The following is a 69734-nucleotide window of genomic DNA, read 5'->3' as shown; positions in this document are numbered from 1 at the left end:
TGCTCCCCATCCTGAACGCTCCTCTCTCCTCCCTCCCTGAATCATCCCTCTGGGTCGTCCCAGTGCACCAGCCCCAAGCATCCAGTATCGTGCATTGAACCTGGACTGGTGACTCGTTTCATATATGATATTATACATGTTTCAGTGCCATTCTCCCAAATCATCCCACCCTCTCCCTCTCCCACAGAGTCGAAAAGACTGATCTATACATCAGTGTCTCTTTTGCTGTCTCATATACAGGGTTATTGTTAACTTGAGTGGGACTCTGAGAGCCTGTCTGGTTCTTATCTATAATCCCTTCTTTCCATTCAGTAGCTGGATTTTTTCATACCATCTACTTCTGGCTGGAGTCTTACTCAAATGTGTAGACTATATTGAATCACAGTGTTTTTTGGAACCATTTGTAAGACTTTGACTATTGCTACCACCTGGAAACTCACTGTCTTGTCTTCATTATTGCTACGAGAAAGAAATTACCACCTTGCCGTCCTCTTGAATATCAACTGATTCACTTTGTTGTACACCTGAAACTAGCACAGTAATGTAAATCAGTTGTTGTTGTTCAGTTGCCCACTCATGTCTGACTCTTTGTGACCCCATGGACTGCAGCATGCCAGGTCTCCCTGTCCCTCACCATCTCCTGGGGTTTGTCCAAGTTCACTTCCACTGCATCAGTGATGTCTTCCAGCCATCTTCTGCTTCTGCCCTCAATCTTTCCCAGCATCAGGGACTTTTCCACTGAGTGAACTCTTCACATCAGATGACCAAAATACTGGAGTTTCAGCTGTAGCATCAGTCCTTCCAATGACTATTCAGGGTTGATTTCTGCTAAGATTGACTGGTTTGATCTCCTTGCTGTCCAAGGGACTTTCAGAAGTCTTTTCCAGCACCACAGTTCGAAGGCATCAGTTATTTTGCATTCTGCCTTCTTTCCGGTCCAGCTCTTACAACTGTACATGATCACTGGGAAGACCATACATATCCTTGACTGTATGGAAATCAACTATACTCCAATAAAAATGTACAGAACAGAATTAAATACTAATCATGTAAATGAGATGTTGAAATATACATCTCAGCAGAGATGACATTGTCAGCTGTTTTCAGTAATCCTTAATAAGAGTGAATTACAGATTCTTTGTTGAGGTTAGTGTGAAAGTAGAAGTATGAAAGCAGTGGGTATTGGAATAACATGGCAAATATACCAAGGAGCACAAAGCATAAAGGGAAATCTTGTAACTCCAAAGCAAACCCCATTGCCTCTATAGTTTCTCCCAGTGTCAGGGAGTGCCTTGGACTTTCTACCTATCTGTGGCATGGACTCAACACGAAGTTGAAACCTCTGTTTACCAGACTCCCACATAGTTACATAACAAGCAAGATGCTTTACATTTCCAAGTGGGGTATACTATTACAACTTAATCCTTTTGGCAAGAAGAAATGGGCAATTATTCTGACCAACTTATGTTTCCAATTTAGTAAGCTGTTTATTTTCAGGGCTTCCTCCATAGCTAAGTCTAATAACTGAGTTTGTGAACAGCAGTCATGAATACAGTAGGTACAAAGTCTATAAGAAAAGGTTGGAGTGCTGTAGGAACCATCTTAAAATTGGAAACGGTAGTCAGAATTTCCTTTGTTTAATGGTGTTATCTTAACCCTAGAAAAATGGTCAACAGAGAACTGGGCTTGTAGACTATAGTTGCTTTCCTTCTATTTTTGTCAAAGAATTAACCTGTACCTTGCCAGGGGGTTGAAAGATTCTTGGCTCTGCCACTAGCTCTTTGTATATTTATTTCCTCATCTGCAATATAGACGTGGAGACTATCCTGGTAAGCTTACATACTGCTCATGTGTTCATGAAAAGAGGATGATAAAGTAAATTTGAAAGCCCTTGGAGAACAGTGTGATGTCCTAAAAATACAGGGAATGCTATCTGGATGAGGATGGTAATAATAAGGAACAAGGGCAACCATGTACTTCTGTACTTTATATAACAAGTTGATTAGCCTCATAAATTAGTAACGGGTTTCTTTCCATTTGTTGTTGTTCATTGTTCAGCCACTGTCATGTCTGACTCTTCACAACCCCATGGACTATAACACACTAGGTTCCCCTGTCCTTCACCATCTCCTGAAGTTTGCTCAAACTCATATCCATTGAGTTGGTGATGCCATCAAACCATCTCATCCTCTGTCATCCACTTCTTCCCCTGCCTTCAATCTTTTCCAGCATCAGGATCTTTTCCAGTGACTCAGCTCTTTGCATCAGGTGGCCAAAGTATTGGAGCTTCAGCTTCAGCATCAGTCCTTCCAATGAGTATTCAGGGTTAATTTTCCTTAGGATTGACTGATTTGATCTTCTTTCTGTCCAAAGGGCTCTCAAGAGTCTTCTGCAATACCACAGTTTGAAAGCATCAATTCTTTGGCACTCAGTTTTCTTTATGGCCCAGCTCTCACATCCGTATATGACTACTGGAAAACCGTAGCTTTGACTATAGGGACCTTTGTCAGCCAACTGATGTCTGTGCTTTTTAATATGCTGCCTAGGTTTGTCATAGTTTTCTTCCAAAGAGCAACCATCTTTTAGTTTTGTGGTTGCAGTCACCATCTATTGTGATTTTGGAGGCCAAGAAAATAAAGTCTATCACATTTCCTTTTTTCCCCCAATCTATTTACCATGAGGTGATGGGACCAGATACCATGATCTTAGTTTTCTGAATGCTGAGTTTTAAGCCAACTTTTTCATTCTCCTCTTTTACTTTCATTAAGAGGCTTTTTAGTTCCTCTTCGCTTTCTGCCATTAAAGTGGTATCATCTGCATATCTGAGACTGTTGATATTTCTCCTGGCCCTCTTGAATCCAGTTTGTGATTCATCCAGCCCAGCATTTCTTATGATATTGTCTGCATATAAGTTAAATAAGCAGGATGATAATATACAGCCTTGACGTACCCCTTTCCCAATTTTGAACCAGTCCATTGTTCCATGTATGGTTCTAACTATTGCTTCTTGACCTGCATGTGGGTTTCATAGTGGGTAGGTAAGGTGGTCTGGTATTCCCATCCCCTTAAGAATTTTCCACCATTTGTTGTAATCCACAGTCAAAGGCTTTAGTGGATTCTGTGTTGTATTCTAATTATAATGACTCATTATTGTGGGGATTTAATCTTGGGGGTAATAAGATCCTATATGTGTTTGAGAAAGATCATTCTTGCTGCTGCATAGAAATTGGAATGTTAGGATGCAAGACTGGAAGCAAAGAGACTACTCGGGAGGCTCTTAGAGTGATGGTTAAGAGTTAAGCATGTTTTGGACCAAGGCAGAGGCTGTGGAGGTAGAGAGAAGTACAAACATCTGCTGATGATACAGGTAGGAAGGTAGTGAGGTGCTAAGGGCTGAATTGTGTCCCTTCTCAAATTTCTGTATTGAAGTTCTAAGCCCCAATACCTCAGATTGTGACTGTCTTTGGAGACAGGGTCTTTAAAGAGGTAACTGGTTTAAAATGAGGTTTGGGTATGGGCCAAGTCCAGGATGATCTGTGTGTTTATAAGGAGAGAAGATTTGGATACAGGCACACAAAGTGGGGAGACCATGTGATAACAGAGGGAGGACAGATGGCTGTCTACAAGCATAGGAAAGACTTTAGAAGAAACCAACCCTGCTGACAACTTGGTCTCAGACTTCTAGCTTCCAGAATGGTGAGAAAATACCTTCCTGTTGTTTAAGCCAGTCAATCTCATGTATTTTGTTATGGCAATTCTAGCAAACTAATACAGGAGGCAAAGAAAAGAATCAAGGATCATGCTTTAGTTTTTGGCTTGAGAAACTGAATATTTAGACATCTTATTACCAGGGTGAATAAGGCTGAGGGAGGAACAAGATGTGTGTTAATTGTGCAGAAAATGAAGAGTGGGATTTAGTAGTTTTATGTGTGAGATGCCTATCTATGCACCAGATAATACATCAAGTAAGCAGTGTTATGTATAAACATAGAAAATTTATAAATGGTTATATAAGTACTTCAAATAAAAGACAGTCCAGCCACTCCTCATAGCCTCTGGATGTCAATACAAAGAGCTGGTTATGCATAGCTAACTGGAAGGAAAGTTATGACCAACCTAGATAGCATATTGAAAAGCAGAGACATTACTTTGCCAACAAAGGTCCATCTAGTCAAGGCGATGGTTTTTCCAGTGGTCGTGTATGGATGTGAGAGTTGGACTGTGAAGAAAGCTGAGTGCTGAAGAATTGATGGTTTTGAACTGTGGTGTTTAAGACTGTTGAGAGTCCCTTGGACTGCAAGGAGATCCAACCAGTCCATCCTAAAGGAGATCAGTCCTGGGTGTTCATTGGAAGGACTGATGCTGAAGCTGAAACTCCAGTACTTTGGCCACCTCATGCGAAGAGTTGACTCATTGGAAAAGACCCTGATGGTGGGAGGGATTGGGACATGAGTTTGAGTGAACTCTGGGAGTTGGTGATGGACAGGGAGGCCTAGCGTGCTGCGATCCATGGAGTCGCAAAGAGTTGGACATGACTGAGCGACTGAACTGAACTGAACTGAATATCACTTATCAGTGTCAGCAAGTTGGACTATGATTTGTATATTATTTGTATTGATGAGAAATATGTGCTGCATGATTTCTGTGTCTGCAAAGATAAATAGATCTTGGACAAGACACAAAAAGGTCAGATGTCACCCTGAAAAACCATTCCAAATAAAGAGGCAATTGTGACATGCTGAAACAATGTACTGGATTAGATGTCATATGATGTGGCTTTGGATTTGAATTGTGTTCTTTCTGGATGAGTGTATAATACTGGATTATAATCTTTGACTCAGATTTTTTTCAATCATTATATAATGATTCTTATTAGGGGTGATTTTGCTTCATTTAGGACGAGACAAGAATATTTGATTGAGTAGCCATTTCCTTCTCTAGGGGATCTCCCAACCCAGAGACTGAACCCAGGCCTCCTGCACTGCAAGCAGATTCTGTACCATCTGGCCTACCAGGGAGGCCCTTTTTCTCAGTTCTTTTCAGATACTAGAAACCATTTAAAATCCTGTTCAATGATTTTTCCAATATTTCAAACAACTTTTGAAACCCAGTGTATGTGAATGCAAAGAGATCCTATACACTACAACTGAGGCTACAGTGATTGACATTTTTTTTAATGCGTGTAGATAGGTTATATTGTCTATTAAGTTCATTTCAGGACTGTAGATAGAGCATTGCAAAACACTTACTATTAAATGGGTGATATTGTATTGGATTGTATTGAGGACCACTGACTTTTAAGATCCTGATTAGAAGGGCCATCAGAGAGAGCACTTGGTCCAAGACTTATATTCATAAAGGGCCTCACACATCATTTTAGTGTTGTCTCCAAATGAAATTCACTATGATAGAACTGAAAGAAATTTTCTATCTTTAAAGATTGAACTTGCAGCTGAATCTTAGGGTACAGGTAGGGTATTATAAATCCCTATTTTAGTAATAAAACCTTTAATTATCTTTTGACTGTATATGCAATATTGCATTATATTCTTTTGTGCTAAAGTTTTACTTTTTTCTATATAACCTTTTAAGATAAATTACAGTTTTTACAGTATTTTTGACATTTCTTCATTAAAGAAAATGTTTATATAGAAAAATAGACTTCTCTTGACTTCTGAGAATCTCTGGTGATAACACCTGTATCAAAGGGTGATTCTGAGGACTAATTAAGCTTTAATTATTACTCTAACATTATAGCAGATTCTAGAAAATTCTGAAAATCTTGGACAACTGAGAACACAAAGACTTGATTTCTATAAAAAGTGTTTCTGCTTGCTCAAAGCAAAGTCAGCTTTTTTTTTTTCAGCTCTCTGTTACATACCAAACTGTGTACCTGACCGAAGATATTTAAATATAGACTGAAAGTGTGATATTTAACTCAGCATTTTCATCACAGCATCTAGCATGGTTGTGCCTAGGGGAGCATGCTCACTTCTTGGAAGACTGTTTGGGGTTAGCATGTGGAAAGATCTAAGAGTCCTCTGAAGTGAGTGCCCCTGCCTCCATTTCTGCTGAAGGAAAAGGAAAAAGAAAGATGGAAGGGGAAGAAGGAAGACAAAGAAGTTGAAGAAAGGTAAAAAGAAGAAAGAATGGTAACAGAGAAGAAAGGAGAGAAAGATAAAGATGAAAATGAAAGGCCAGAAAATAGAAAGTTAAAAAGATTGGTAGTTAAATACACCGAAGATTGGCATTGACCTCAGTATTTGGCCAAAATCTACTACTTGGTTTCAGAAGCTGGATAATTCTAAATGGCTGAATTGCCAAAGCCTCTTTCAAGGCCCTTCCTCCCATTATGGAAACTGGATGTGGCCAATCATTCCGTGATCCTGCAGGTCAGTTTCATACCAAATCAGCATAGCTTTGTCAGCTGTACAAAAAATTTTTGTTTATTTGCTTTTATTTTTAATATCTCTTGAGAAACCTATATGCAGGTCAGGAAGCAAAAGTTAGAACTGGACATGGAACAACAGACTGATTCCAAATAGGAAAAGGAGTACGTCAAGGCTGTATATTGTCACCCTGCTTATTTAACTTCTATGCAGAGTACATCATGAGAAACGCTGGGCTGGAAGAAACACAAGCTGCAATCAAGATTGCCGGGAGAAATATCAATAACCTCAGATATGCAGATGACACCACCCTTAAGGCAGAAAGTGAAGAGGAACTCAAAAGCCTCTTGATGAAAGTGAAAGTGAAGAGTGAAAAAGTTGTCTTAAAGCTCAAGATTCAGAAAATGAAGATCATGGCATCTGGTTCCATCACTTCCTGGGAAATAGATGGGGAAACAGTGGAAACAGTGTCAGACTTTATTTTTCTGGGCTCCAAAATCACTGCAGATGGCGATTGCAGCCATGAAATTAAAAGACGCTTACTCCTTGGAAGCAAAGTTATGACCAACCTAGATAGCATATTGAAAAGCAGAGACATTACTTTGCCAACAAAGGTCCATCTAGTCAAGGCTATGGTTTTTCCAGTAGTCATGCATGGATGTGAGAGTTGGACTGTGAAGAAAGCTGAGCACCGAAGAATTGATGCTTTTGAACTGTGGTGCTGGAAAAGACTCTTGAGAATCCCTTGGACTGCAAGGAGATCCAACCAGTCCATTCTAAAGGAGATCAGTGCTGGGTGTTCTTTGGAAGGACTGATGCTAAAGCTGAAACTCCAATACTTTGGCCACCTCATGCGAACAGTTGACTCATTGGAAAAGACTGTGATTCTGGGAGGGATTGGGGGCAGGAGGAGAAGGGGATGACAAAGGATGAGATGGCTGGATGGCATCCCAGACTCGATGGACATGAGTTTGGGTGAACTCCAGGACTTGGTGATGGATAGGGAGGCCTGGCGTGCTGCAATTCATGGGGTCGCAAAGAGTCGGACATGACTGAGCGACTGAACTGAACTGAACTGATGTACTTTAAAGAACAGGTAAGAATCTCTAGATGGAACTGGGAGTGAAAATAATCTTCTGTGCTTCATATGTTCAAATTCTCTAAGTCAGTTGAAATACACGCACACATTTAGTCTTATCAGAGTTAAATGTACAGAAACGAATAACTGAGAATCATTAATGTTATGTACAAATTAATTAAGACATTGCAATAGTTCAGTTTCCTGTGGGTATGTGTGTGAACATGCTCAGTCATATCCAACTCTTTGTGAGCCTATGGACTTGTAGCGCCCCCCCCAGACTTCTCTGTCCATGGGATTCTCCTACAAGAATACTGGAGTGGATTGCCATTTCCTCCTTCGGGAGATCTTCCTGATTTAGTAATCGAACCCATGTCTCCTGAGTCTCCTACATCGGCAGGCAGATACTTTACTGTTGAGCCACCTGGAAAGTGCTTGTTATGGGAATAGATTGATGTTAATAGGACTATTAAGAGAGTATATCTCTACTTAATGCACTGTGGTGACCTGAATGGGAAGCAAGTCCAAAAGGGAGGGGATATATGTGTATATATCAGTGATTCATTTTTCTGTACAGTAGAAACTAACAACTTTGTTAGTTTCTATACTCCAATAAAAATTAATTTTAAAAAGAGTAAAAAGAGTATGTTGGCTATAATAATTTAGGAAGAATATTCTATCCTTCATGAGCCAATTAATGTTTACAAAACTTAAAGAATCATATGAGGAAGAATAATAGAAACTGTATCATATCAGTTTTAGTCTTCAGTTTATTTTGTGCACTAGTATTTATAACTTCAACAAAATAAATTTTATGTGCTATATTTAATTTGTTTACTTGATTCCATTTAGGCCATAGTGTTTCCAGAAAAGTTCTGTGTCGCTTGGTAATATTTAGGAATATTTCACATCTTGTAAGAACTTCAAAGCAGAATGCTATTCTGCTTTGTTCCATCACTCAGTCGTGTCCGACTCTGCAACCCCATGGACTGCAGCAACCCAGGTTTCCCTGTCCTTCACTAGCTCATGTCTATTGACTTAAACAGTTAAGAAAAGGGAATGCTTTAAAGTTGTGTACAACAGCATCCATAGTAAATCTTAGCTCTGAAGATTAAAATACCAAGAGAATTAAAAAAAGAAAAGTAGAAAGTGCTAGAGAAAAACGTGGTCTCCTTCTCCTCTTGTTGCTCTACCAGCTCTAGCTACAGATGAAGGTATAGGCGTGTCTTCAGTCTCTGACAGGTTAAAGGGTGTCCTGCTTAGCCTATGCTGACTTCTGAGCCTAGCAGGACTTTTTGTGTGGTTATTAGGAACTGGTAGAGATTTGACAGGTTCCAGGGTTTTGGAAGTATTCTATCTAAAGAAGCATAATAGAAAAAGGAATAGTGGATAAGAAAGATACAAGAGTATTTTCCCCCAAATCTGTGTCTGTTCTTTCATAACCAAATATAACACATTTTTAAAAAATGATAAAGTTTGTTTGGAAAAAAATTGAGGGTGTAGTAAGAAATATAGAGTTTAATAATATGAAGAACCCCCTGGTAACTGATGACGCTAATGGATTATTTTATCTGCTCCATAATGTCAAATGTAAACATTTTTAATTATCAAAATTTAATTGTAACATGTAGTAATACTTTAAAAATAACATTTTAGATTTATTTTGGTACTACATTCCATAAGGGATATAATTCTATATGATCCATATCAGGTTTTATTAGACTTGGGTCACAGCTTTGGCTAAAGATTTAATTTTTTATGACTTTCCATTGAGTTAAAAGGTATATTTGGTGCTCCACTCATTGTTGTTGTTGTCCTTATCTTGCTGCTACATGTGAAAGTTTGTTTCTTTATTGAGAATATAAATAAAATGAGTTACTTCTTGCTAACTTTCATTATAGACAGGGTCTTCATGCTACTTTTCTCGGCCAGGGAACAGGAGGAATTGCCTGGAGGACACAGCAGAAAACAAAAATAGAATATAATAGTCAAATAACCAAGTTTCCCCCTTGATCCTGGTGAATAGTTTGTAAAATTAGGTTGAGACTATCATATTGAGACTATTCTGCTTAATTTACTCGCTGTTTAGATTTGAAATACGTATTTCAAAGACTGTTATAGGAGAAAAGGAATCATGTCAAATATTTCAGATGAGTTAAGTTAAAAAGCATATATCTAACTATAAAATGTTATGGAAATGTTATAGAATTATGAAATGTTAGTGAAAGTTAAGGGGAAATGATAAATGCTCTTTAGATCATGACATGATTCTCATATGGGCTTATTTAGAAGCCTAGAGATAGTACTGTTTTACTAATGCCCACTGAATAGGAAAATAGAAGGTGTGAAATTCTTAATTTTTATATAGTGAAGCTTCTTTCCAGGTATTGTTAGTAATGTTCAGAATCCTAGATAGAGTGATGGCTAGAACAACACAATGAGAGCAGCAATTGATACAACAGAAATAAGAACAGGTCTGAACCAGTTGCAAAATAAGCAAGGCTTCAGAGGACTCCCAACCACTCTTGTCGTCATGGGTTTCAGTAACCGGTCCCACTGGGTCAGGATGGCGTTTCTAGCTCCTGGCCACTTTCCTGGGCCCACCAGCCTAAACTGGTATGGGGTGCAAGGGCCAAAGTAGACCTCCAATGCCAACTTTGGATCTGTGAGAAACAGCCATGGGATGTTGGGCTTTGCCCCAATGAAGGAGGCAAGTTCATCCATATAAACAACATAATCCGTCTGTATGGTATCACTTTTGCCAAACCTAGAGGAGGGAGAGAAACAAGACTGTGGCTATCCGAGCTTCGTGTAGAAACAAGAACAGGGAAAATGCCTCACACCTTTTTATCCATGCAAATCAACATCGATCCTTTTGTTGGTAAGGGGATTATTGCTCATTATCCAGTACTTTGTAGATTTTACTGAAGGACTTTCATACTGATCTCACTTGGACATTCCACAACACAAGGCTGCTGAGAAAGGCATTTTTATCCACATTTACAAGTAGAGGAATTGTCTCTTGCTCACGTGAAGTTATTAATTCATGGCCACTGAGCTGATGAGTGACAGAGGTAGGACTGGAGCCTAGTTCTTCTGGCTAGTTGTTGTGTGGCTGAGTCATTTTATTAGAGCCACCTATTGGAAGGCATCCTGACATTTTAGAGGATTTATGAGCTAGAAAATTGAAGTCCACATCCATGTGTTCCCAAGCTCCTCTGATTTTTAATCTTTCTGGGTCTCTCTTTTATGCTATATTGCAGGAGATATGGAGGGCTGAAACAGGATTTAGTGGCCTATCAGGTGCAAAGTATAACCTTGATAACTATTTGTTGAATGGCTGAATTTAGCTCATAGCTGTCACCCTAATGGTCCCACTCAGGAGTATTCAAGACTAAAAGAGTTCTAAGTATTCACAAAGTCAGATTTTGCTATGAAAATTCTAGATCCCCTTTACCATAGATGTTCTTACAATTTGAGCTTTTTCCCCATTTTTTCATCAATATCATTCATCATGTCCTTGACAGAAGGCAAAGGGCAAGTTCCTAAAAAAAAAAAAAAAGTGGGAAGACATGATAATAGTTAAATAAGTCTGAGCCTGCAATGTTTCTTTTTTAATAATGAGTTGTGAATTGCATTAGTATTTTCAAATTTTGCTGTCATTATCTAGCAAAATAATATCTTGAACAAATACCCAGGGAGTCATTCTGAGACAAACATATAGGTCATTCCTAATCTTCTCAGAGATGATACTTGTCACAGTGATTAAAACCAAATAACCTTTCATCTTTCTATCTTTGCTCTTAAACTGGTTATTGGATTTAAAAATCAGTTTGAAGGATTATATTCTACTCTCTCAGCTTTATTTTTAAGTATGTCATCTAATAAATTATAGTCAAAGGTATATTGACATCTCTTTTTTAAGATTTAACAAACAGATCTTTATAGGAAGTTATCTTGCTTTGCCCAAAAAAGGGAATTTCTAACAGATAAGAAAGAGAATTTAACAAAGCTACAAGGGTCTCTCTGGAAAGCCAACAGTTTCTGAATGAGACTGTGGATGTGGACTGTCTTCAAGTCACCAAGGATATAGGGAGGTCCTGGGAGGCCAAATCTGAGTTGGGGCTGCCCCAGGATTTCAAGCTCTTCCTGGCATTAACTTACAGAATTCTCTAAAACCTAGACCCAAACTTTTGTAGTTGGAGATGCTTCAAATCTAGTGTGATTTCTTTGGCAACTTTGGGGTCACTGGAACAAGACTAGAATTTCCAGTCTAGCTCTGATTGCTCAAAACCTACAATGACTCTCTGTTCCTGAAATCCCTACAGGCAGGATCATAAGAACAGTTTGTCAACATGGCCTTGTTCCAAACCTTGGAACTGGTTCTGTCCTTGGGCAAAAGGAGAGATAGAGAAGAGACTATATTCTGTAGTCCACCAGCTATTGCCATTGGGCTGCTTGTAACTGACCCCTTGGTCTGGTAATCCTATTCCCCCAAATTGGGTTGTTTGCCTTATATCTCATTTTCCCTAAGACTGAGTCTTTGCATCAATTCTTTGTTGGCTGGGTCTGTGCCCTGTCTCCTTTCTTCAGAGCTCAGGTTATAACTAGTATCTTCACAGAGAGTAAGTGAATATTTTATAAGCAGTTAAGACCTACTTTTTAATGCCAGTCTTTCTGAACCTGAATCCTGAGTTCAGTTCTAAGTAGGATTTCATTCCATCATTTTCCTGGCTGCTGCCTCACTGGAGAAACATCACCCTGAGACACATCTCTGCTTGGGACCAGGGGAGTGAAGGAGATTTAGAGAGATTGCTGATATGTAGGACCATAATGATGTGGTTGGGAGCCTGGTGGTGAGTGATGATGCAGGATATGTAGTTGCAGGTTCAAATATCCAGGATAAAAGAGCATTTAAACCCCAGCAAGTCAGGTAGGACTGGAAGCCTTACATTGGGTTTCAAAGGAAGCAGACCTGCTAAGATTCATTATCCAGAAGCTTCAGGTTTAAGACCAACCAGACTTTGCACATTACACTTTGACATCTTGATTTGTTCTTTAACCATAGCTTGGTTTTATTTTCTGAATCTGCGCACAATGGCATTCAAACCTTAATGTGAATCTGATTCCAGTGCTTGGTGCTGGATGATGCTGCCTGCCTTCTTTGCTTGACCCCAATCAAGTTCATTGTTTCTTTTTTCTTTTTAAAATACAGGGACTTTGGATTCCTTTGCCTTAGAGAATGTCTACAACACCAAATGATTTCTGCTTCTACTGATCCACTGCTTGTTCTTATCTGATACATGGCAAGGAAGAAAACAGAGCAAGAAAACCACTTCCTTTCCAGAAATCATACTTTTTTTCATGAATGTGGATATTTAAAGTTGCTGTATATTGGCTTTGAAACATCTTCTTTCATTAACCTTTCAAGCAATATCATTCTATTGAGTTTTAAAAATCTTAATTTTATAAAGTTCTTCTGCACCTAAGATGAGAAGCTCAGGTATTCTCAAGTTTAATGAAAGGTCTTGGATAATTGACAATTCTAAGGAGTTATAGGGCTTAACAGGTGGTGCCAGTGGTAAAGAACCCATCTGCCAATTCAGGAGACATAAGACATGTGAGTTCAAGCCCTGGGTTGGGAAGATCCCCTGGAAGAGGAAGTGGCAACCCACTCCAGCTTTATTGCGTGGAGAATCCCATGGACAGAGTAACCTGGCAGGATTTGGTCCATGGGGTAACAAAGAGTCGGATATGACTGAAGCAACCGAGCATGCAAGGAGTTATAAATCACAAAAACACTCTTGAATCACTGTCTTGTACTATTGTTTATGACAATCTAATATATTTTAAATTGCTTATAGAATATAGTACCAAAAATATAGAATTATAGATTCTGGAAACTGGGTGGGACCTAGGATTTGTTCCTTGTTAATAGGAATATTATTTTCCTAAAGACTCAAAGGCATTCTCATCTTCCCCATCAATGAGATTCTTTGTCTACTTACCCTTAATTACTTGTACTGCCCAGCGAGACTGCAGGTCAGTAGTGGGGATGACAGCTCCAAGGGACTGGACAAGGCCAATCACAGCCAAGGTTGGCTTTTCCAGTGGAGGTGGGAAGATGCCTTTAAATAAGGTGACCTCATTGTCTCTGCTCTTAATGATGGAGTCATCAAGGAAGGGGTAGGCATAACTATAGCCTGTTGCAAAGATGACATAGTCAATGGCCTTAAACACTGTCCCATCCTCAAAAATAGCTGAATCTTCTGTAAACTCCTTCACATTTGGCTTAATGGTCACAATGCCACATAAAATGCGAGCTGGGAGTTCGTCATTGAACACAGGCTCTTTCCTCAGGGTGCTGTGTGGAAAACAGAAACAAGCATTAGAACAGTACCGTTTCCTTTGTTTTATTGGTCCATAATTAATTGATAGGAAAAACCTACCTAAGGTTTTTTAATGTTCCATGGAGTGTCATCAATATGGCTGATAGATAAAACTTATGTAAGGCCACATTGTGGAGTAACAGAAGTTGGTTTTTGCTAATCCCTTCTCTATTTCCTTTGATCTTTCTCTCTTTTCCCACTGAAGTCTTCCCAAATCCCAGAATAAACACTCAGATCATATCCCCTATATCAGGAAAAACAAAGGTCAGAGTACCTGGGTCTTTAAATTTCTTTCTTTGCTACTAATCAACTGTGAGCCTTGATCAAATTAAATTTTCTTATTTTCTCTTGCCTCATCTTCCTCACCTGAAGTGGCAATAACTGCTATACCTATCTCAAATCATTGGCAGACCTAAGTAATATAAAGAATTTGGCACAGTCTGTAGCACATAGATAGTGCTTGAAATGTTAGCCATTATTCTTAATGTAACATTTTCCAAAGTGATCATTGTGATGTAAAGAAGATCAAATAGGAGGAAGGAAGTCAAAGGTGGAAGGCTGCAGCCAGGTTCTATCATAGAGGGTGAAGTGTGAACCCCATGCAGACAAAGCCATGTCAGGTGAGGAAGTGAGGGTCTAGGAATTTAAATAAGGCCAGGAGAAGAAGAGGAAACTAGAAATCTGGAAAGAGAGAGCTTTTGATTATTTTTTATTCAGTAATATCTCTAGTGAGTCCACAGAACTCTGTCTTAGGAGTGAACGCAATAATGTTGGAAGAAAAGACATGGTTCTTATAGGATAACGGGAACTGTGTGTGTGTGTGAGAGAGATGCTTCTGGGGAGGAAACTGAGCCAGACAATGAGATTGGTTGGACTGCTGGTTGGAAGGAGGCTGGATTCAACCACTTGAATTATCTGCCATTTATCTTAAACTCACTTCTATGTTGAAACTTCCTTTGTCAAGGCCACCAGGATCTTCAAGCCACCAGATCCAGTGGCCCACTCTTACTCCTTATTTTACCTAATTTATTAGTTAACTCACACCTGATGGTTTCCTCCTCCTTGAAACACTGTGTTCGTTTTGCTTTCATGTCATCACTCACTCTTGATTCCTTTCTACCTACCTTGCTATACCTCACTATTACTTCTCAGTGTCCTCTGCTGAATTCTTCTCTTCCTGACCTCTAAATAGCAACATGCCTCAGGTCTTCTGTCTTCTCTGTTGACATTCATTCTTCAAGAGATGTCATCTAGTTTTCATTTATTTAAATACTATCTATATTCTGACCAGTCCACATTTTAAACTTATGGTTTGAATCTCTCTTCTGTCTTATGTACCCACTGCTGTTCCACGTTCTTCTATGCAAATACCAAACAGGCATTCCAACTTTAATACATTTAAAACTAAACTTCTGCTTCTCCCATGGTTGTCCACATCTCAGTAGACATCACCTCCATCTTTGCTCCCTTGCTCAGATCAAAAGTCTGAAAGACATCCTTGACATTTTATTTGCTTTCACATTTGCTATTCAATTGAACAGAAAATCCTGTTCACTTTACCTTCAAACTCTTATCCCAATCTGACAACTTCTGAGCACTGATGATCCTAGTTCAGGTCACCTTCCCATCTCATCTAGGTTTTTGATAATAGCCTCTTAACCAGTCTTTCCACTTCCTTCCTTGACCTACCCTCTACAATGAGTTATGGCCATAACAGCCAAAGTGGTCTCTTCAAACTAACTTAGACTTTGTCTCCAGTTTGGTCAGATGCCTGCTATGGTTTCGCACTGCATTCAGAGTAAAGGCCAGAGTGTTTACAATGGCTTCCAAGACGTAGCGTCAACTGGCTATTTTGATGTCTCTGGTTTCATTTCCTGCTATTCTCCCTAGTCTTCTTCTCCAAGAAAAGAAGCCGCTGTATTTTGTCAAACATGCCAGTCATACCCCTGAAGAGATGATGTCCTAGCTGTTTCTACCATCCAGAATAGTCTTCTCCAGATACCCTTATGGCTCATTTTCTCATTTCCTTCAGAAATTTGCTTGAAAGCTTTTTCAGTGAGACCTTCTCTAAGGGTTGTTTAAAATTGTCTTGATGTTATCCCCTGTTACCCTTATCTGCCTTATTTAGATTTCATGCTATTTGTGTCTGTTTCCCATTATTAGAATGTAAGCCCCATGAGGATAGGGATTTTATGAGTTTGTTCAGTGCTATATCCACAGGTCCTGGCACATAATAAAAGCTTAATAACTATTTGTTGACTTAATGAATTAACTTTGATGTAAACAGCTTAGAACTTGGGTTTTTTCACCCATGTCAAAGCAATTTTTTATCATGTGATTGGCTTGGAGGATATTATAGGAGAGAGTGAGGAGAAGGCTGAAGATGAAAACACTGTGGCCATAGATCAGTGGGAGGGTTCCATTAAAGGGCAGGTAATGAGAGCAATGCACTCATCTCACACACTAGTAAAGTAATGCTCAAAATTCTCCAAGCCAGGCATCAGCAATACGTGAAGCATGAACTTCCAGATGTTCAAGCTGGTTTTAGAAAAGGAAGAGGAACCAGAGATCAAATTGCCAACATCCGTTGGATCATCAAAAAAGCAAGAGAGTTCCAGAAAAACATCTATTTCTGCTTTATTGACTATGCCAAAGCCTTTGACTGTGTGGATCACAATAAACTGTGGAAAATTCTGAAGGAGATGGGAATATCAGACCACCTGACCTGCCTCTTGAGAAACCTAAATGCAGGTCAGGAAGCAACAGTTAGAGCTGGACATGGAACAACAGACTGGTTCCAAATAGGAAAAGGAGTACACCAAGGCTGTATAGTGTCACTCTGCTTATTTAACTTCTATGCGGAGTACATCATGAGAAACACTGGGCTGGATGAAGCACAAGCTGAAATCAAGATTGCCGGGAGAAATATCAATAACCTCAGATATGCAGATGACACCACCCGCATGGCAGAAAGTGAAGAGGAACTAAAAAGCCTCTTGATGAAAGTGAAAGAGGAGAGTGAAAAATTTGGCTTAAAGCTCAACATTCAGAAAACTTAGATCATGGCATCTGGTCCCATCACTTCATGGGAAATAGATGGGGAAACAGTGGAAACAGTGTCAGACTTTATTTTTGAGGGCTCCAAAATCACTGCAGATGGTGACTGCAGCCATGAAATTAAAAGACACTTACTCCTTGGAAGGAAAGTTATGACCAACCTAGATAGCATATTGAAAAGCAGAGACAGTATTTTGTCAACAAAGGTCTGTCTAGTCAAAGCTATGTTTTTTCCAGTAGTCATGTATGGATGTGAGACCATACATGACTGTTGGACTGTTTATGGTCCACAGTTGGACCATAAAGAAAACTGAGCGCTGAAGAATTGATGCTTTTAAACTGTAATGTTGGAGAAGACTCTTGAGAGTTCCTTGGACTGCAAGAAGATCCAACCAGTCAGTCCTAAAGGAAATCAGTCCTGAATATTGATTGGAAGGACTGATGCTGAAACTGAAACTCCAATATTTTGGCCACCTAATGCGATTCACTGACTCATTGGAAAAGACCCTGATTCTGGGAAAGACTGAAGGCAGGACGGGAAGGGGATGACAGAGGATGAGATGGTTGGATAGCATCACCGACTCAATGGACATGCATTTGAGCAAGCTTCAGGAATTGGTGATGGACAGGGAAGACTGGCATGCTGCAGTCCATGGGGTCACAAAGAGTTGGACACGACTGAGTGACTGAACTGAACTGAATGAGAGTGAAGCACCAAGTCCTGCTTTGCTTAACTTTGCAGTTAAGAAAGCGGTTTTAGAGCAAGGTGGCTAAGAGTGAGGCACTTTGGAGTCAGCAGATCTGAACTTGTTTCAATCACCATTTTTGACTTCCTAGCTGTGGGGCTTTGGTAAACCACAGTTTTCTCATCTCTCAAATGAAGATTATAATAGAGCCATCATCATAGTTGCTGTGGCTCATAAAGAATCTGCCTGCAATGCAGGAGACCGGGGTTTGATCCCTGAGTTGGGAAGATCTCCTGGAGAAGGGAATGGCAACCTAGTCCGACGTACTGCAACCTACTCCTATTCTTGCCTGGAGAATTCCATGGACAGAGGAGCCTGGTGGGCTACAGTCCATGGGGTCGCAAAGAGTTGGACACGATGGAGACTAACTTTTTCATAGTCGTCGTGAGAGTAAAGTGAGATAATGCATGTCTGAGACTTAATAAGGCTCTGACATGTATTAAGTACTTAAAAACATGTTGACTATTATTATCATTACTCTAGGGAGTAAACGGAGAAGGCAGTGGCACCCCACCCCAGTACTCTTGCCTGGAAAATCCCTGGACGGAAGAGCCTGGTAGGCTGCAGTCAGTGGGATCGCTAAGAGTCGGACACGACTGAGGGACTTCACTTTCACTTTTTACTTTCATGCATTGGAGAAAGAAATGGCAACCCACTCCAGTGTTCTTGCCTGGAGAATCCCAGGGCCGGGGAGCCGGTGGGCTGCCGTCTCAGGGGTCGCACAGAGTTGGACACGACTGAAGCGACTTAGCAGCAGCAGCAGCAGGGAGTAAAACTCTTGACCTGTTATATAACTTTCCAGCTATGCAAATCTGGTAAGGAGAACTGTGAAACAGGAAAACACTCCTAATTTTTGCAATTCTTTGTCCTCTGAAATGTGAGAGGTGATTACTTCACTTTGATTTGTCTAGGGGTTATTTCACATATTAGGGTTGTTGACAGTGAAATAAAAGTTAGCAGGCATTTCATGTTTAACTCTGCTTTACCCGTTTAAAGGCATCAAGCCGTAGTTCTCGTGCTTGAATCTGGCGTTCATTTGCTTCATGTACCACCAGTCAGAGATGACTGTGGGTAAGGTGTTCTTGAGGCATGTTTCAAATCGAGTGATAAACAGCATGTCCCACGGATAGCCTTCATCCCAGACCCGGCTCATCACCCAGGAGCCACTTCGGGAGCTGATGATGACCTTGAAAAACACCAATTCAACTGTTAACGTGGTGACTGTAGTGGATATGCCTCTCAGATCTGCCTTTAGGATGGAGTTATTGCACCACTGCTGGGAGTGCCCAGAAGGCAGCCCTCAGCTCTCAGCCCTCTTTGGGAGTTGCTTTGGTGAAGAGGGGGCCTCCCCCAACATTTTATAATCTTTTTGGATCCCCTGCATTCAGTGACCAGTTGAAGGAGGAAGACAAAGACCTAGCCTCTCTCAATTTGTCTCACCCTCTCCTTCCCCTGCTGTGTCCACAAATCCATTCTCTACATCTGTATCTTTATTCCTGCCCTGCAAATAGGTTCATCTGTACCATGTTTCTAGATTCCATATATATGCTTCAATATATGATATATATATTTTTTCTTTCTGACTTATTTCACTCTGTATAACATGCTCTAGGTGCTCTGTGATGACCTAGAGAGGTGGGATGGGGGTGGGATGCAAGGGAGGCTCAAAAGGGAGGCAATATAGGTAAATAAAAATAAACATCTATACTGGTAAAAAAAAAAAAAAAATGACCCAGCCTCTCACTTCAACTAGGGACAATTTGGAAGGATTATCCTAGCTTCAGAGTAAATAAAGGAAAACTTCTTTCCCTTCCCTCAGAGGTATTCATCCAGAGAGCACTCCCAGATGAACTTCCTGCACTATAACCCATATCTTAGGATTAACACCTGTCAAATCATTTCTGTGGTATTCTCATCTTTTAGCCAAATCTTCTCTGGTGTAGGTGACCAATAACTGAATACTGGTCATATTTATTCTAGTGCTTGTTTGATGATCCCACTGGTTTTGGAAGAATTTATTAGACACATTAGACACCAAACATCCCAAAGAAGAAGCTTGTTGAATGACATCATTCCAGCTGATGTTCTGCCTTTGCCACATCAAGCTATTTAAAATCCCACCTGTTACCAAAGGGCATTGAGCTATATGAACCACTACTTAGTCTTTGCATCAAGGACTCTGCCCTCCCCGCTTTCTTTCACACTTTTCAAATGGTATGGCTGGCCTTTTAAAGATAGTTCCCTGAGTATCAGGGAGGCATACTTTTTCGGCTATGTGGCTGAGTTCTGAGGCGATGTCACAGCCCGAGTTCCCCAGACCAATCACCAGGACTCGCTTCCCCTTGAAGATTCCTGGTTCTTTATAGTCCCGGCTATGGAAGCATTTGCCTTTAAAAAGTTTTATTCCTGAGTGAAAAAGTGGAAAACATGTGAATTATTTTGATTTTCACTGAAAAAACTGCTATAACAGAACTTGTCAGTGAATACGGTTACAACAATAGGAATTTTAATACTTAAACTATATTAGATACAGTATATCTAATTGTATAGATATATGTGCTCAGTCATGTCCAACTCTTTGCGACCTTATGGACCATAGCCCACCAGGCTCCTCTGCCCATGGGACTCTTCAGGCAAGAATACTGGAGTGGGTTGCCATGCCCTCCTCCAGGGGATCTTCCTGATCCAGGGATTGTACCTGCATCTCCTGCATTGGCAGGCAGATTCTTTTACCACTGAGCTGCCTGGGAAGCCCATTAGATACAATAAAAGCATATTTTAATTTAATGTGTACTTTTATAAACTATACTTTTTTTTGTATACATAAAAAAGACATCATCAAGGTTATTTCTTCATGCAAGATGTGTGGATGGCAGCGTAAACTTTGACCTTACCTGGAAAGGACTCTTTAGGTATGTTGGGGTACACATGATGTCCAGAACAAATCATTACGGCATCAAAGACAGCTGATTCCTTTTTACCGTCCTTTTCAGTGATAACATCCCATTGGCCAGTGGTTGGGAAATCGGGACGCTTATTTACACTGGATACAATTGTCTAAGAGAAACACAGAAAGATAATCTTCTTTACTGTATGCTAAAAGGCAGATTTGTCACCAACAGCATCAAATAGTATGAAGAAAATCCTTAATAGCGCCTTAGGGAAAACACTTAATTCATTATGAAGGTGCATATTATAAATTCAAAGTTCCTTTTTAATAAGTCAAAGCATAAAACGATCTATATGATTTTTAAAAATATTTATTTATTTTTGGCTGTGCTGCATCTTTGTTGCTTCACAGGCTTTCTCTAGTTGCAGTGAGCGGGGGCTATGCTCTAGTTATGGGGCGAGTGCTTCTCATTGTGGTGGCTTCTTTTGTTGCAGAGCACAGGCTCTAGGGAACGCAGATTTCAGTAGTTGTGGTGCAGAGTGTAGGCTCAGTGGTTGTAACTCTCAGGCTTAGTTGCACATGGCACAGGGGATCTTCCTGGACCAGGGATCAAACCAGTGTCCTTTGCATTGCAAGGCAGATTCTTATCCATTGGACCACTAGGGAAGCCCCTATCTATGTGTGTGTGTGTGTGTGTGTGTGTGTGTGTGTGTTTTTAAATCCCCACATAGTTCCTTGTGTATGACCAGTATTCTCTGCAGTACAAGAGAGATTCATTTTGGGGCTCTGACGATTGAATTACAGTTTACAAGAGGCAGGTAGCCCATGTAGTAAATAATCTGGTGGCCAATAATTTAAATAGTAACAGCAATTTCCTAACGTATTTCTTTAGCCATTTTATTTTTTTTAAACTGCTTTAAAGCCTTTATTTGATCTTCAGAATAATTCTACAAGATACATAGTTGCTTCATTTTACATATGAAATGGAGACTTAAAGAAGTTAAATAATGTGCATAAAATCCAATAACTAGGTTCAAACTTTAAATATAGGTCCTTAATTCTACAGCTGTTTCTCCCACTGACTTTCCAATTTCATTCTTTAGGTGGTTCATATTTTGGTCGAGACAGAGTTTATATGAAATAGATCCTGTAAAAATACAGCATTTTTTTACTCTCATCCTTTTGCTATGTGTTTGAAGTTAAATTTACACTTAATTAAAAGTCAGCCAAGGAAGCATCTCTGATCTCAATTATGGTGCCTGCCTTGTAGCTACATGATGAGGAAGATACTATTTAGGACTGTTCTCTTCCAAAGGACAGGAAACACCCAACCCTGACTTGGTAACATTTCTGAGGCAGTCTCACTCAAGTGACAACACGCTTTTCTTTTTCTTCTGTGTCCAAGTCATACCACGCTGTTTCTTAATAAAGTAAGAGAATGAGCTGGACTGAGAAGTGAAGGCAGAGTTAAAAGCGCTTGCAGGGTTGTTGTTCTATCGCATTTCTCTCTGTAGGTTTGAAGATGATGCCAACTGGCCAAGAGTTACAAGTTTCCTTCCCAAATGAATTATGTAACTTTCACTATTTCATAACGTGGACACTCCCTATAAATTGGAACATATGGCTTCTCAAGGGAAAATTTCCATAAACAGTATTGAGGGATATAAGGGAGAAAGAAATGAGGCCAGGGTGTCTATTACAGTAGGCCTTCAAGGAAGGAGGATTCTATTATTTTTTTTTTAAACTTTGTACTTGTATGGTCATTGAGTTTTGTGAAGATGCACTGATATTAAACACTATCAGGGTTTTGTCATTATTGGAGTGAAATGAACCCTGCAGCTTCCTTAATGGTCTCTTTACTAGATTAAGAAGGCTACCTTTCCCAGATCATCAAAACATAGAAAGACTTTCCAACTTTGCCAAATGATCATAGAATCATACGGCATCTCAGCATTCGAAATTAAGAGCTACTCTCTAGTTGCGGTAGGAAGGCTTCTCTTGTTGCAGAGCACAGGCTCCAGGGCATGCAGACTTCAGGAGTTGCGGCATGTGGGGCTCAGAAGTTGCAACTCTTGGGCCTAGTTGCTCTGTGTATGTGGGATCTTCCCAGACCAGAGATTGAACTGGTGTGCATTGCAAGGCAGATTCTTATCCACTGGACCTCCAGGGAAGCCCCTATCTATGTTTTATTAAACTTTATTTCCACGTGGTTCCTTGTGTATGACCAATATTCTCTGCAGTATAAGAGTGATTCCTTTTGGAGCGCTGACAATTAAGTTATAGTTTACAAGAGCCATGTAGAACATGTAGTAAATAATCTGGTGGCCAATAATTTTTGTATTAACAGCAATTTCCTAATATACTTCTTTGTCATTTTATTTTTAATGTTGTTGTCTCAAAATGAAAGATATCATCTATATCCAGAGTGTAAGTTCTCATGTTTTAGTATGCTTAAGGATCACCTGGAAAATCTTATTTTCTGACACAAACATTTAAGCTTATACTTTTCATAAAAGTTTTTGTGGTCTCTACTTGCCATAAATATTGATATATCAAATTAAATTATCATTTAGCTCTAAATATTTAAAAATTTCCCCTGAAATTTCTTTTTTTGACCTGTAAATTGTTTAGGAATAATGAGTTCTTAATTTACAAATTCATGTCTACCCAAGCATTTTTTTTCTTTGCTCTGATTTCTAAGCTTATGGTATTTTGGTCCAAGAACTATGTGTAGTTAAAAATTTCCTACATATTCTTAAGAAGAATGTATGCTTTCTAAATTTAGGGTCAAAGAAGCCATACTGTTAAAATTGTTTACAATTGAGAAAGAGATAGTGAAAGGAACAAATGGGAATCTTTTAATAACTATAGAATTCCTCACAGTTACGCCCCCAATAAGTTTTTTAAATAATATCTTACCTTAAATTGTATGTATTTCAGGAGGTTCTTTTCTTTGGCAAACATAGTAATATATTCCTGGAGCTTGCTGTTGTGCATAAAGTTAGGAAAATCATCAGGAAATGGGAAGTCTGGAAAACATGTCATCTCTTTGGAAGAGTTGGTAAAGACTGACCGATAAATGCTGGCCCTGCCTTCTTCTACATGGTCCTGTGAAAGAAACATTTTAAATGGAACAGAGTTTGTAAATGAGTATATTTATCATGGTCAGGACCAGTCCCAAAGAATTATCACTCATTTTTGATTGGTTTTTTCCAAAAGTAAATGCAATAAGATGAGGCATAAATTAACTTCACTTAAATAATTTGATGATAATCAAAGGAACTTAGAATGTTGAAAAATATATCTTTATTCACATCTTTTCTGAGGGAAACAGATTCTGCATTTCATCATGTCCTTTTAAGAATATATAATTGGATTAATTTTGTTGCTTTGAACCATTAATTACAGTGATAGTATTTCCCAAAATTTACCTGTGCACGATTTCAATATGCCAACTCATGAGCATGGACAGGCAATGTGATGTATACATGCAATGGAACATTATTCAGCCTTAAAAAGAAAGGAAGGTCTGATACATGCTGGGATATACATTAATGTTGAGGACATATGCTGAATGAAGTAGACAAGTCACAAAAAGACAAATTCTGTATGATTGTATTTATCTGAGATACCCAGAGTGATCATGTTCACAGAGACTAAGAGAGTGGTGGTGGCTTGGGGCCAGGGAGAGCACCTTAGTTGAAATCGATTTAACCAAGATTTCATACTGGTTAAGGTAGACTGGTTTTTTACCCTTTATTTGTCAAATTTTAAAAGCACCTTTAAACACTGAATATTTAATATTTACATTAAAATATGACTGCAAGGAGATCCAACCAGTCCATCCTAATGGAAATCAGTCCTGAATATTCATTGGAAGGACTGATGCTGAAGCTGAAGCTCCAATATTTTGGCCACCTGATATGAAGAACTGAATCATTGGAAAAGACCCTGATGCTGGGAAAGATTGAAGGCAGAAGGAGAAGGGGATGACAGAGGATGAGATAGTTGGATGGCATCACTGACTCAATAAACATGAATTTGAGCAAGTTCAGGGAGTTGGTGATGGACAGGGAACCCTGGAATGCTGCAGTCCATGGGGTCACAAAGAGTCAGACAAGACTGAGTGACCAAACTGACATATTAGAAAGATTGAGCAAAACACCGAGGGCAGAGGGAATTTGTTTTCACATTTGAAATTCTGGTAAGATATCATTTCAAAGGCTCCCCAAAACAACCTGGGTTGGGGAGGGTTGACACTGAAGAGTCAAGTAGCAGTGATTAGGAAGAAGTAACATGATTAAGACGAGCTCGGACCTTAGTTTAGCTCTCTTGAACTCATTCAGTTTGAATAAAACATGAGTTCCCGCTTGTTGCCAAAGGGGATGCAGAAGTCATCTGAGACTCTTAGTAGCTAGTTTGCCAGAGAGTTGCCAAGGGTTGGGGGGCAGCTAAGTGGCATTTTAGTAGAGCTGAAGAATGGACCATTTGGGTCAGGGACTTAATGTGCAAACTCCACCTGGTAAGTGGAGTCTGTTCAGCTAGGAGTTTCACCAGCCCCTGACAGCTAAGGGAGGACAGTTCCAGGTTCATCAACTGGCCTTTGGTTGAAGATTACTGAAGGATAGGCATGAAGGGTAATCATCTACAATAGGAACATCAGGAGACCAGAGGATTCAGAGGACAGGCCCAAGACTGTTTGAATTTGGGAAATTTTGGCTTTGCTTCACCACAAGGTCATGTAAGTTCTATTTCTGCATAAGCCCAGAGACAGTTTTAGAAAGAGCTGAGGGACAAAGAAGGGAAACTAAAAGACTGATTATTGCTCCTAAAGAGACCTAGAGATTAAGCTGTGCCAAATGGGGGTCCTCCTTGGGTCTTAGCATGCTTTTATGTTTTTCTCTATGTATATTCTGGATATTTGTCTCGTCCTATTTATGCTAGATGTAAAAGAGTGGCCTGAACACTTAGTAGTCTAGTGTTACTTACAGATAAAACATTTCAAAATATTAAGATCTCACCAGAGAAAATGGGAGAGGATCTCCCTGGACAGAGTGAGAATTTTAAATTTGGCTGACATGCTTCACTCAACAATTTCATATTTCCCCTCAACTTATAATATGAGTTATATGGTAGACAGAATTTTAAGAATGACCCTTAGTGCATCTCCTCCTTGGGTAGTCATTTGCCCTTTGAGTATGGATGAAATCTGTAAATATCATATCACTCCTCTGACTATGTTGTTAAGTATTATTGAATCACATGATCCCTTTACAAGCAGAGTTTTCTCTGGCTGGTATCAGAAGTTAGAGGTTCAAAACATGAGGGGAATTCAGCTTGTTCCTGGTTTCGAAGATGGAGAGAGACATATGCCAAGCAATACTGGCAGACTTTAGGAGTTGAGAGGAATCCCATTTACAGCCAGCAAGGAAGCAAAGACCTTAATCTTGAAACAACAAGGAACTGAATTCAGCCTCCACTCTGTAGTATGCAGATTCTTTCCGTGTGCCTCCAGGTAAGAGCCCAGCCCAGGCAGCACCTAATTTTTGACCTCATGAAACCCTAACCAAAGAACCTAGCTGAACTATGCTGTACTTCTGATCTGTGTAAGTGAAAAGTGAAAGTGAAGTGGCTCAGTTGTGTCCGACTCTTTGTGACCCCGTGGACTGTAGCCCACCAGGCTCCTCCGTCCATGGGATTTTCAAGGCAAGAGTACTGGAGTCGGTTGCCATTTCCTTCTCCAGGGGATCTTCCCAACCCAGGGATCAAGCCCAGGTCTCCTGCATTGTAGGCAGATGCTCTTACCATCTGAGCCACCAGGGAAGTCCACTGATCTGTGTAACTGAGAGTAATAAAGAAACATTTTTAATGCTTTAGTTTGTGGTAATTTGCTACGCAGAAATAGAAAACTAATACAAAGTCCAAGGTAAAGTTTTGGAGCAAGGCAAAGTTGAGGAAAATTATGTAACAACAAAGGAGGAATTTTATATAATAAAAATGATGCAAACCCTTGAGACAGATTTGAGGTACTTTTGCAATTTTGGGTGTTCCAGGATAATAAATTTCCCTAGCAATGCTGAGCTGATTGGTCTTTAGTTTTTCTTAGGTTCCCCAAGAGCCATGGTTACTGAAAAAGGAGTTGCAGCATCAGCTAATCACATCATCTGTGACTTGCTATTAAAAAAAATATGTCATGAACATCTTATTGTTCCTATTTGGTATTATAGTGTATCTCAGAGTCCATGTATATAGACTGATCCTTTTAAGTTGATCATATGAGAAGTTCATAAGAGAATGACTAAGATCATAAATGACATTTTCAAATATAATAAATTTTTTTTGGGGGGGGCAAGTGATCAACAAAGAACCAAAACTTGCTTATCTATGGAAGTAGCTTTATCTATCTTTTTTAAGATTACTAAAGTAACTCAGACTTCTGATTACATATGAAAGATTATGCAGATGTATTTAACTCTTCTTCCCCTAAAATTGGGTTTCCCAGGTGGTGCTATTGGTAAAGAACCTTCTTCCCAATGCAGGAGATGCAGGAAACCTAGGTTCAATTCTAGAGTTGGGAAGATCCCCTGGAGTTCGAAATGGCAACCCACTCCAGTATTCTTGCCTGGAAAATTCCATGGACAGAAGAGCTTGATAGGCTACAGTCCATAGGCTTGCAAAGAGTCAGACATGACTGAAGTTGACTTAGCATGCACACACCCCTAAAATTACTGTAAAGGTATCAGAGGTATAAACCCACAGGGAAAAAAAGAAAAAAAAAGTGAAAGCAAACAAGAAACAACACTATTTTGAAAGTAGAACACAGGTGGATGAGTGCTAACTGACTTACCAGTTCAAAGAAAGCGGAAAGTTAAGTATGTGCTAAGTCGCTTCAGTTGTGTCTGACTCTTTGCGACCCTATGGACCATAACCCACCAGGTTTCTCTGTCCATGGGATTTTCTGGGCAAGAATACTGGAATGGGTTGTCATGACCTCCTTCCAGGGATCTTCCGGACCCAGGAATCTAATCAGCATCTCTTATGTCTCCTGCATTGGCAGGAGGTCTTTCTAACTAGTGCCACTTGGGAAGCCCAAAAGTTAAGACTGCTGCTGCTGCTAAGTCGCTTCAGTTGTGTCCGACTCTGTGCGACCCCATAGACAGCAGCCCACCAGGCTCCCCCGTCCCTGGGATTCTCCAGGCAAGAACACTGGAGTGGGTTGCCATTTCCTTCTCCAATGCATGAAAGTGAAAAGTGAAATAGCTCAGTCATGTCTGACTCTTAGCAACCCTATGGACTGCAGCCCACCAGGCTCCTCCGTCCATGGGATTTTCCAGGCAAGAGTACTGGAGTGGGGTGCCATTGCCTTCTCCAAGTTAAAACTAGATTTAATCAAATGGGAATCCAAATCAAATAGTGATCTTATAAGATATTCAAGGTCTACTGTCTTTTACTTCATATATTTTAATTTCATAGGAAACTACCAAGGAGGTACTCTCATTAAAAAGGAACCCTCTTACACTGTTGGTGGGAGTGCAAACTAGTACACCCACTCTGGAGAACAGTGTGGAGATTCCTTAGAAAACTGGAAATAGAACTGCCTTATGACCCAGCAATCCCACTGCTGGGCATACACACCGAGGAAACCAGAATTGAAAGAGACACGTGTACCCCAATGTTCATCACAGCACTGTTTATAATAGCCAGGACATAGAAGCAACCTAGATATCCATCAGCAGATGAATGGATAAGAAAGCTGTGGTACATATACACAATGGAGTATTACTCAGCCATTAAAAAGAATACATTTGAATCAGTTCTAATGAGGTGGATGAAACTGGAGCCTATTATACAGAGTGAAGTAAGCCAGAAAGAAAAACACCAATACTAATGCATATATATGGAATTTAGAAAGATAGTAACAATAACCCTGTATGCAAGACAGCAAAAGAGACATAGATGTATAGAACAGTCTTTTGGACCCTGTGGGAGAGGGAGAGGGTGGGATGACTTGGGAGAATGGCATTGAAACATATATAATATCATATATGAAACGAATCGCCAGTCCAGGTTCGATGCAGGATACAGGATGCTTGGGGCTGGTGCACTGGGACAACCCAGAGGGATGGTATGGGGAGGGAGGAGGGAGGGGGGTTCAGGATGGGGAACACGTGTATACCTGTGGCAGATTCATGTTGATGTATGGCAAAACCAATACAATATTATAAAGTAATTAACCTCCAATTAAAATAAATAAATTTATTAAAAAATAAAATGAGAGAATAAAAAAATAGTAGGAAGATTAAGTTTTCAGAAAACAGGGTTACCCAGGATAATAGCAGTGTGGTTAGCCTAGAGAAGGGAAACAATCCAGAAGAGTGTCTTTAAGAGATAGTTAAGAGAAGAATTAAGCCAGTGAAACACCTCATGTATTTAACTGTTCAGAGGAGAGTCAAAATTTGGTGGGAGAGGTTGGGGAGTGAATTAGAATAGCATTGTAAAATTAAATCAACAAAGACCACAAGGCAGTTACTAACTCCAGTGAAAACAAAAAGTTAATCAAGAAAGAAAGTATAATCAGAATCCACTAAGCAGCTTAGCAATGATATTTACATGGTTGTAATAATATAGACATGAAGGTTAATTAAACAAAAAGAATGGTATGACTGTAGGAATAAGAGAAAATGAAAAATTTTGTAAATGAATCTGTTCCCAAAATTCTAAGGGATTATTGTTTTTATGTAGCACGAGTCAAAATAAATTCTATAAATGCAGAGGAAATTACAAGAAATGAATCAAAAATGAACATGATGAAACAGAGAATTCAAATTCTACATATTAGAGTAAGAAGAGATCCAGGGTTACCTGATTTTCTGATTTTTCAAAAGAAGACATTTCCTTAGATTTTTATATGAAATATCCTGGTTTTAAAATAATGGACCGAAATTAAAAACATAGAGATCAAATAAAATGGACGAGCCAAGCCAGTTTGCTAACTCTACAACATATATAAACTATAGATTTTTGTCTGGCAATTTTGTGATCATCCACCTCATTGAAGTATCTTCTTTTTTGTAACCATTTTCCAACTGATATACTTCATGGTATAAAATCAGATAGTCAGCAGTTGATAATTTTTCATCCATTCTATTTTCTCTTTTTTAAGTTATCAATCATTTATCTTACTGAGTCTAAGCTTCTAAAAGAACATTAATTAATAGATCTTTAAGAGAGAACTTAATTTCCTGGAGGCAGTATTTTCCATCTTCATTTTGTTATAAATTTCTATCTTATTGTATTGTCACCTGAGGATTTCATTTTATTATTTTTTTCTTTCTTTTTTATTTATCATTATTTTTTTACTTTACAATATTGTATTGGTTTTGCCATACATTTTACTTACATATTTTTTCCAAAATTTGAGAATTTTTTGACTTAATCAGTTTTAGAAATGTTCCATGGACACTTGAAAATAAGGCATATTTCATCTTTTTAAAATACAGCATTTGTTGTATATCAACTAATGACAGACCAAAGTGCAAGATGCAGTGCTTGCTAAGTTACTATTTGACCGAAGCTATGATCCTTAAAAAATCAAAAACAAACAGGGAACAACTGTGTAAATATTAGTCAGTTCATAAGATTGCATTTTCAAATTTAAAGAGTCAAAAAAACTCTAAAAGGGACTCCAAAGAAAAACATTTTTCTTTCCTTAAAAAACTTAACATTGTTTTCTATCTGAAATGGTTTTCCCTTTGATGAAAGATCAAACTGTAGATCTCTCTTGTAAAGTTGCTAGTTCATAATGAAAAGCACGGAGCACTAGAAATTTAATTAGGGCTCATATAACTCAAAGATGTCAGGCCCCTAGAATACAAATTTTTAGTGTCATATTAGAATATTCCAATCACATCAAAAGCCAATGTGTCTGAGGCCTTGCTATTGATAAGTAATTCAGTGGTAGATTAGTTGCCAAATCTGCATCAGAAAGCAATGTGATTTTGAAATATGATAAGAGTTTTCTGCTATTCCCTTGGGTAGTTGACTCTGCTAGTGTGCATGTGGGATGTGAAGGTGGAGGAATTCACAGCTTTGGATGAGTTGAGGATGCTTGACAGTGATTATAGTCGACACAAGGAGAGACTAAATATTAAAGATCAAAGTGATACATAGGCTAGAAAAAAAATCAGAGGAAGTGAACAAAGGATTGCCTGCCCAGAAAAAGGAGACTTTATTCATGACACTTCAGGCCAAAATTCAGAAAATTTGTTGACATGTTGTTTGTGGAACTCCTGAGAAAGACCTTCTCCCTAGACCTGCAGCATAGTCATAAAGTATTTTCTCAGTGATCAAAGCAGGTGAGGCAAATACATCATTCTGCCTTTAGATCTGGGATAGAAGAAGGAACTGTTAATAGAAGGACCTAAGAAAGTGCTGTAGAAAAAAGCTACAAAAGCTTGAATTATGTGCACATTCCTTTTTTAATTTAATTTGGCTGCATTATGCAGCACACAAAATCTTAATTCCCCGACCAAGGATCGAACCCATGGCCTCTGCATTGGAAACGTGGATTCTTAAACACTGGACTGCCAGGGAAGTCCCTGCAGTTTTATTATTATTTATTTTTTACACTTAGCTTATGTTTGGATCTTAGAAAATGTAAAATGCTGACTTTATAAACTGTAATGAAAATACAAAATTTAACTTGATTTTATAGTATAATCCTGTAATGTGATTTCTAGGTATATTGCTACAGATTCATGGAGGTATTTGAGAAACACTGCAAGTCACAGTATCATTTGCATCTTCAAGTCCTCCCACAGAGGTGAAAAAATTAGGGAACGCTGAATAATCCACTGTATTAGTTCCATGTGGCCACTATGATAAATTACCACAGACCTGAGAGCTTAAGGTAACAGGAATCTATTCCCTCAGGATTCCAGAGGCCAGGAGTTGAAAACCAGCATCACCGGGCCTAAATCAAAGTGTTGGCAGGGCCAAGTCCATTCCAGAGGCTCTAGGGGAGATTCATTATCTCTTCCTGCTCCTGCTGGATGCCAGCATTCCTTGGCTTTTTTAGCATCTGGAGGCCACCTGTATTCCTTGACTAATGTCTCCTTTCTCCACCTTTACGGTCATAGCGTAGCATCTTCATATCTCTCTGATAGTCATATTCCCTTTTTTCTTTTGTTTCTGTGTGTCAAATCTCCCTTTGCCTTTCTCTCTCTCTCTTTTGAAGTTTACTTTATTTTCTGGCCGTGTCAGGTCTTAGTTGTGGTATGTGGGATCTTTCACTGAGGTGTGTGGGCTTAGTTGCCCCAGGGTCGGCAAGTAGGATATTCGTTTCCTGACCAGGGATTGAACTCATGAAATGTGGATTCTTAACCACTGGACCACCAGGGAAGTCCCATGCCTTTCTCTTTCAGGGATAGATGTTATGGCATTTTTGCCCCACACAGATAGTCCAAGATAAGCTCATCATCTCAGAATTATTAATTTAATCATACCTGTAAATATCTTCTTTTCCCCTCATTAGGAATATTTACAGGTTCTAGGATCAGGACCTGATATCATCTTTGAGGGGTCCATTGTTTGAATAGCCTATTACAATCCACTGTCAGGCCCCTAAGGATTCACATTTATCCCACATGTCAACTACATTCATTTCATCTCAACATCTCCAAAGTCTCAATCCACTGCAGCATCAAACCAGGTTCAAAATCTCACATATATCATCAACTCAATAATTCTAAATCTCATTGTCTAAACTGTCTGAATCAGGTGTGAAAGCAACTCTGAGTGTAATTCACCCTGGGACAGAATTCTCTATTTCTGGACCTGTCAAGCTAGAAAATAAGTTATCTTATTTCAAAATACAACGATGGGACAGTCATAGGGTATCAGTTAAAAACATTCTCATTTCAAAAGGGAGAAAATGGAAGGAAAAAAAGGAGTCATCAGTCCCAAGCAATTTTGGAATCCAGAAGGGTAAGTTTCATCAGGTTTCAAGTTCTGGGAAATAAGCATTTGTGTCTCAAGGCTCCAGCTTCTGGGTTTGAGGTTCCACCCTCTGGGGTAATTTTTCTTTTTCTTTAAGAGTACCACATGCTTGCAGGTGAGTAGTTTATCCCTCCATGATGCTAAGTTCAAATTTTAAAGCCTTCCTTGAGCAACAGGAGAGGCAGCTACTCTCAAAAGCTTTATCAGCATTGTCTTTCTTCAACAATGCTTTGCAAAGTAAGCGTGAATTTGAGGATCTGGTTAAGATCACGGGATAGACGACCTGCCAGGTCAACAGGCCACTTGTTGAAATGGCACCCAGCAATTTATTAAGGGATTAGGAATTCAAACTGGAAATACAAGTCAGACTGAATTGGAGTCTTGTGTTTGCCATTCACAAGCTATTTACCATTTTTTTTTCCTTTTCTTTTAAGCTTCAGATTCATTTGTAAAAGGGAAAAATTCAGAGCTAGCTTATAGGATTATTATAAAGATTGAATGAAATGAGAAAGGTGTTTGGTATATAGAAAGTACTTAATAAAACAGCCTTATCAGCCTTCACTGTGCTAATCTGAAATTCTGTCAGCACATTCCAGTGACAAACACTGAGCTCCGCAATACTGGGAAGCTGCTGTATAGCACAGGGAGCTCAGCTCAGTGCTCTGCGATGACCTAGAGGGTGGGATGGGGGTGGGTGGGAGGTTCAAGAGGGAGGGGATATACGTATACATATACATGTTGTTGTACAGCAGAAACTAACACAACATTGTAAAGCAATTATACTCCAGTTTTAAAATACTCAATGCTGAGTGGTTCAAAGAGTTCTTTGAAATCTAGAAAATATCTACATCAATAAGAACAATTCTCATATATTGATAATATTTAAAGAGCCGTCATAGACACTTTCTTCTTAAACATAACGTTTCTATTAAGGTATAAAGTTTAACACTAATTTTGCACTTGTGGAGGGAATAGTGGTTTAAAAGGGGTTACTGGGGACTTCCCTGGTGGTCCAGTGGTTAAAACTTCATGCTTCCAAGGCAGAGGGTACAGGTTTGATCCTTGAAATTGAAATCCCACATATTGTGTGGCATGGTAAAAACAAGAAAATGGGGTTATTGATCTTCCTATGTTCTTATGTATTTATGGTTTATCAGAAGAAGAAGAAAACAGGAGTAGGCTTAACCAGACAGTATTCCTAAGGTTGTAGACACGGAGAGAGTTGGGGCACAGGAAAGCCTCCATACCTGATGATATACTTGTTAGACAACACAGGAAGTGATCTAACAGCAGCTTACAAGCATACCTGCTGATAGAGTCCTTAATATAAATGCATAGAAGTAAGCCTGGCAAGCTACAGTCCATGAGGTCGCAAAGAGCTGGACACGACTTAGTGTCTGAACAACAACAAAAGTCATTGAAGAACTTCAAATCAGTGTGTCCTCTTCTTGGTTCCTCTTGCAGCAATCTCAAGAAATATGTATTTTTGGCAAGACCAAAAGTCAGCACCTGAAATCTTAAAATCTGTGGTCTGAATCTCTAAGAGGTTGTTCCAGAAACGCAACAAAGAATGGAAAGAACCATCACTTTTTAAATGATTAGCTCATGCAATTCTGTTACATAAACTTAACCAATATTTGACCATGGATTTTATCCCCAAGTGGCTCACTTATTAATGATTTATTGGAGTTGAGTTCTGTACACAGAGACTGACCAGCTCACTATCCCATTTACTTCTGAAGTAAGCAAGGGATTTACTTTCCAACCTGCTACTGATGTTAAGCTTTGTAGAGCAAGTGTAACTGCCATGACAGCCTGTGCTCAAGCAACGTGTTCTCGCACACTTCCCCCCTCACTCCCCAGTCTGCTGCAGTGATGTCACACTCACTGAGAATTTCCACAGGCCCCCAACGTCTTCGCCCTTCTCAAAGCAGGTGGGTTCCAGTCCCTCTTCTAGGCAGTTCCTGATGGAGGCCAGGCCACTGATGCCTGCTCCAATGATGGCCACTTTCTTCACCATGGTTACCTGTGCAAAGGCCCAGAGATTCACAACTAAAACCCATATGCACACACTTATACCCACAAACTGTTATGCATATATGGAAGAAGAAACAAATATATGTGCATAAGTATATATGTATATATGCACACATACATATATATATACACGTACATATACTCACACCCACTCCCATAAATATATATGAAGAGACATATGTATGTGTATGTATATACATACACACACATATTCATTTCTTCTTTCTACTTTACATAAGACTTGATGAAGAATAAGGTGTGGTTCCATCTGTATTTCAGTATGCCAGGTAGTCACCTGTTTCTTCCTCTAATAATGTTCTTAACCTTCTCAATTAAAAATAAAAATCATCTCTTTATCTAAAAATAACTTCTCACTAGCTACTACCCTTAACCTCTGTTCTAAAAATTTGTTTCCTAATCTTTTCCTATTCCTGACAATATTTTTAGACCCTACTGTTATTCCTTTTTTTTTTTAAAGGCAAAATCACATAGCTACACAGAAAAGTAGATTTGGATAACAAAAATTAGAATCCTTACTGCTCAGAAAAGAAAGATCTCTATTGAACTATATGTCATTCTCATTTTGGCCATATTTGGTATAAATGTAGCATACTCCTTCTACATTTACCAGTCCCACTCTCCTCCCTCTCAAATCATTGCAGTGTCATTCTTTTTCTACCTTTTTGTGATCTTCCTCTTTTCTGTAGATTTAAGTCTTGTCCAAAACGTCTGAGCAGTTTGAAAGAAAAAATACTTCCCTGAATCAACGCTCTAGTAGGGTGGTATTGGAAAATGGGAGGAGCTACTCTTAAAGAGGAACTTGCTTCTGGGTTGGTCCTCCAGCATGTGGGGCAACATGCATGCCCCCAGAGGGTTGGTTTCTGCTCCAATCTATTGGCCACCCAGTGCCTGCTTTCCATTAGCAAACCCAATCTAATGCTTACAATCCTGCACTTTTGGCCTGGGACTCAGGCACTTGTCCCATATAGATAACTCTGCAGTTTTCTGCCCCATTTTATGATGTGTTATTCAAAGTTTATTTTATTTTTCTCATTTCTAATTCTTCTGTAGGTATTTCATAGTAAACCCCACCCCTGCCCCCTCCAATACTCTTGAAAACTAGTTGCTTAACTGAGACTTTTTGGTCCTGCAGTGATGATGAGTTTTCTCTCTTTCTTCCTATCCTCTCTTTTGACCTTTGAGGTCAAAGGTTAGATTTCTCAAAAATGTCTCTTATTGATTCTGGCTAGTGTGTTGTCATGGAAAAGATCAAATTCCATACATTGATCCATTTGTACCAGGTAAAATTAGTTGGTCATAAGACTAAATAAACTATACCTAACTCCCAGTCATGAGGTATATTGAAGTTTGTAAAAATTGTTTTCCTACTAATCATGTTCCTTAAAATTATGATACCTCAATTATTTTAAAATTGATACCTCAATTATTCTCATTAATCAAACAATGTTTAAAATAAACTGACATATATTTAACCCTGGAGAAATTGCTCTTTATGTCTTTTGGAGGTGGTAATCCTCATCTCTTAAGTAAATATAGTAAAGTGGAGAGTCAGAAACACCTCAGATCTTAGTTCAGTCACTTTCAGCAGTGTGACATTGGGCAAGTCATTAAGCCTCTTCAATTCTTGTTTTATTCATTAATCAAATGAAGATCTACACTACTACTATTTCTTGCTCAATTGTCACAAACTTAGAGGATATAAATGTATTTGTATTTTTATTTATACATATTATATATATATAATATATATATATATATATATATATATATATATATATATATATATATATATGTCGGAGAAGGCAATGGCACCCCAGTCCAGTACTCTTGCCTGGAGAATCCCATGGATGGAGGAGCCTGGTGGGCTGCCGTCCATGGGGTCGCTGAGGGTCGGATATGACTGAGCGACTTCTTTCACTTTTCACTTTCATGCATTAGAGAAGGAAATGGCAACCCACTCCAGTGTTCTTGCCTGGAGAATCCCAGGGACGGGGGAGCCTGGTGGGCTGCCGTCTATGGGGTCGCACAGAGTCAGACACGACTGAAGCAACTTAGCAGCAGCATATATATATATATATATATATATATGTATGTATGTATAAATCTGGCATGTAGTTAGCAATATGGTAAATGTGCATTGCAAGTAAGAAGAAATCACTTTTTAATTTTATTTTTATTAAAAAAATTTTTTTTACTGCACTGCATGGCATGCAAGATCTTAATTCCCTGACCAGGGATCAAACCTGTGTCCCCTGCAGTGAAAGTGCAGAGTCTTAACCACTGGACCACCAGGGAAGTCCCCAGAACAACTTTTTAAAATCATAGGTTTTCCTAAATTTTCTAGGCTGCAATTCAGTTCACATGATTTTATCTCCTCTCATTTTATATAGAGCTCTTTTTAGTTTTTAATGCTACACAAACTATAGTGATCACAGATACCTTCCTGAGGAAGCAGTGCTGTCTGTATAACCTTATTTTGTCTAAGGGTGTGCACATCACACCTAGTTCTATCTTGGCCTCTGTTGCTATTGTCTCTCTCCACAAGGTAAAAAAGGCTACTCTTTCCCCTTTCTGCCCTTTATAGGAGTGTATTTCATCTGTGGTGTACCCATTACTAGCCCATCCTTTCTCCCTGGCACCTCAGCCTAGTTTTTGGTTGCTGCAGTTTTCCGCAAAGCCCTCTCATCTTCAGAATCCCAAATGCCCAGGCCCTGATTGGAGTGGCCACTCCCTGCATCATCACTCCTCTTTTCCACACTCTTTTATGTGGTTTCCTTCAGGATCTCTGGAGTGGGGCTGGGTGAGAGAGAACATTAGGAATAACAATTTAGCTTAGAAGATTGTGGCACCCCAAAGAGGAGTCCCTGGTGGATCATAAGATTACTGTTAATTCCTGGCCACACTGCCTACACACTCTATTTGACTACTCTTCTCCTGAATCCTGTAGTTTCAAGGTTCTAGGTGATAGTTTAAAAGTGAGTGCTTCCATGAAAGGAATGACAATGATTTCCTGAAGGAATGTTGGTGCTGAGCACCTAGACCCTACTAACTCTCCTTCTTTTCTCTGTTTTTGTTTTGTACAGTCCCCATAACTGCATGCTGCTGCTGCTAAGTCACTTCAGTTGTGTCCAACTCTGTGTGACCCCATAGACGGCAGCCCACCAGGCTCCACCGTCCCTGGGATTCTCCAGGCAAGAACACTGGAGTGGGTTGCCATTTCCTTCTCTAATGCAGGAAAGTGAAAAGTGAAAGGGAAGTCGCTCAGTCGTGTCCGACTCTTCACGACCCCGTGGACTGCAGCCCACCAGGCTCCTCTGTACATGGGATTTTCCAGGCAAGAGTGCTAGAGTGGGGTGCCATTGCCTTTTCTGCCATAACTGCATAGAAAGATGCATTTACAAGCTTGTAAAGAGGTGTTCATTTTGTAGTACCCGGGGAATTCAATGCCTCCTTTCCTCACATGAACTCTAGAGCCGAAGTTGAGAAACTTTTTTCTGCAAAAGGCCAGATATTAGATACTTTTCCTTTGTAGTCCATACAGTCTCTGTTGCAATGATTCCACTCTGTGCTGTCATGTAAAAACAGCCATAGAAAATTGATGGGCATGGGTGTGTTCTCAAAAAACTTACTTACAGACACTGATATGTGAAGTTCATATAATTTTTCTGTGTTATGAAACAGTATTTGATTTTCTTCCAACTATTTCAAAATGTAAAAGTGACTCTTGGCTTGCAAGTTGTACAAAACAAAAGGGACGAGACTTGGCCAGGTCTATCTCTGCATCACTGACTCAAAGGACAAGAGTTTGAGTGAACTCTGGGAGTTGGTGATGGACAAGGAGGCCTGGTGTGCTGCAGTTCATGGCGTCGCAAAGAGCTGGACACTGCTGAGTGACTGAACTGAACTGATCCCTGCTTTAGAGAAATAGCCCTATTCTAATGAACCGTTGCTCAGGGTATTATGGGTCTTCTGTGAAGTGAAGGTACTAAAATGCTTCAAAGTATGAGCATGTAGTTGCATTAGTAGACAGATTATTTACCATTGAGCCATCCAGGAATCCCTAAGAGTGATGGTGAGAGAAGTAGAGCTTACATTGTTTATAGGAGATGCTATATCAGGATCTCTAATTAGTAATGGTATATACTAATCAACTGCCAAAGCTCCTGATCATAATAGATATTACTATAAAAAGACTATTAGAATATGGCCAGTTGATAAATAGGGCAGATTTTTTTAGTTGTGTTTGGTTAAACCTTACTCAGTACTCTAACTGTAACTGATATTACAGCAATAATTGATATATCTAGATTTGTTGTTGTTGTTCAGTTGCTAAGTCATGTCTGACTCTTTGCAACCGCATGAACTGCAGCACACCTGGCTTCCCTGTCCTTCACTATCTCCCAGAGTTTGCTCAAACTCATATTCATTGAGTCGGTGATGCCATTCAACTATCTCATTGTCTGTCACCCCCTTCTCCTGCTTTCGATATTTCCCAAGATCAGAGTCTTTTCCAATGAATCATCTCTGAATTTGATATAAATTGATCTAAGTGTAAGTTTTTATCATGTTGATAAGATTAAGCCTGATATTAATGGGATGAATACCTTGTGTAACTTCTGGTACTCAAAAGTGGAATGGGGAATGTCAAAGTTTTATAATAAGAGCTACTATCATAATAAAAAATGTTGGATTAAAAGTTTTAGTAGTTGTTCATTGATGAGACTATATTGATTTAATACCAATAGCTGTTATGGGAACTATAGATGCAGTGGCTTGTGTTATGCAATATTTAGTGGACACTGATGGGTATCAAGATGGCAGAAGAGTAGGAAGTGGAAAAGTTCACCTTCTACAAATGGAATGATTCACACAGAACAGCTACTGAACACCAACAGAAGACCTTAGACTTCTGAAAAGACAAGAAAACCTCCATATAACCGAATAGGACAAAAGGGAAAAAAAAAAAAAAGAAGGAACTGGATGGGGCCTGCACCTCAGGGAGAGAGCTATGAAAGAGGAAATGTTTTTGCACCCAAGGAATTCTCTTCACCGGTGGGGAGATTAGACTGGACTGAGAGGGAGCTTTGGAGCCTTGGAGGAGAGCACAGCAGCCAGATCGTGGAAGGCAAATGAAGGGTAACCTACACAGAAGGTCAGCATTGCAGCCCTCTGCTCCCCAGCCAGAGATATTTACCTGTCAGCAGGGGTGGGCGCTGGGTGCTGAAGCTCAGGCTTCAGAGGTCAGACCCAGGGAGAGGATTAGGACTGACTGTGTGGAAACAGCCTGAAGAGGCTGGGCTGTGGCAACTGAGTGTGTACTCAGAAGAACCCCAGACTTGCCAAGGTGCAAGGCACCATTAATTGGGAGCACATGAGGAGAGGGGTGAACCACCGGAAGATCCTTTTTCCTTGTGAGTGCTCCTGGGCAACAAGATACCACCTACAGAAACTCTGGAGGCAGGCTTGAGTGACTGCTGCCATTGTGAGCTCCAGATGTAGGCACTGGCTGCCACTACAGATGGCCCTGCCCCTGCTGTCCTGGGAGGGCACAGAGAGCACCAGCGCTTAGGAAATCTGGGAGCAGACTCCAGGCCCTGCCCTCTTTGTTTGGGGGTGGGTGGGTGAAGATAACCCCTGTCCCTAGGAAATCCATGATCAGGTACCAGGCCCTGCCCCTACTCTTCCAGGAGGACATGGAGAGTGCCAGCCCTAGGGAAACTGTGAACAGGTGCTGGGCTATGCCCCTGCTATTGTAGAAGTGTGCAAAGGCCACTGTACCTACACATCTCATATCAAGGGGATCATGGCCAACACATGGAGGAAGGAGACAGCAAACATCCAAAGTAAAAGCAGCTCCTTGGTTTTGGAAAAGAGGGTGAAGTAGAAGGACTTGAGTTCACCTTCTCTTGAGAAAACACCAAAATCACAACTAACTGCTAAACAATCATCAATAAAAAAGACTGGAACCTACCGACCAAGATATTTTACATTCAAAGTCAAAGAAAAAGCCACAGTGAGATGGCAGGAGGGGGAACTTTCATGACATAAATCCTATATCGGACAGGTGGACAACACATAAACTGGAAAATAATTATATCACAGAAGTTCTCCCACAAGAATGATCCCTGAACCCCACACTAGGCTCTCCAGCCTGAGGGTCTGGCATTAGAAGTAGAAATACCCAAAACATTTGACTTGAAAGGCCAGTGCAGCTTGAATGCAGGAGCTCCATAGGTCTGGGGAAACAAAGATGCCATTCTTGGAGGGTGTACACAAGGTTTTACATACACTGGGACCCAGCACAAAGCAGAAAATCCATAGGAGCCAGGACTGGACTTCCCTATGAATCTTGGAGGATCTTCAGAGGGAGGAAGGTGTCAGCTGCTGCTCACTGAGGTGGCAAGAACACTGGTGGCAGAGGCCCTAGAGGATATTGATCAACATGAGGTCTTCCTGAGGTCAGCATTTTGTCATCAAGAGCTTGCTCTATCCAAGAGCATATAGGCTCCAGAGCTAGAATGCCTCAGGCCAAAAACCCAGCAGGATAGAAACACAGACCTACCCCTCAGCAGACAGGGTGCCTCAAACCAAACTAAGCTCACAGTCACCTATAAACACACCCCTGACATGGTCCTGCCCACCAGAGAGACAAGACCCAGTTAGTAGAAGGAAAGAAGTCATAAAGATCAGAGCAGAGATAAATGCAATAGAGACCAAGAAAATAATAGCAAAGATCAATGAAACTGAATACTGATTCTTTGAGAAGATAAACAAAATTGATAGACCTTTAGCCAGATGAGCCAAAAAAAGAGAGGACTCAAACCAAAAAAAGAGAGGACTCAAATAAAATTAGCAATGAAAAAGAAGTTACAACTGACACCACAGAAATAAAAAGGATCATAGAGACTGCTACAAGCAGCTGTATGCCAATAAAATGGACAACCCAAAAGTAATGGACAGATTCTTAGAAAGGTACAACCTTCCAAGACTGAACCAGGAAGAAATAGAAAATATGAACAAGCCAATCACAAGTACTGAAATTGAAAGTGTAATTTAAAAACTTCCAACAAACAAATGTCAAACCAGATATCAGAAGTCAAAACCAGATGGCTTCACAGATGAATTCTATCAAACATTTAGAGAAGAGTTAGCACTTATCCATCTGAAACTCTTCCAAAACATTGCAGAGAAAGGAACACTCCCAAGTTCATTCTGTGAGGCCACCATCACCTTGACAGGAAAACCTGATAAAGATATCATTAAAAAAGACAATTACAGGCCAATGTCACTGATGAACATAGACGCAAAATTCCTCAACTTAACACCAGCAAACCAAATCTGACGATAGTTTAAAAGGATCCTACACCATGATCAAATGGGATTTATCCTAGGGATGCAAGAGTTCTTCAATATATGCAAATCAATCAATGTGATACTCCATGTAAGCAAATTGAAGAATAAAAAACACCATGAACTGTGAAGTCAGTTGTGTCCGACTCTTCGAGACCCCATGGACTGTAGCCTGCCAGGCTCCTCTGTCCATGGAATTTTCCAGGCAATAGTACTGGAGTGGATTTCCATTTCCTTCTCCAAGGGATCTTCCCAACCCAGGGATCGAACCTGGGTCTCATGCAACGTAGACAGACGCTTTACCGTCTAAGCCACCAGGGAAGTATAAAAAAACACCATACACAAAAACAAATTTAAAATGGATTAAAGATCTAAATGTAAGACAGGACACTATAAAACTCATAGAGGAAAGCCTAGGAAAAACACTCTGACATAATTACAGCAAGATTTTATTTGACCAACTCCTATTGTAAATAGTGTTGCAATGAACACTGGGTACATAGACAGGACATGGAAGCAACCTAAATGTCCATCAACAGATGAACAGATAAAGAAGGTGTGGTACATATACAAAATGGAATAAAACTCAGCCATAAAAAGGAACAAAACTGGGTCATTTGTAGATATGCGGATGGATTTAGAGTCTGCTAATCACTGCAGATGCTGATTGCAGCCATGAAATGAAAAGATGCTTACTCCTTGGAAGGAGGGATAGACCAACCTAGATAGCATATTGAAAAGCAGAGACATTACTTTGCCAACAAAGGCCCGTCTAGTCAAGGCTATGATTTTTCCAGTAGTCATGTATGGATGTGAGAGTTGCACTGTGAAGAAAGCTGAACGCCGAAGAATTGATGCTTTTGAACTGTGGTGTTGGAGAAGACTCTTGAGAGTCCCTTGGACTGCAAGGAGATCCAACCAGTCCATTCTAAAGGAGATCAGTCCTGGGTGTTATTTGGAAGGACTGATGCTAAAGCTGAAACTCCAGTACTTTGGCCACCTCATGTGAAGAGCTGACTCATTGGAAAAGACCCTGATGCTGGGATTGGGGGCAGGAGGAGAAGTGGACGACAGAGGATGAGATGGTTGGATGGCATTACTGACTTGATGGATGTGAGTCTGAGTGAACTCCCGGAGTTGGTGATGGACAGGGAGGCCTGGCATGCTGTGATTCATGGGGTTGCAAGGAGTTGGACATGACTGAGCAACTAAACTGAACTGATACAGAGTGAAGTAAGTAAAAAAAAAAAAAATTGTATATTAGCACATATACAATGCAAAGAAATAGAGGAAAACAATAGGATGGGAAAGACTAGAGGCCTCTTCAAGAAAATTAGAGATACCAAGGGAACATTTCATGCAAAGATGGGCACAATAAAGGACAGAAATGGCAAGGACCTAACAGAAACAAAAGAGATTAATAAGAGGTGGCAAGAATACACAGAAGAATTGTACAAAGAAGGTATAAATGACCCAGATAACCATGATGGTATGATCACTTGCCTAGAGCCAGACATCCTGGAGTGTGAGATCAAGCAGGCCTTAGGGAACATCACTATGAACAAAAAAAACTACTGAAGGTGATGGAATTCCAACTGAGCTATTTCAAATCCTAAAAGGGGATGCTGTTAAAGTGCTGAACTCAATATTCCAGCAAATTTGGAAAACTCAGCAGTGGCTGCAGGACTGGAAAAGGTCAGTTTTCATTCCAACCCCACCGAAGGGCAATGTCAAAGAATGTTCAAGCTACTGCACAATTGCACTCGTTTCACATGCTCGTAAGGTAGTGCTCAAAATCCTCCAAGCTAGGCTTCAACAGTATGTGGATGAAGAACTTTCAGATGTAGGTTTAAATCTATTAAAGAATTAAAAAAATTTTAGTCCATGAAATTTAATTTTTTGAAACATTTTAGTGTTTTAAAATTTCATTTAATTGGGAGTTAGGTTAGAGCATGTTTGGTTGAGATTATATATAATTGGAGGATATATGCTATAAATTATGAGATAATTAAAATTATGAAGGCTTTGTATGAATTGTTATGAGGCTTCCTAGGTGGCTCCATGGTAAATAATCCACCTGCCAATGCAGGAGACACAGGAGATGTGGGTTGCAAGAATCTGACATGACTTAGCAACTAAACCACCACCACCACTTTCAAAAGCAGAACATTCTTATGAAAACTTTTGTAAGCCAGTGGTTTAAAAGGAAGAAGCAATTGATAGTGGATGCTCCAGATGTAATAAATAGAGATGAAGCACAAATGCTTATAGACACAGTTGAAAGGTGTGGTGGCTTAATGCTATGCTGAGTGTAGTATCCAGGGAAGGAGCTCGGTGGGGCCATTCTCCCTCTCAGGGCATATGCTTCCTCTATAAGGATTCCTGCAAAACAAACATTAAATGCAATTTTTACTTTTCACTTTTTTTCATAAAAGTGAAAATCTTCTTTGTATTTCTTTTGGATAGTGAAAACAGGTAATAATGTAGGTCTTCTGTAAAGGTAAAGTGGCATAAAACAAAATTTTAAAAGTGGGGTAGGGGCATACCTGTATAACATGTATAGGTAAAGGTCTATGAAGGGTTAAGAGGGTTTGTTAAAATAATTTTGTTTGATGATAATAAGTATACGAGTTCATAATTACATTTTTTATGTCCTACAAGTATTGGCTAATTAACCCCTTTTGGTTATGATGTTGGTTAGGGTTATAAGCCCAGTTACAATTTGTTTAACTGTGTTAAGGCCTTTGATGGCCACTACTAAGTCATAGTATCCCCCATAATTAAAAAGATACCAAATGTATGACAGCACAACTATGTGGGAACATGGGATGATTAGTCATTAGTCCCCCAAGATGTCTTATTTAAGGGACTAGATGGACAGTTTTAAGTGGAATGATCTTGAAGTAAGAACCAGATGTAAGCTATAGTTTCCTATTAGAACCATCACACGATATGGGCCTGGAGAGAGAAGAGGGGCATAACCCAAGTGACTTTTGTTTCCCAGAGCTTGGTAATTAAGGAAAGAGAATGACTATGAGAAACATGGTGATGAGAATTGATGTAATGTATAATAGCATTTATTTAGGAAGAAAACTGTGAGTGGATATATATCATATACTTTACCTTGGGGAGTAATTACACATGAATGGATGAAAGAGCTAAAACTAAATTTAGCTAAGACTAAATATATAAGCAAAATTTAACAAATAAAACAGTTAAAATTTTTTAATCAGAAAAATAATAAAACCAAAAAGTTCTAGAACTTAGCTAATTAAAGATTTCAGCTGGGAGCTAACAGATAGGTAAAATTGAAACAGGAGCCTGTGACAAAGTTTGGCTGTGACTTACGGAGTTTTTTGACCCTTGGAGGCACTGTTGAGAAACATAGATTTGGAAGTTGTATGTAACCATACCTGCTGAATGGTTCCTCCACCTAGTATTCTTTTACAAAAGGGCAAGGTTGCTATTGCACACACTGTTAATATTACCCCAGGAGCAGGAAAATCAAAGGGTTGTGATGAAAGAACTAAATAAAAAAGAGCATACCTTGCATCTGTGTTCCCATCAGTTGCACAAGTTACAAATAACCACAAGTCACCACAAGGTAAGCCACAGGAAATACCACTGGCCTTCCATCTAGAGCAGGAGGTCTGAGGAATAAGAAGTATCATTTTTATGACTCATTAGAAGGAGATTCATTGTCTTGGTGGCTTTGATAAATTTGAGGGGCAGCTGGGAGAATAAGAGAGCCTTTTGGCCCTATTCCATCTCCCAGATCCTCTCACGTGGAACCAGGTTGATGTACAAGAGCCAAAAGGATTTCCTAAGATGATTTTGGATCTGTGAGGAATAAGGACATGAGTTTGATGTTCACACCAGAAAAGTTTAGACATTTCACTCATAGAGTTCACATACTGTACTTGAGAGAAATACGCCACCTGGGAACAAACCTAAAAGGCAATAGGAAACAAAACAGTAAGCTTCTTAGCTGATGTTAACTTGATACTCATGTCTGCATTTTAAAGCAATAATTTTCAAAATTTAGTTTCCACTTAGAATTTTAAAACTTGAAAGGACATTAAGGATTAAAATTCTGAGTGGCCTCACTATGACATTTTGGGCAGGATGATGCTTCAATGTGAGGGATTATCTTAGTGACTGCAGTATATTTAGCTTGCCTGGTACCCAGTTGATAATGCCAGTAATACATCTCTGGCATTAGGATAACAAAAAACCCTGTCCCCACACATTCCCAGATGTTTCTATGTGGAAGTACTGATGGCACTGAGAACCATTATTTTATTTTTAGGCAAAAAATGATTAAAGATGTTAATTGTCTTATTCAAACCATAGCTGGCTAGTTCAACAAATATTTCATAGGTCTTACCAAGTGTCAGTCACTGAGCTAGATGCTGATGATACAAAGATTTGTAAGACATAGACTGCAGAGTCTAGCACAGGAGGCAGACATATAAATAGTTGATTTCACTATTATACATATGGGCTTCCCTGGTGGCTCAGATGGTAAAGAATTAGGAGACCTGGGTTTGATCCCTGGGTTAAGTAGATTCCCTGGAGAAGGGAATGGCTACCCACTTCAGTATTCTTGCCTGGAAAATTCCACGGACAGAGGAGCCAGGCGTGCTATGGTCCATGGGATCACAAAGAGTTGGACATGACTGAACAACTTTCATTACACACACACACACACACACACACACACTCACACACATATATTGCCAGTATGCTGAGACAGATGACATACTAAATTGGCAAAATTTGGCAAAACAACAAATAGATAAAGTTTGTGAAGCTAGTTGGATTTTATAACCATGGAGAATGCACACAGTACCTTTTATTTGTATCTTAAATTATATTCATATGCATTTTTCATACATTAATCTAGTAAGTGATTGCCTACTGTATGTGCAGTAATGTTCTAAGCATTAGGGATACATTCCCTCATGTAGCTTATATCTGAGTGATCTCTTCTGTTGTGACTATTTCAGTTCTACTCCTAAATGACTGACAAGAGTGGTATATTCCTAAAACTTAGGATCCTATCAGTTCAGTCGTGTCCGACTTTCTGCGACCCCATGAATTGCAGCATGCCAGGCCTCCCTGTCCATCACCAACTCCCTGAGTTCACCCAGACTCATGTCCATCGAGTCAGTGATGCCATCCACCCATATCATTCTCTGTCATCCCCTTCTCCTCCTGCCCCCAATCCCTCCCAGAATCAGAGTCTTTTCCAATGAGTCAACTCTTTGCATGAGGTGGCCAAAGTACTGGAGTTTCAGCTTCAACATCAGTCCTTCCAAAGAAATCCCAGGGCTGATCTCCTTCAGAATGGACTGGTTGGATCTCCTTGCAGTCCAAGGGACTCTCAAGAGTCTTCTCCAACACCACAGTTCAAAAGCATCAATTCTTCGGCACTCAGCCTTCTTCACAGTCCAACTCCCACATCCATACATGACCACTGGAAAAACCATAGCCTTGACTAGACGGACCTTTGTTGGCAAAGTAACGTCTCTGCATTTGAATATGCTATCTAGGTTGGACATAACTTTTCTTTCAAGGAGTAAGCCTCTTTTAATTTCATGGCTGCAGTCACCATCTGCAGTGATTTTGGAGCCCCCCAAAATAAAGTCTGACACTGTTTCCACTGTTTCTCCATCTATTTCCCATGAAGTGATGGGACCGGATGCCATGATCTTCGTTTTCTGAATGTTGAGCTTTAAACCAACTTTTCCACTCTCCACTTTCACTTTCATCAAGAGGCTTTTTAGTTCCTCTTCACTTTCTGCCATAAGGGTGGTGTCATCTGCATATCTGAGGTTATTGATATTTCTCCTGGCAATCTTGATTCCAGCTTGTGCTTCTTCCAGCCCAGCGTTTCTCATGATGTACTCTGCATATAGGTTAAATAAGCAAGGTGACAATATACAGCCTCAACATACTCCTTTTCCTATTTGGAACCAGTCTGTTGTTCCATGTCCAGTTCTAACTGTTGCTTCCTGACCCGCATACAGGTTTCTCAAGAGGCAGGTCAGGTGGTCTGGTATTCCCATCTCTTTCAGAATTTCCCCCAGTTTATTGTGATCCACACAGTCAAAGGCTTTGGCATAGTCAATAAAGCAGAAATAGATGTTTTTCTGGAACTCTCTTGCTTTTTCCATGATCCAGCAGATGTTGGCAATTTGATTTCTGGTTCCTTTGCCTTTTCTAAAACCAGTTTGGATAGATAAACTAGTTTGTTTATTTTTGCTTTATTTCCATTACTCCGGGAAGTAGGCCATAGAGGATCCTGCTATGATTTACGTCAGAGAGTGTTTTGCCTATGTTTTCCTCTAGGAGTTTTATAGTTTCTGGTCTTACATTTAATCTTTGATCCATTTTGAGTTTATTTTTGTGTATGGTGTTAGAAAGTGTTCTAGTTTCATTCTTTTACAAGTGGTTGACTAGTTTTCCCAGAACCACTTGTTAAAGAGATTGTGTTTTCTCCATTGTATATTCTTTCCTCCTTTGTCAAAGATAAGGTGTCCATAGGTACATGGATTTATCACTGGGCTTTCTACTTTGTTCCATTGATCTATGTTTCTGTCTTTGTGCCAGTACCATACTGTCTTGATGACTGTTGCTTTGTAGTAGAGCTTGAAGTCAGGCAGGTTGATTCCTCCAGTTCCATTCCTCTTTCTCAAGATTGCTTTGGCTGTTCTAGTTTTTTTGTATTTCCATACAAATTGTGAAATTTTTGTTCTAGTTCTCTGAAAAATACCATTGGTAGCTTGATAGGTGTTGCATTGAATCTATAGATTGCTTTGGGTAGTATACTCATTTTCACTATATTGATTATTCCGATTCATGAACATGGAATATTTCTCCATCTATTTGTGTCCTCTTTGATTTCTTTTATCAGTGTTTTATAGTTTTCTATATATAGGTCTTTTGTTTCTTTAGGTAGATTTATACCTAAGTATTTTATTCTTTTTGTTGCAATGGTGAATGGAATTGTTTCCTTAATTTCTCTTTCTGTTTTCTCATTATTAGTGTATAGGAATACAAGGGATTTCTGTGTGTTGATCTTATATCCTGCAACTTTACTATATTCATTGATTGGCTCTAGTAATTTTCTGGTAGAGTCTTTAGGGTTTTCTATGTAGAGGATCATGTCATCTGCAAACAGCAAGAGTTTTACTTCTTCTTTTCCAATCTGGATTCCTTTTATTTCTTTTTCTACTCTGATTGCTGAGACTAAAACTTCCAAAACTATGTTGAATAGTAGTGGTGAGAGTGGGCATCCTTATCTTGTTCCTGACTTTAGGGGAAATGCTTTCAATTTTTCACCATTGAGGATAATGTTTGCTGTGGTTTATCATATATGGCTTTTATTATGTTGAGGTATGTTCCTACTCTGCCTACTTTCTGGAGGGTTTTTATCATAAATGGATGTTGAATTTTGTCAAAGGCTTTCTCTGCATCTATTGAGATAATCATATGGTTTTTTTCTTTCAATTTGTTAATACGGTGTATCACATTATATGATTTGCAAATATTGAAGAATCCTGCATCCCTAGGATAAAGTCATTTGGTCATAATGTATGATCTTTTTAATATGTTGTTGGATTCTGTTTGCTAGAATTTTGTTAAGGATTTTTGTATCTGTGTTCATCAGTGATATTGGCCTGCAGTTTCCTTTTTTTGCGGCATCTTTGTCTGATTTTGGTATTAGGGTGATGGTGGCCTCATAGAATGAGTTTGGAAGTTTACCTTCCTCTGCAATTTTCTGGAAGAGTTCGAGTAGGATAGGTGTTAGCTCTTCTCTACATTTTTGGTAGACTTCAGCTGTGAAGCCATCTGGTCCTGGGCTTTTGTTTTTTAGAAGATTTCAGATTACAGTTTTGATGTCTGTGTTTGTGATGGGTCTGTTAAGATTTTCTATTTCTTCCTGGTTCAGTTTTGGAAAGTTATACTTTTCTAAGAATTTGTCCATTTCTTCCAAGTTGTCCATTTTATTGGCATACAGTTGCTGATAGTAGTCTCTTACGATCCTTTGTATTTTTGTATTGTCTGTTGTGATTTCTCCATTTTCATTTCTAACTTTTTGATTTGATTCTCACCCCCCCCACCCGCCTTTTTTTTTTTTTTTTTTTGATGAGTCTGGCAAATGGTTTGTCTATTTTATTTTATTTATCTTCTCAAAGAACCAGCTTTTAGCTTTGTTGATTTTGGCTATGGTCTCCTTTGTTTCTTTTGCATTTATTTCTGCTCTAATTCTTATGATTCCTTTCCTTCTACTAACTCTGGGGTGCTTCATTACTTCTTTTTCTAGTGCTTTAGGTGTAGAGTTAGGTTATTTATTTGATTTCTCTCCTGTTTCTTGAGGTAGGCTTGTATTGCTAGAACCTTCCCCTTAGCACTGCTTTTATTGAATCCCATAGGTTTGGGGTTGTTGTGTTTTCATTTTCATTCATTTCTATGCATATTTTGATTTCTTTTTTGATTTCTTCTGTGATCTGTTGGTTATTCAGAAGTGTGCTGTTTAGCCTCCATATGTTTGTATTTTTAATAGTTTTTTTTTTCCTGTAGATGATATCTAATCTTACTGCATTGTGATCAGAAAAGATGCTTGAGATGATTTGAATTTTTTTGAATTTGAAATCTACCAAGGCTAGATTTATGGCCCAGGATGTGATCTATCCTGGAGAAGGTTCCGTGGGCACTTGAGAAAAAGGTGGAATTCATTGTTTTAGGGTGAAATGTCCTATAGATACCAATTAGGTCTAACTGGTTCATTGTATCATTTAAAGTTTGTGTTTCCTTGCTAATTTTCTGTTTAATTGATCTATCCATAGGTGTGAGTGGGGCATTAAAGTCTCCCACTATTATTGTGTTACTGTTAATTTCCTCTTTCATGCTTGTTAGCATTTGCCTTACATATTGCAGTGCTCCTATGTTGGGTGCATATATATTTATAATTGTTATATCTTATTCTTGGATTGATCCTTTGATCATTATGTAGTGTCCTTCTTTGTCTCTTTTCACAGCCTTTATTTTGAAGTCTATTTTATCTGATATGAGTATTGCTACTCCTGCTTTCTTTTGGTCTCCATTTGTGTGAAATATCTTTTCCCAGCCCTTCACTTTCAGTCTGTATGTGTCCCTAGGTTTGAGGTGGGTCTCTTGTAGACTGCATATATAGGGGTCTTGTTTTTGTATCCATTCAGCCAGTCTTTGTCTTTTGATTGGCATTCAACCCATTTACATTTAAGGTAATTATTGATAAGTATGATCCCATTGCCATTTACCTTGTTGTTTTGGGTTCGAGTTTATAAACCTTTCTGTGTTTCCTGTCTAGAGGAGATTCTTTAGCATTGTTGAAGAGATGGTTTGGAAGTGCTGAATTCTCTGAACTTTTGCTTTTCTTTAAAGCTTTTTGATTTCTCCTTCATATTTGAATGAGATCCTTTCTGGGTACAGTAATCTGGGTTGTACATTTTCTCTTTCATCACTTTAAGTATGTCCTGCCATTCCCTTCTGGCTTGAAGAGTTTCTATCGAAAGATCAGCTGTTATCCTTATGGGGATCCCCTTGTGAGTTTGTTGTTTTTCTCTTGCTGCACTTAATATTTGTTCTTTGTGTTTGATCTTTGTTAATTTGATTAATATGTGTCTTGCCTTGGGTTTTTTCCTGTTTGGGACTCTCTGGGTTCCTTGGACTTGGGTGGCTATTTCCTTCCCCTTTAGGGAAGTTTTCACCTATTATCTCCTCAAGTATTTTCTCATGGCCTTTCTTTTTGCCTTCTTCTTCTGGGACTCCTATGATTCAAATGTTGGGGCATTTAACATTGTCCCAGAGGTCTCTGAGGTTGTCCTCATTTCTTTTAATTTTTTTTTTCTTTTTTCCTCTCTGCTTCATTTATTTCTACCATTCTATCTTCCACCTCACTTATCCTATGTTCTGCCTCAGTTATTCTACTGTTGGTCCCTCCAGAGTGCTTTTGATCTCAGTTATTGCATTATTCATTATTGATTGACTCTTTTTTATTTCTTCTAGGTCCTTGTTAAACTTTTCTTGCATCTTTTCAATCCTTGTCTCCAGACTATTTATCTGTAAATCCATTTTGTTTTCAAGATTTTGGATCATTTTTACTATCATTATTCTGAATTCTTTTTCAGGTAGACTCCTTGTCTCCTCCTCTTTTATTTGGTTTGGTGGGCATTTATCATGTTCCTTTACCTGCTGAATATTTCTCTGCCTTTTGATCTTGTTTAGGTTGCTGTGTTTGGGGCAGCCTTTCTGTTTGCTGGAAGTTTATGGTTCCTCTTTATTGTGGAGGTTCCTCCCTGTGGGTGTGGTTGGATGAGTAGGCTGTCAAGGTTTCCAGAAGGTTAGGGAAGCTTGTGTTGGTGTTCTGGTGGGTGGAGCTGTATCTTTTCTCTCTGGAGTGCAATGAAGTGTCCAGTAGTGAGTTTTGAGGTGTCTGTGGGTTTGGTGTGACTTTTGGCCGCCTGTATTTTTGTGCTTAGGGTTATGTTCCTGTGTTGTTGGAGAATTAGCTTGGTATGTCTTGCTCTGCAAATTGTGGCTCTTGGGTGGAGCTTGATTTCAGTGTAGGTATGGAGGCTTTTGGATGAGCTCTTGTCGATTAATGTTCTCTGAAGTCAGGAGTTTTCCAGTGTTCTCAAGTTTTGGATTTAAGCCTCCTGCCTCTGGCTTTCAGTCTTATTCTTATAGTAGCCTCAAGACTTCTCCATCCATACAGCACCGCTGATAAGATATCTAGGTTAATGGTGAAAAAATTCTCCACAGTGGGGGACACTCAGAGAGGTTCACAGAGTTACATGGAGAAGAGAAGAGGGAGGAGGGAGATAGAGGTGACCAGGAGGAGAAGAGGGGGAATCAAAAGGGGCGAGAGCAATCTAGCCAGTAATCAATTCCCTATTTGGTCTCCATAGTCTGGAACACTCAGAGAGGTTCACGGAGTTCCATAGAGATGAGAAGAGGGAGGAAGGTGATAGAGGTGACCAGGAGGAGAGGAGGGGGAGTCAAAAGGAGAGAGACCAATCTAGCCTGTGATCAGTTCCCTACGTGTTCTCCACAGCCCAGAACACCCAAAGAAATTCACAGAGTTAAGTAGAGAAGAGAATGGGGAGGGAGGAGATAGAGGTGACCTGGGCTAGAAAAAGGAGGGTCAAAAGAGGAACGAGCAATCAAGCCAGTAATCACACTCCTAAGTAAAAATGGGTACTGAAAATTGGATTCTTAAAGGTACAGAATTGATAACAAATACCAAAAAGCAAAGATTAAAAATCTAGAGTAGAGGTTAGACTGTCAGAAATACAATATTAAAAAAAACAAAACAAAATAGCTAAAGTTATTAAAATATATATATATGAAATTAGCTTTAAAAATAGGTTTTTTTTTTTTTTTTTTTGCAAGGTAATAGTAGGTTTTACAGAGAAGGCAATGGCACCCCACTCCAGTATTCTTGCCTGGAAAATCCCATGGGTGGAGGAGCCTGGTAGGCTGCAGTCTATGGGGTCGTGAAGAGTCGGGCATGACTGAGTGACTTCACTTTCACTTTTCACTTTCATGCATTGGAGAAGGAAATGGCAACCCACTCCAGTATTCTTGCCTGGAGAATCTCAGGGACGGGAGAGCCTGGTGGGCTGCCATCTATGGGGTTGCACAGAGTCGGACACGACTGAAGTGACTTAGCAGCAGCAGCAGAAGCAGTAGGTTTTAAAAATGAAAATTAAAGGAGTAATAAAGAACTTAAAAAATTAAAAAAAAAATTAAAACATGATAATAGTAAAATATATCTAGGAATTTCTCTGGAGATGTACAGGACAGTGTGGGGTCTATTCAGTTTCAGATAATTCCTTGTTCCAGCTTATATTTCTTCTCAAGGTCTATAGGTCCCTTCCAATGTAGCCAATGCTAACGACAGGGTTTTTATCTGTTGCACCTGTCCCTTCCTTAGTGGTTCCCTCTTCTTTGTTTCTTTTGGTTTCCTCTGTTTGCAAGTCTCTTCAGTATCTAACTTCCACCCTGACACAACGGGGTGAAAGTGGTAATTTATTTAGGCTCACTTGTTCAGTTGTGCTGCAGGGAGGGAGAAAAACTGCAAACAAATATCACTGGCAAGTGTGGGGAGTGCTCGCAGTGTTTGGGCCACACTGGGTTTGCCCCTGCTCATGGGGTTTGTGCTTTTCCGGTCTACACTGCTCAGGCTCCAGGTTGCTCTGCAGGGGAACTGTCTAAGGCCGGCCCTGGGTTGCATGCACTTTCCAGATCTAAGCCACTCAGGTTCAGTTTCTCGGGTACTCCACAAAGGCACAGACTCAGTTGGGCCTGCGTTATGTGCCCTTCCCAGGTCCGAGCAACTCAGGAGACCAGGTACTTGGCGAGCACACACTCCCCAGGTGGGACGGTGTGTCTTATCACCTCCCTGGTCCCAGCCGCTCCGTTTCCTGGGTGCGCAGCAGGAGTGCCATCTCAGGTGTGCCCTGTATCTCCTTTGGGGAGCTGATCTCTGACTGCGAACCTCATGGCGAATGTCAACCATCCAGGATCCCAGGAAGACTTGGTTAGCAACTGGGAGCCTGCTCACCCCTTGCCTTCTGGTTCTGGCTGTCGCCGGCCTGCCTCTTTGCCTCTGGCGGGGAATGGGCCAGTCCACAGCTGGCTAGCTCTCCTCTGGTATTTGCTCAGTCCTTAGTTCTGTGAGTGGGCCCAGCAGTGCCTTAGGTTAGAGCTTTTCATGGGAAAGTTCTCTCTCTCTCTGGCTATCCCACAATTTGGGTTGCTATCTCACGTTAGCTCCCTCAGATTGTCATCAGGACATTCAGGCCCAGTTCTTACCCTAAGGAATAAAGCTCGCGCCTCCCTGTTCAGCCCCCTCTTGCTGATGGCAGATGTGGGCGTCTGGGCTACTTCTCCGCTGGGAGTTGCTGTTAGGCCTGTAATCTGTGGGTTTTATTTATTTATTCTTTCCTCCTGGTTATGTTGCCCTCTGAGATTCCAAAACTCCCTACAGACCTGCCGGTGAGATGGTTTCCTGGTGTTTGGAAACTTCTCCTCTTTTACAACTCCCTCCCCAGGATGAGTCTCCACCTGTAACTCTTTTGTATCTCTTTTTATCTTTTATATTTTGTCCTACCTCCTTTCAAAGACAATGGGCTGCCTTCCTGGGTGCCTGGTGTCCTCCGCCAGCGTTCAGAAGTTGTTTTGTGGTATTTGCTCAGAATTCAAATGATCTGCCAATGAATTTTGGGGGGAGAAAGTGGTCTTCCTGTCCTATTCCTCCATCATCTTCTGGGTAAAGATTCTAATGAAAAACCTGATGATTTCACAAGGGTTACCAAAAAGACTGAATGAACTGGTGAATATGCTTATAACTTTTATGGTTTCTATCTGAAAAATCACTGATTTGAATCTGTGTTTTCCAGATGTAAGAAAAACAAACAAACAAACAAACAAACAAAAAACACCTTCCCCTCAAACTAATTATGACAGTAAATTGGTAAAATTATATTTTATAAACAAATTGAAATATTTATCTTTTCTCTCTATCTGAACCCTTCAGAGATGGAAAGCTCTTAGTTTCCAGTAACTTTATCAGATAAGGTAGGAAGGATATCTCAATAACAGGTACAGAAATATCAAGGAGTTTTGGAGACACTGAAAAGGCATGAATTTTCTTAGATCTTTTAGGCAAAACCTGTGATAAGTCTTTGGGATGACTTTCCTAGCCCTGAAAGGTTTTATTTTAAAAGTTCAGTCTGAGACTCTATCAAAGTCTCAGCAAAGCAAAAAAGTCTATGATCAATTATGGTTCTATAAGTCATCAGGCCAAGTTTATTGAGACCAGACCTATATTACAAATAGGTCTTAATTTCGTTATATTAAGTAAAAATGATGGTGATTTTAGGAAGAAAGAGATGTTTCAATGAATGTTAAATCCCAGTTTGTTAAGGGAGGTCTGTATCTACTAAGACTCATTTCCTGGATAGTTCTTTGCTGTTGGTGTATATTAATGTAAATTTTTATTGAATTATTAAAGGACACTCTAGGGTAGTTTCTGAAGCTTATCTCAGTAATCTTTCTTTGGATGAAGATCAAATGCCTCACACATGACCTTCAATCAAGATTGGAAGAACACAAAATTTAAGGAACTGTCTCCAACCTGGATGGAAGGACCTTTCTATCAGGCACTCTTAACTAGCTCATGCCCAGTGAAATTGAAGGAAAATTGACTCAGGTTAATTCCCACTTCCAAAGGCCCCTAAGCTGGACTGGTCCATAGAAAGGCCTGCTGACCTCAAACTCACCTTAAAACAATGTTCAAACAGAGGAAACTACTCTACGCTAGGATGAGAAGAAGATAACATCAGAAGTAGATGGCTTGCCCAAGATGCTGATCTGACTTTTATGATCATTTATGATGTTTTCTTAATTCCTTGGACCTATGCCTATTAGTCACATGTTTTCTATCATGGACATGGTTCTATGCTAGTTTAAAACTCAATCCAATTGTTGGGTTGTGGCCAATTACCTGTGCCTAGTATTTCTGGGTTACCTGTTCTCTGGGTGGATTTCTGTTCTCTAGGGCTCTGATTGGATTCCTCCTAGGAAATTTATTTTAGATGAGTGTTGAGTCCTGTTCTATCTATTCATTATATTACTAGATGGGATCCTCTCACCTGGCCAATTTATAATACCTGCTCTGATGCTAGTCGTAGATTTAAGTTTTCTCTTCAGTCAGTTCAGTTCAGTTCAGCCACTCAGTCATGTCCAACTCTTTGTGACCCCATGAATCGCAGCACGCCAGGCCTCCCTGCCCATCACCAACTCCCAGAGTTGACTCAAACTCACATCCTTCGAGTCGGTGATGCCATCCAGCCGTCTCATCCTCTGTCGTCCCCTTCTCCTCTTGCCCCCAATCCCTCCCAGCATCAGAGTCTTTTCCAACGAGTCAACTCTTCACATAAGGTGGCCAAAGTACTGGAGTTTTAGCTTTAGCATCATTCCTTCCAAGGAACACCCAGGACTAATCTCCTTTAGAATGGACTGGTTGGATCTCCTTGCAGTCCAAGGGACTCTCAAGAGTCTTTTCCAACACTACAGTTCAAAAGCATCAATTCTTCGGTGCTCAGCTTTCTTCACAGTCCAACTGAGAGAGTCAGTTCCTAGGCAAGTTGATAGGGAGTCTAGGGGTCCCCAAGGAGAGAGGGGTCTGGAATTCTCAAGGAGGAAGAAAGGACAAACTTTTTTTTGTCTTTCTCTACATTCCTTAGGATTATATAACAATAATGTATCCTGCCTAAGGACAGTCTTTGGATTCAACCTTTTATCTTAAAATGTTAATTATGGGAGTAGACCTGGTCTTTACAAGGATGTATCTTGCCTGAGGACAGTGTTACCTTAAGATGTAAATTATGGGAGTGGGTTTGATGAGGTCTTTGCAACCTCCAGACATTCTTTGGCTTATATAACTTCATTGTTAAGACTAGCAAGGGGGTGCTCTTTCTGCCCCCTTCTGATGCCTATGTCAGAAGCTTTCTCTGTCTCCTTTATGCTTTAATAAAACTTTATTACACAAAAGCCCTGAGCAATCAAGCCTTGTCTCTGGCCCTGGATTGAATTCTTCTCCTCCGGGAGCCAAGAATCCTGGTGTATTCGCGTGATTCAACAACAACCTTTCACAACTCTCACATCCATACATGACCATTGGAAAAACCATAGCCTTGACTAGACAGACCTTTGTTGGCAAAGTAATGTCTCTGCCTTTGAATATGCTATCTAATTTGGTCATAACTTTTCTTCCAAGGAGTAAGCATCTTTTAATTTCATGGCTGCAGTCACCATCTGCAGTGATTTTGGAGCCCCCCAAAATAAATTCTGACACTGTTTCCCCATCTGTTTCCCATGAAGTGATGGGACCAGATACCATGATCTTAGTTTTCTGAATGTTGAGCTTTAAGCCAACCATTTCACTCTCCTCTTTCATTTTCATCAAGAGGCTTTTTAGTTCCTCTTCACTTTCTGCCATAAGGGTGGTGTCATCTGCATATCTGAGATTATTGATATTTCTCCCAGCAATCTTGATTCCAGCTGTGCTTCTTCCAGCCCAGCGTTTCTCATGATGTACATAGAGTCACTTAAATTCATTCGGAGTGATGAACTAAGTCTCAATAGAAATTTAACTTCTCATTTATTAAAAGGAAAACTCCCACAATTATGGGGAGGATCTACATGGTTAAGTCCAGGCTATGGTCATTTAGGTTTAAAGGCTGCTCTATGATCAAGCTGGTAATTGTGAGACAAGGCTGGGTGCTTTATTAACTATGCCTATCATTACCCTTAGAGAGAATAATTGGTATGGAACTCAGTGGATTTGTGGCATTAACTTATGGCCTTCACATCTACAGGGATGGATACGAAGGTGTAGCCTGGGATTCCCATGAATTTAAGGTCATACATGTTAACAAATTAGAGGTAACCCTAATCAATCTACCATTGGTATGATCCCAGTGGGTCAAAGATCTGTATTCTACTGGTACGGCCACTTAGCAGCTTGTGTGTGTGTGTGTGTGTGTGTGTGTGTGCCTTCAATGGGGTTGGAGGATGTAATTGACCGTATCGAAGCCTTACCAACTTTCATAAGCTTTAAATGATAGTAACAGGGCTATTAGGCTATTGAATTCTGTCTCTATGATAAGAAAGGCAGTGCTACACAACTGCAAGGCCCAAGACACCTTTCAGCATCTCAGGGATCTGTGCTATAATTCAAACTGAATGCTACATTTTCATACCTGATAAATCCTTCAATGTAACATATTTGAACCACATGAAAAATCTGATTTCTGCTTTAAGTGACTCATTCCCTAGTCTTGACGATCTTTAAAAAAAAAACTGGTGTGGGAGGCTCATGGCTAAAATATTTACTTTTAATTCCACTAATGTTATTAACTATACCATTTGTATTTTGCTTGTTTCACAAGATTATTATTTCTTGTATTACCAAGTATATGACTGAGCCTCCAATGGCAATGATGACTAGACTTGAAACAGTCGATCAAATGTATAGCTCGATATATGATCAATGATTGTAATAGTGTAACTCTAGATATGAAAAGATGCAATGAGAAGAACTACTTTCCTGGACCATAGAAGACAGGTGTCCAGAAATCTTTGACTATTAAGACCTAGTCCAGTAATAGCACATTGAGTGTCTTATCGACAAAAACCTTCTTCAGAGCTGGGAACGAGCCTTTCCAGCAACAAGGGACAAAATGGTCATGAAATGCCCCCCAAAGTATGGTCGAATTTATGACCACAAGGGGGCCTTGTCAACTACAAATTGACACTTACCAAGAGCATTGCCAGTGACTGAACAACAAAGTCATCTGCCATCTGCCTCTATGGAGATTGAACCCCATGCTGCTATAGCTGTTCAACAGTCCCTGAGGGAGTTAAGGGTGGAGCGAGGCACTCTGTGCTTCAAGGAATCTGGTGGGACAGGTCTTTAGATAGTTGGATGTTTTTAGGAACAGATTTTATAATCTCAATCCTTGCATCTCCTCATATCTAGAGAAGCATTAAATCCTTTCATGGTGACATCAGACCCTCATGACAAGGAAAAAAACCTTTTGTAAATTGAGTGCTTCATGGTATTGAACTCCCCCTTCACCGAAACCTTAATATTTATTTTCCTCCACTGCCGCTTTGGAGCAGTCTCTCAGAGCTATCTGAGATGCTGCCTCCCAGGCTGCAGTCCTCATTTTGCCCCCAGTAAAACTTAACTCACAACTCTCAAGTTGTACATCTTTTTTTAGTTGACAATTTCTATGACTAAAGTTGAGCATAGTGAACTTTTATTGAACTCTTTGAGTAAATTCTCCCCAAGAGGCAAGCATTTTATATGAATTATATGATTTTTATCCACAACCTCTGAAGATAAGCTTTTTTTTTTTTTAATTATTATCTTTTTGTAGACAAAGAAACAACGGCACAAAGAGACAGTAATTTGCCCAAGGACACACAACTAGTACATGAAGTCCAAGTTCAAGCCCAGATTTCCTAACTCTAACACACCCAACTCTTGACTGATAAGCTCTAATCTTATCACATGAGCTCATCACACTTTGTTGTTACAGTACCTTAGTCATACAAAGGACTTCCCTGGTGGCTCAGATGGTAAAAGCATCTGCTTACAATGTGGGAGACCTGGGTTCGATCCCTGTGTTGGGAAGATCCCCTGGAGAAGGAAATGGCAACCCACTCCAGTACTCTTGCCTGGAAAATCCCATGGACAGAGGAGCCTGTTAGGCTATAGTCCATGGGGTCGCAAAGAGTCAGACACGACTGAGTGACTTCACTAGTCATACAAAGATCCTGATTATAAAAAATCTTTTACATCTAGGATATATTCCTATTTAAGCATTTTTTTAAAATTAAACTTTAGGTTTATTACTTTTCCTAATTAAGAGTTAACCTCAAACTGAGCCAGCCTTAGATATTTGGAGAAGTAGTAAGCCTGGTACATCAAAAGCACACCCAGCTTCTCTGCCAAACCAAGCCTAGGTACACTCCCTGCAAGCCTTTCATTTGTCACTGAGTTAATATTTGTCAAGTGCCATCTGTCGAGTGGGCTTCCCAGGTGGCACAGTGGTAAAAGAATCTGCCTGCCAATGCAGGAGACACAAGAGATGCAGGTTCCATCCCTGGATCAGGATGGTCCCTTGGAGTAGGAAATGGCAACCCACTACAGTATTCTTACCTGAAAAATTCCATGGACAGAGGAGCCTGGTGGGTCACAAAGAGTTGGACACAACTAGGAGATCAGCCCTGGGATTTCTTTGGAAGGAATGATGCTAAAGCTGAAACTCCAGTACTTTGGCCACCTCATGCGAAGAGTTGACTCATTGGGAAAGACTCTGATGCTGGGAGGGATTGGGGGCAGGAGGAGAAGGGGACGACAGAGGATGAGATGGCTGGATGGCATCACTGACTCGATGGACGTGAGTCTGAGTGAACTCCGGGAGTTAGTGATGGACAGGGAGACCTGGTGTGCTGCGATTCATGGGGTCACAAAGAGTTGGACATGACTGAATGACTGAACTGAACTGAACAGAAGCTACTGAGAATACACACACAAACACACAGTCAGATGGACCATCATGTGTGAAGGGAGGGATGTCATAATAAGCTGGCCTATTTAAGAAACAAAAGAAATCAACTATACTCCAATAAAGATGAATTTAAAATATTGATCCCACATGCCATAACTACTGAAGCTCCACAACAAGAGAAGCCACAATGAGAAGCTGGTACACCACAACTAAAGAGTAGTCCCCACTCGCCGCAACTAGAGAAAAACCCACGCACAAACAAACACCCAGTATAGCCAAAAACAAATAAATAAAATTATATTAAAAAAATACAGGGTTGATGGTACACAGCGTGTGCAGGGGGAGTGACACAGGATGATACTGGAATTATTGACAGGGGTGAAGGCTATGCCAAAAATTGTGGGTTTTATTTCAAATTCAATGAGAAGCCATTGAAGAGTTTTAGTCAGAAAAAGGACATCCAATCTGAGGTTTTAAAAAAGATCGCTTTGGCTGCTTTGTCAAGAAAGGATTGGAGATTAGAGTGTGGAAGCACATGGCCCAAGAAAGAAGTGAAGGTAATAAACTGTTGTGACTCAGGAGACAGAGAATGCATGCCAAACTAGGATGTACAACACAAGCCAAGGTCAAATAATCACCAGTTCATTTAGATACACGTGTTCCAGAAGACCACTGATTAACTGATCTAACAATAGCTACACAGGCTCAAGCTTTCTCCAAACCAGCATCTCCTGGCAAGTTCACAAATTCTGACCAACACCTTGCTTTCTAAATTCTGCCTTAAAACTTCACTTTGATAATTCCAATCCTGGAAATGTGTAAGTACCTTTCCCAACACCCTTTCCCCACCCCCATGTTAAGACATTGAAATTCGATCTGCAGGTAGCTTTCCTCTGGTCTTTGTTGATGGCAGCCTTGACAGTAATGCTGCCAGAGAAAACAGAAAGAAGTGGATCGACTCAAGGTGGACATAGACTCCATAGGTCTTGAAGCTGAATATAAGGGTCAGAGAAGCAAGGTAATAAAGATTAGTCCCAAGTTTCTGCTATTTCAATACCAAGTAAATAAATAAATCCTGAGGAACTAATATAATATTTAAGGGCAGAAGCTCTGGATCTAGTGAGACAGAAATTGACTCCTTACTCTGTGACCCACTTGTACTTTTGCAAAAGTTGCTTGCCTAGTACAAGCCTCGATTTCTATATGTGTAGAATGGAAATAGAACCTCTGTCCTAAATTTATTAGGATTAAATGAGAAAACTATTATAAAGTACTTGGCACCATTCTTAGCATATGTCCAAAAATAAACATTATTTACTATACTGAAGATTATTTGCAAGCACAAATTCTAATATGCAAAACATTTAGTTTAATACAGTACCTGCATTTTTTCTATGACAACTTAATTTTTTCACAAGCTCCTTTTCTGCCTGGTAACAGAAATGTATTCTCAGTTAATTCAGTTTGCCCCAGCTCCTGCCTGCAGGTAGGATCCTGAGGGGCTCACCAAGCCATAAGGGGACGTGGAAGAGTGATGCAGCTGACCTTCAGTCGCCATCGTTACAATGACCTCTCTGAGACTGTCTCACATCTGTTAGGTGTTCAGTCATTCATCCTGTTGGGGAGGGAAAAAAATGCTTCCTCTGCCTTTTAGGTTTTTCATTTTTATTTGACTGCTCTAATAATTAAATTTATGTGAAACAGATTCAGAAGACAAACTAACATTTTCATTTCATATGTACAGAAATTCATAGAAATGTGAAACTCAAATGACCAAAGCAGGCAGCCTGTATAAGTTTTACACAAAGAAACAATGAATTTGTGAAGAACTGACAAGACAAAAGAACTTGGACTTGGGTGCTAGTTATTGAAGAAACTAAGCAATTTCTTCTGCCAACCACCAACTGTAGGAAATTAGGTGGGGCTGCCTAAAGCACTTTGTCTTTTATGCTCTACTGTTCCCACTCCATGCTGGGACAGGGAAGCTCTGGGGTCTTACCAGCTTCCATGTGCTTTCCTGAGTCTATAAGGATGGGCAAGAGGCTTAGGTTCTCTGCCACAGGTCTGCAGATCCCTGGACAGCAGGTTTCCCTCTCTCCCTTCAAGGGAATTGAAGGAAAGGGTGGCTGAAACCAAGGGTCCCAGTTCTCTCTCCTCCACTGAGGACACAAGCTCACCTGGCCTGAGGGATGAGATAAAATTATGTCCTTTCATATCTTTTATGTTCAGTTCAGTTCAGTTCAGTCGCTCAGTCATGTCCGACTCTGCGACCCTATGAATCGCAGCACGCCAGGCCTCCCTGTCCATCACCAACTCCCGGAGTTCACCCAGACTCACGTCCATTGAGTCAGTGATGCCATCCAGCCATCTCATCCTCTGTCGTCCCCTTCTCCTCCTGCCCCCAATCCCTCCCAGCATCAGAGTCTTTCCCAATGAGTCAACTCTTCGCATGAGGTGGCCAAAGTACTGGAGTTTCAGCTTTAGCATCATTCCTTCCAAAGAACACCCAGGGCTGATCTCCTTCAGAATGGACTGGTTGGATCTCCTTGCAGTCCAAGGGACTCTCAAGAGTCTTCTCCAACACCACAGTTCAAAAACATGAATTCTTCGGCGCTCAGCCTTCTTCACAGTCCAACTCTGGTGGGTTAGATTTCTTCTAAAACTTCTCTCTACTGGATTAGTCAGGGTTCTCCAGAATAGAACCAATAAGATATATGTATATTCATGTGTGCATGGTAAGTCACTTCAGTCATGTATGACTCTTTGTGATGCTATGGACTGTAGCCCACCAGGCTCCTCTGTCCATGGGATTTCCAGGCAAGAATACTGGAGTGGGTTGCCATGCCCTCCTTTACAGAATCTTCCTGACCCAGGAATCCAACGGGTGTCTCTTATGTCTCCTCCATTGGCAGGTGGGTTCTTTAACACTAGCGCCACCTGGGAAGCATGTAGATCTGTACAACAGGAGATTTACTGTAGAAATTGATTCACATGAACATAAAGTCTTCAAAAAACTCCACTGTCTGCTGACTGCAAGCTGGAAAATCAGGACAACAAGTGGAATAATTCAGTTTGAGTCTGAAGGCCTGAGAACCAAGACCTCCAGCATTGAAGGGCAGGAGGACCTGGATAACCTAGCTCAAAAAAAAAAAAAATAGACTGAATTCACCTTTCTTTCCCCTTTTTGTTCTGTTCAGGTCCTAAATTTATTGAATGATGCCCACAGGCATTGGTGAAGACAACTCTATTTTACTCATTCTACTGATCCAATACTAATCTCTTCTCCAAACACTTTCACAGACACCCAGAAATCATGCTTTACCAGCTCTCTGGGCATTACTTACCCCAGACAAGCTACCACCTAAAATTAATCATCACAGCTGCTTTTCCTCTGTGTCTTCACATAAGTCTTTCTTCTGTGTGTTTGTGTGTCCTATCTCCTCTTCTTATAAGGGGACCAATCATATTGGACTAGGATCTAGACTAATGCAGTCATTAAAAACTCTAATTACTTTTTTAAATAACTGGTTTCCATATAAAATAACATTCTACAGTAATGGCAATTAAGACTTCAACAAAGGAATCTGGAAGGACACAAATCAGCCCATAACCTTCATTCCTACTACACCTGGTCTTCCAGTAGGACATTCAAACTGTCGAGCCCATCCTCTTGCATCTTCATTTTCTTCTTTGCATGGCCTATGAACTCTTGTCTTTTACTCCAGCCACCCTCCTAACAAAAGCCACAATTCCACCATCTCTCTTCCATTGAATCCATGTAAGAAATACACACTGTGGGTCAACTTATCTGTTATGCATTCCTTCCCTGATCTTAGATTAACATTGCTCCTGGAGAAAAACCACACAAGCACATCCCAAATGTTGCTCCTGTGCGTGAACAAGTTATGTTCTGTTAGAAATGCATGCCTCTCCACCCTAACTAGAACCTGGGGCTCCAGGCAAGCCTCACAGCTATTTACTACATTTTATGCTGTCCTACAGTCTATTCATCTAAAACTTACTCACTCACTAGTTTATTTTTTTAAATAAAATAAAAATAAACAAACTAATAGAAAAAACTATTAAAAATATAAACATATGGAGGCTAAACAGCACACTTCTGAATAACCAACAATCACAGAAGAAATCATAAAAGAAATCAAAATATGTATAGAAATGAATGAAAATGAAAACCCAACAACCCCAAACCTATGGGATTAAATAAAAGCAGTGCTAAGGGGAAGGTTCATAGCAATACAAGCCTACCTAAAGAAACAGGAGAGAAATCAAATAAATAACCTAAACTCTACACCTAAAGCAACTAGAAAAAGAAGAAATGAAGCACCCCAGGGTTAGTAGAAGGAAAGGAATCATAAGAATCAGAGCAGAAATAAATGCAAAAGAAAGGAGCCCATAGCCAAAATCAACAAAGCTAAAAGCTAGTTCTTTGAGAATATAAATAAAATAGACAAACCATTAGCCAGACTCATCAAAAAAAAAAAAAAAAAAGGGCAGGGGGAGAAGAATCAAATCAAAAAATTAGAAACGAAAATGGAGAAATCACAACAGATAACACAAAAATACAAAGGATCATAAGAGACTACTATCAGCAACTGTATGCCAATAAAATGGATGACTTGGAAGAAATGGACAAATTCTTAGAAAAGTATAACTTTCCAAAACTGAACCAGGAAGAAATAGAAAATCTTAACAGACCCATCACAAACACAGACATCGAAACTGTAATCCAAAATCTTCTAACAAACAAAAGCCCAGGACCAGATGGCTTCGCAGCTGAAGTCTACCAGAAATTTAGAGAAGAGCTAACACCTATGCTACTCAAACTCTTCCAGAAAATTGCAGAGGAAGGTAAACTTCCAAACTCATTCTATGAGGCCACTATCACCCTAATACCAAAATCAGACAAAGATGCCGCAAAAAAAGAAAACTGCAGGCCAATATCACTGATGAACATAGATGCAAAAATCCTTAACAAAATTCTAGCAAACAGAATCCAACATCGTATTAAAAGGATCACGCGTCATGACCAAGTGACTTTATCCCAGGAATGCAGGATTCTTCAATATTCACAAATCAATGTGATACACCACATTAACAAATTGAAAGAAAAAAACCATATGATTATCTCAATAGATGCAGAGAAAGCCTTTGACAAAATTCAACATCCATTTATGATAAAAAACCCTCCAGAAAGTAGGCAGAGTAGGAACATACCTCAACATAGTAAAAGCCATATATGATAAACCACAGCAAACATTATCCTCAATAGTGAAAAATTGAAAGCATTTCCCCTAAAGTCGGGAACAAGATAAGGATGCCCACTCTAACCACTACTATTCAACATAATTTTGGAAGTTTTAGTCACAGCGATCAGAGTAGAAAAAGAAATAAAAGGAATACAGATTGGAAAAGAAGAAGTAAAACTCTTGCTGTTTGCAGATGACATGATCCTCTACATAGAAAACCCTAAAGACTCTACCAGAAAATTACTAGAGCTAATCAGTGAATATAGTAAAGTTGTAGGATATAAAATTAACACACAGAAATCCCTTGCATTCCTATACACTAATAATGAGAAAACAGAAAGAGAAATTAAGGAAACAATTCCATTCACCATTGCAACAAAAAGAATAAAATACTTAGGTATAAATCTACCTAAAGAAACAAAAGACCTATATATAGAAAACTATAAAACACTGATAAAAGAAATCAAAGAGGACACAAATAGATGGAGAAATATTCCATGTTCATGAATTGGAATAATCAATATAGTGAAAATGAGTATACTATTCAAAGAAATCTGTAGATTCAATGTAATCCCTATCAAGCTACCAATGGTATTTTTCAGAGAACTAGAACAAATAATTTCACAATTTGTATGGAAATACAAAAAAGCTCAAATAGCCAAAACGATCTTGAGAAGGAGGAATGGAACTGGAGGAATCAACCTGTCTGACTTCAGGCTCTACTATAAAGCCACAGTCATCAAGACAGTATGGTACTGGCACAAAGACAGAAACATAGATCAATGGAACAAAGTAGAAAGCCCAGAGATAAATCCACACACCTACGGACACCTTATCTTTGACAAAGGAGGCAAGAATATACAATGGAGAAAAGACAATCTCTTTAACAAGTGGTTCTGAGAAAATTGGTCAACCACTTGGAAAAGAATGAAACTAGAACACTTTCTAATGCCATACACAAAAATAAACTCAAAATGGATCAAAGATCTAAATGTAAGACCAGAAACTATAAAACTCCTAGAGGAAAACATAGGCAAAACACTCTCTGACATAAATCATAGCAGGATCCTCTATGACCCACTTCACAGAGTAATGGAAATAAAAGCAAAAATTAACAGATCAGACCTAATTAAACTTAAAAGCTTTTGCATAAGCAAGGTGAAAAGACACCTTCAGAATGGGAGAACATAATAGCAAATGAAGCAAGTGACAAAGAATTAATCTAAAAAATACACAAACAACTCCTGCAGCTCAATTCAAGAAAAATAAGCGACCCTGCCCCCCAAAAAATGGGCCAAAGAACTAAACAGCCATTTCTCCAAAGAAGACATACAGATGGCTAAGAAACTCATGAAAAGATGCTCAACATCACTCATTATCAGAGAAATGCAAATCAAAACCACAATGAGGTACCCTCTCACGCCAGTCAGAATGGCTGCTATCAAAAGGATTATAAACAATAAATGCTGGAGAGGGTGCAGAGAAAAAGGAATCCTCTTGCACTGTTGGTGGGAATGCAAACTAGTATAGCCACTATGGAGAACAGTGTGGAGATTTTTAAAAACTGGAAATAGAACTGCCATACGACCCAGCAATCCCACTACTGGGCATACACACTGAGGAAACCAGAATTGAAAGAGATACGTGTACCCCAATGTTCATCACAGCACTGTTTATAATAGCCAGGACATGGAAGCAACCTAGATGTCCATCGGCAGAGGAATGGAATAGAAAGCTGTGGTCAGTTCAGTTCAGTTCAGTCTCTCAGTCGTGTCCGACTCTTTGTGAACCCGTGAATTGCAGCATGCCAGGCCTCCCTGTCCATCTCCAACTCCCAGAGTTTACCCAAACTCATGTCCATCGAGTCGGTGATGGCATGCAGCCATCTCAACCTCTGTTGTCCCCTTCTCCTCCTGCCTCCAATCCCTCCCAGCATCAGAGTCTTTTCCAATGAGTCAACTCTTCGCATGAGGTGGCCAAAGTATTGGAGTTTCAGCTTTAGCATCAGTCCTTCCAAAGAATACCCAGGACTGATCTCCCTTAGGATGGACTGGTTGGATCTCCTTGCAGTCCAAGGGACTCTCAAGAGTCTTCTCCAACACCACAGTTCAAAAGCATCAATTCTTCAGTGTTCAGCTTTCTTCACAGTCCAACTCTCACATTCATACATGACGACTGGGAAAACCATGGCCTTGGCTAGACAGACCTTTGTTGGCAAAGTAATGTCTCTGCTTTTCAATATGCTATCTAGGTTGGTCATAACTTTCCTTCCAAGGAGTAAGTGTCTTTTTAAAAAAGCTGTTGTACATATACACAATGGAATATTACTCAGATATTAAAAAGAATACGTGTGAATCATTTCTAATGAGGTGGATGAAACTGGAGCCTATCATACAGAGCGAAGTAAGTTAGGAAGAAAAACACCAATACAGTATATTAACGCATATATATGGAATTTAGAAAGATGGTAACGATGACCCTATATGTAAGACAGCAAAAGAGACACAGATGTAAAGCACAGACTTTTGGATTCTGTGGGAGAAGGCGAGGGTGGAATGTTTTGCGAGAATAGCATTGAAACATCCATGTTATCATATATGGAATAGATCGCCAGTCCAGGTTCGATGCACGAGACAGGGTGCTCAGGGCTGGTGCACTGGGATGACCTTAAGGGATGGGATGGGGAGGGTCAGGGTGGGGAACACATGTACACCCATGGCTGATTCATGTGAATATATGGCAAAAACCACCACAATATTGTAAAGTAATTAGCCTCCAGTTAAAATAAATAAAAAAAAAAAGAATCTTTACCCAGTTCAGAAACTGATATTTATCCAAAACTCCTTTTTATACATCTTGAAGTGGAAGCATTTTTGCAAAACTTGGTTAGTGCTATGACAATATTTTGAGATAGTAGCTAGAATTATGCCTGATAACATTTTATCCAAGCATATCAAAATTTTAGGCACTCCATACAGTTTCTAGGATATCAATATTAGTAACATTTACCATGCAATATAACCTGAGACTTGTTACTCACTTGACAATACATCCCATGTAATTCTGTATACAAAATGAACCTAATTAGTGTAATATCTCTCTTTGGGATGTTCCAGGGGCCATCTGAAGCATCCCAAAGTTAGCTAGAAATCTTCATTAGGATGATTTAGGAAGCTTTGTCAACAAACATCAAAAAGTTTTAGAACACTCAGTCAGATAGGATTATAGGCCATTGTGAAACAATGCTATTCACTTAGCCACAGTAACAATAAGGGATTTCAGAACAGATCATTTAATAGATAAAGAAAAAAATCTATTATCAAAGGTAGTTCAATATCTGAATAAAAGGTGTCCTCTTAACAGAAAGAAAAGCT

At 39.7% G+C, this 69734-nt stretch overlaps 1 protein-coding gene and 1 non-coding gene across 3 annotated transcripts; both read right to left on the bottom strand.

Annotated features, from left to right (window-relative positions):
• Positions 1–9051: 9051 nt before the first annotated feature.
• On the bottom strand, positions 9052–56856 carry LOC129653007 (flavin-containing monooxygenase 3). Of its 2 annotated transcripts, none has more exons than XM_055582215.1 (9): positions 56835–56856; positions 34435–34572; positions 23469–23657; positions 20554–20716; positions 19923–20065; positions 18646–18845; positions 13476–13831; positions 10940–11012; positions 9052–10234 (listed from the first exon to the last, which is right to left on the bottom strand). In XM_055582215.1, exons 2-9 carry the CDS (start codon positions 34564–34566, stop codon positions 9892–9894), a joined length of 1599 nt encoding a protein of 532 aa, XP_055438190.1. In that variant the 5' UTR covers positions 34567–34572; positions 56835–56856; the 3' UTR covers positions 9052–9891. The 2 variants fall into 2 exon arrangements, with proteins under 2 accessions (XP_055438190.1, XP_055438189.1); XM_055582214.1 differs by lacking the exon at positions 56835–56856 and adding an exon at positions 35263–35318.
• TRNAE-UUC (transfer RNA glutamic acid (anticodon UUC)) lies at positions 36827–36899 on the bottom strand. Its single transcript has one exon. It is a non-coding gene; the product is annotated as a tRNA-Glu (tRNA).
• Positions 56857–69734: the final 12878 nt, after the last annotated feature.

This window comes from Bubalus kerabau, chromosome 5 (genome assembly GCF_029407905.1).
Source record: "Bubalus kerabau isolate K-KA32 ecotype Philippines breed swamp buffalo chromosome 5, PCC_UOA_SB_1v2, whole genome shotgun sequence".
Taxonomy (NCBI): domain Eukaryota; kingdom Metazoa; phylum Chordata; class Mammalia; order Artiodactyla; family Bovidae; genus Bubalus; species Bubalus kerabau.
The sequence above is the reverse complement of the archived record's forward strand: the minus strand, read 5'-3'. Positions and strand labels throughout refer to the sequence as shown.

Excerpts from the sequence above, each read along its gene's own strand:
- LOC129653007 (XM_055582215.1), bottom strand. The coding sequence starts at position 34,566 with ATGGTGAAGAAAGTGGCCATCATTGGAGCAGGCATCAGTGGCCTGGCC. Across the intron at positions 23,658-34,434 it reads GGGGCCTGTGGAAATTCTCA|GACCATGTAGAAGAAGGCAG; the intron begins GTGAGTGTGACA and ends TTTCTTTCACAG. Across the intron at positions 20,717-23,468 it reads TGAAATACATACAATTTAAG|ACAATTGTATCCAGTGTAAA; the intron begins GTAAGATATTAT and ends TGTTTCTCTTAG.